Raw genomic sequence first — 72089 nt, forward strand, 5'->3', positions numbered from 1 at the left:
GACCGTCTCTGGCGGAGTGCTTAAAATTTCAGTTACGTGCGGACTATACGTGTGTGCCACACCTGCCCGCGAGACAATGGGCAGAAAGCAAAACGTGTAAGTGGCTAAGAGAGAAAAACAGAGACGAAAAGGCAGAGAACCAAGTGTAATTTAATGTTTTATTTTTACGCGTGTGGTCGCCTTAGCATATACGCAATAGCGTCCTGAACACGTAGACCTGCACGCGATGCCAACGTGACGAGCTCGAGTTACCCGGTAACGAGTCTCACGCTTCCACACAGAAATGGCGTCGTGATCCGGATCGCCAGTGGGAGATTTAAAAGAAATATAATTAATTTTACATATTGTTCTCGACATGAAAATACTTACGCCAGCATTTTTTGATTAACTCAAAAGTGACTAAAATTATACATCGTTTGTATTAAGCCAAAACCAATGATTCAAATACTAAAACGAGTAAGAACGTTTGTGAGACGCCTCGGACGCGTCACAGCTATTAAATCCGATAGTTACGGTACAGGTATACCGTATGGGCTTTTTTCAAATTTTTCATTTTATCTACATCTGTCATCTATGCACATCTACATCACTTCTCACGATCAACGCACTTTTAGCTCGCCACCCTCCCCTAGAGACGCACATTCCATGAGGCAGAGTGTGCGAGCTAGAAAGAATGACAACAATAGGCAAGCATAAGCAAAACTCCTGGATAGGGTTGGGGTACCCACTGCCAATTAATTTCTTCATTGTAGCTATAATAATGATCAAATCTAATTCCAATTCGGTGATCTGATGGTAGTTTAGCTAGTTAGTTTTCTACTATTATACCCGCTACATTCTACTTTGTGCACAAAGTGAATGTATGTAACACATAGAAGGAAACGTTTCCGACCCAATAAAGTATATATATTCTTGATCATCATCAATAGCCGAGTCGATTGAGCCATGTCCGTCCGTCTTGTTGAGCGCCTGGATCTCAGAGACTATAAAAGCTAGAGCCACCAAATTTTGCATGCAGACTTCTGTATGCTCACACTGTTATAAGTGTATTTCAAAAATGAGCCACGCTCCCTTCCGCCCCCGCAAAAGGGCGAAAACGTCCCAAATCTATTTTGAAGATAAAAGAAAACTAAAAACGCCATTTAGTAGGGAACTCGGCCCCTGCCACTGCGGTCCCACTGCCTCTGCCTCTGCCGACTTTAATGGGTGGGGCAGGGCGTCGAATATAAACTAAAAAAACACACGCCCGCGACGGAGACGGCGCTCAGACGTCACACACCCAGATCCCTTCCCGCCGCTCGATTGCCTCGCACAACCACACTCTTCACAACATCTACATCTACTGTCTACTTCTTTTATAAATTTTAAACTGTTTTGTAGCGATTCCACGTCTACAACATGACTCACGGCCCATATTTTCAACACTGCGCTTTCTTCGCAGAGTGTGCAGGGAAGAGCAGATAATAGAAATTTTAACACCTGTGTACCGATTTTCGAGCTTTGTGGTGGCGGAAGGGTGCCACAAAATTTATTCAGTGTGATATTTTATGAGTCTTTACACAAACTTTGGTGACTCTACCTCTAATAGTATCCGAGAACGAGGCGTCAAACAAGATGGACATACAGACTCGGCTATTGATGCTGATCATGAATATATGTATATACTTTTCCTGGTCAGAAAGGTTTCCTTCTGTGCGTTCCACACATCCACGTTCCACCACAAATACAATATACTATTTACTCTTGGAGTACCGGATATAAGAACTAAATCGCACATATTGAAAAAAATCAATAAAAAAAATCTGTGGAACATCCAAATATTTGACGTTTTAAGTCTATACAAACACAAATCTAAATATGCGAACGGCCGAGTAAATTTTCACGTCACCATCTCTAGGACTAGGTTCAGAGTCTAGGCGTCCTAAGCCGCAGGCTGGAGGGCAGTGGCCAAGTTAAAGTTTTGTCCTCGTCGCCTTCATCAAGTGTTTCTACACGCCCAGCACAATTAAGATAATTAGTGTTACGTTTCCATTGTTGATGGTTCTGTTGCTTGTTTTGTTGCTGTGGTTTTTGGTTGAATTTTTAAACTTGCCTCCTCAGTGTGCCTCATTCAAAGCTGCTTTCATGCTTCTTCCCAAATGAAAATCAAACCCGAAAAGTTGAAACTCCAACGCAATCAGCCATTTTATTTTATTTTTATTTTATTTCCTTTCGTTCCATTTGATTTTTCCTCGTTTCTAGTGTCGTTGTGTATTTTCTTGTGTAAATTCTACTTTCGTTATTTGCTAATGTAAATTCAAGCTGAAACATTCGCATCGAATCAGGCTGGAGTCAAGAACAAGGGTTATTCCCAAATTGGATCCTTGTTGGGTTGTTTAAATTTGCAAACAACAAATTTGTTGTTCTCCGAATTGGAATATATAATTAGTTGATTTATTGGCGGATTGCATGTATTTTTTTTTTCTCCGTGTTCTCGAAATTCAATTTGAATAGATATAATTTTTTCAGGTTTTGCATTGTCAACAATTTTAAATTAACTTATTTGAGAGCCAAAGTTATCAAAATAATTATTTTAAAATTAAAAAAGACGTCTATTGTGTATGTGAGTAGAGATCACTCCCAGGACAGCGGCTAGTAGTTAAACTGTTCCAGTTGTAACTTTTACGATTATGCACAGATCTCGTCAGTTGTAATCGCAGTCGTTGGTTTTGTTGCTGCTACTGTTTATGCATATTTAACACTCTTGATCTATCATTGCTGCTGCCCTCGGGTCGTAGGTCACCAAAGTATGCTGCATAGAATTATTACAGGGGCTAAACACAACAAATACTATAGAATACATTCGCACAAAAACGCTTCAAACGGAGACATTTTCGAGATCTACAGGGTAGTAAAATATTATATGGGACAAGAGATGCACCTAATTAAAAACAACTTATTAATTTACCACCTGCTGCCACCACATAAGTACACGTGAAGTTATATGTATATTAAACATGTTTTCCGCAAGTTTCTTCCACTGTGCTGGGAGATGCTCAGAGCAGAGGTTAAATACCGCTTGAGCCTTTTTAAATATAGGGACACCCCGTAGCCCCCTTGCAAACACGCAAACATACACACACACTATAATAACTGAAGCCATAATACGCACCATTGCAAACCGAACTATTTACGCTGCCACACCAAGCCGCCATTGTCAACCGACAATGACGATGGCATATATTGATAGTTCCAAGAAGACACTGGGGAGGGCATAGGTAGCTCTCCGCTTGGGCTGTTGCCAGTTGAATGCAAATATTAATGGCGCATTTTTTTTTGTTGCCCAACAAGGCTGCTGAGCATGCGGCAAGCAAAAGGTATGTGACGGCTCAAAAAATAAAAGATGAGGGACGCTGCGAGGCGCTTCTTACGGTATTCAACAGTACATTTATATATTCCTTAGTGGATTTTCACAGATTTGACATTTTACTTTCTTTTTATATATATATGTCATCTAAATCTACATCACTTCTCACGCCAACACGCTCTTTAATCTCGAAGCCTTCTTCTTCATTCTGGCTCATTCTTTAATTCGGTGATCTGATAGATATGGTCATTCCCTACGGAATGGCGTTTTTATATTTCAAATAATCACAAACATATTTGGAAAATGTCTTATCTTCATTGTGGGTTGTGGTTAAATGTGGATGTAGCAGATGTTCGCCTTTTGTAGGGGCGGAAAATGGCTGGGCTAATTATACCCGCTACTCAAAGAGTAAATAGGGTATATTGTATGTGTGCACAAAAGTGGATGAACATGCATAAGGCATAGAAGGAAACGTTTCCGACCCCATAAAGTATATATTCTTGATCAGCATCAATAGTCGAGTCTTAATCTGTCTGTCTCTCTGTCCGTCTTATCTGCCGGCTAGTTCTCAGAGACTATAAAAGCTAGATCCACCAAATCTTTCCTCCAGACTGCTGTATGCTCACACTTTGTGGGGTCGGAAACGTTTTCTTCTGTTCGTTAGATACACACGTTTATGTGCACAAAAACAAATACGATATACCCTGTTTACTCTTCGAGTACCGAGTATAAAAAGGGAAGAGAGACGGGAGATTAGACCCATTTATAGAAATCTGCTAGGATGTGTGCCTTTTGTGGCTGGCTTTTAGTCCAAGCAACACATATGTATGTACATAAGTTTCCTGATTTTGTACATCTGACTCTTTCCCTGTATATGTATATGTTTCACTTTGTTCCTGTTTGTTGCATGCAGATACAATTTGTTTGCCATTTTGTTTGCCTTCGCTGTAGCACCAGCTCGCCTCGGTTTGTTTGTTTTTTTTAATTTGAGTGCAATAAACATTTTGAATTGATTTTGTATCCCTTTACTTTTTTCGAGTTACGCCAATATTGGTTTTATCTCTAGAGAGAGAGAAAGATATAACTCTATTGAATTGATGCCCGTTTTAATAGAATTGGGGGTTTGGCGAACACCGAATGTTGTCTTAGCCATTAAATGAAAATTTCTGATTGAATAATACATGCATCGACAAGTTTAAATATGTGCATATGTACATATGTATGTATGTGTAAATATTTTAAATAGAGAATGGGCGCTGCTTCACTCTACTTTTCCTATGGAGTTAATTAATTTAATTTAGTTCATAATCTCATACATTCGGATTGTATTATACCCGGTACTCGAAGAGTAAATGAGGTATATTGTATTTGTGCATGAAAGTGGATATATGTAACACACAGAAGGAAAAGTTTTCGACCGCATAAAGTATATACATATATTCTTTATCAGCATCAATTGCCGAGTCGAAATAGCCATGTCTGTCTGTCCGTACATCTGTTGAGCGAATGTATCTCATAGACTGTAAAAGCTAGGGCCACCAAATTTTGCATCCAGATACAGCATATAGCCGCTCACACTATTACCAGTGTGTTTCAAAGTTTCGACACAATTTTGAAGATAAAAGAAAACTAAAAATGCCATTCTGTGGGGAAGGAATTATTAGATCACCGAATTGTGATCAGATTGGATCATTATTATAGCCAGAATGAAGAAATTTATTTTGCAGTGGCTACTACCTGCCTCCAACAACATCCTTTTTATTTTTGCACATTCTTTGATTTCTCTCTCGTGAGAAGTTATGTAGATGTAGATTACATATGTAGAAAAAATGTAAAATGTAAAATTTGAAAAAAGCGCTAAGGTACAGATGTACTACTGAGTACCGGGTATACAAATTGTGACGCGTAAGAAGCGTCTTACACGTCCTTCCTCTTTTTTCATTTGCAATTTGGAATATGAAGGATGTGGGAGCCCTGTCCAGAATAATGACAATATTGAAAAAGGCACTACAGCGAACAGCATCTGGAAATTAAATGCAACTGTCACAAAGTCTGAGTCTGAGTCTTATTAACTGCCGTTAATTCCAGATGCTTACAATGGCAAATCTGCAAAAGTTTAGCAAGTGAAAGACTGCAACTGAAATCGTAGAACTCACAAGTCCCCTGAAACCAACTCTACTTACCCATGTCCTTATCAATCGACCCCAATATATTTCACGCTATTTCAGAGTAATGCAATCAAGTGGAAATTGTAAATTATATAACAACTCCGATACGACAATTATGACACCTCAACACATGGAACATCGCCCACCAATCCAACATCCACTTGCAGACACACACACACGCATGACTAAGCAGAGCTAAGGACGATGCGGAGTTCTTTGAAATATTGCACAATCAGTACATTAAATAATTAAATGCTTAATTAAATAAGGAGCCGGAAGCAGGACACGCACAACAATTTTTCCTTGGTACTCCATATCTCTGGGATGTTTGTGCATACAAATAATTGGAATGAGAGGATGCGGCTGAATCGAAGACTTATTGTTCTTGATTTATCTATGCCCATCACGTGCACAGCCGGAACTCGTAAGGCAAACCAAATGAGAGAAGTGGCCCCACGACTTCTGGCCTGTTGCATGCTGGGTGTGATTAACTATGTGATTACCGAATCAACTACATATATCAATTAGTGGCAAGAAAGCTTGGAATTGAAATAGGGAATTGTGATAGGTGGCTCTGCTCTCTTTTTCTCTGGGAAAGGACAGTGTTTATTGCACATGCTTACCCAGATCTTTTCAAGTTTAAATTATGACCATTATCTTCGCATATGTAATTATAAACAATCCTCATAAATCCATTTACAATCATTAGCCAAAGAACACTCCCTCTGCAACAACTTTGGCAACGCAACCTTTTAGCACATTTACTTCAATTAGTGAGAATGCCTTCCTTCTCTCTCTAGCTCTCTACTTCTGAATCTGTCTCTTGTTGTAGTCAGAAACCGCTATGTGTGTGAGTGTTGGGTAATTACACAAATGCATTTATGTTTTACTCTAAACAAGATACAATGTTGCAGACGTGTTGTATTTGTGCAGCCATTTAGACGCAGACACAGCAGCAAACAGCGGTTGGGCGGGCGAAAAGTAAAAGGAGAAAAATAAATGCATTCACGTTGGAAAATGGGAAAAATGCACATTCAAAAAGCACATGTAGGGAACAATTAGAGGGCCGACTTGATTATATCCTTTCGGCATAGAAATTGCCAAGAATTAAGGGGTATCGTGATCAATTTGGTTAAATTGAATATTGGATTTGTCTGATGGGAGTCATTCATTACATTGACTTATTTTTATTAAATAATAGATATTGGGTGGGGACTTTTTTTGAACTACTCTTCCTGGGATCCCGGATTCTTATTATACCCGGAACTTGAAGAGTAAATAGGCATTTTGTGGATGTATAAGGTATATAGATTCTTGATCAGTATCAACAGCCGAGTCTATATAGCCATGCTTATCTGCATGTTGAGTATGTTGCTGCTGGGAGAAAAGATAAAAAAGAGGTTTAGTTGTTTATTCCCAAGCCTTAGTCACGCCCAGATTACCCCATGTTGTGTCCGAACTCATCTAAAGGGTAGACCATGTACAAACATAATCAGTGGCATTCTCATTCGGCTGCATCAAGACACAACGAGCCTCTGCTCAGACTTAATTAAAATTCCATTGTGCGGCTTGCTTTAAATGCTTTTGTTCTTCTTGTTCTTGGTCTTGTGCATAGTCTAAGCCACATTCGCCCCTCGTTTCCCATTGCGATTGTTTCGGTTGAATGCTGGCTTTCAGGCGTAATATTGTTGGTGGCTGTGGCACACTTGAGACGGTGACTCAGTAAAAGTGAAGTTCATAACCTTGTCCTCTGAAGGCGACATTTGTGCATTCGGAGCCAACTTTCTCCTGCATACAGTTGACTTTTTTTGTGGTAATTACCCGGCATAAACAGAGGGGAAAGTGTGACAAAGAGAAAGGCAGGGAACCGCTTTCTGGTAATTGGCGCCTTTTGAGGCAGGCCGAAAGGACTTGGGCCACTAATTTCCAAAATTGCTCAAATAATTGGCCGGCATGATGCATTTAATTTCAAATTATCGTCCACCAACGCAAGCAACCAGCAGAGCCATACCCGGCAAACACCCATCTACCGTCCCACCAGCCCACCAACAACTGCAATTGGCAGCACTTCTGGGCGACCTTTTTTCTGTGCAGTTTCCCTTTGACTACTTTCGCCCAGCGGAGTCCTCTGAAAATTGTAATGGAGGATAGGATAGATTTTTGGACATATACATACACTCCCAATCAGACGAATAGACTCACAAGTTTTCAAAAAGAAAAAAATTGTCTAAAAATCCAGCTATGAATGATAGTGAAGCAAATTTATTTTTTCATTAATCAAGATTCTTTTCCTTATACAAAAATCAAGAATTCGACTTCTAAGTGACAAGGCTTTTCTTTATTAATTATTTTGTGTAATTACTAAAAAATAAGTCCCGTTTAAACGATCACTCGAATAGACTCAATGATTAATTTTAGGCAAAATCTTTCAAAAGCTTTAAATTAAATTTTTTTTTTGTGACCAGGCACCCTCCGTACTGCTTATATTGCAGTGCTTTGACCTTTTCTTGGCCTAGTCTATCGCATTGTCGATCGCATTTCCGAGCAGTCCAATTAATTCTTTATTTTCTATGTCCAACTCGAACCCGCTATTTTTTATAAACGAGCTCTAAATCATTGTACATTGTAACTCGCCGAATCGTAGTTCACGGCCAAGCCCCTTTAAATTGTATTTAATCTTCGAATAATAAACGAAAATAATAAAAACTAAATACGGAGAATAATTATCGTAAATGTGGAGTCAGAGTTGCCGAAAAAGCTCGGCAGCTTCCATCAAAGTGGATAAAAGACTCAAATTTTAAACTAATTTGGAAGTTTTTTTCTCTCCTGATCAGGATTTTACAGGGATCGCATGGGGATAGTTTTTACGTAAAGGATATGAATCCCGTCAACAATTTTATGAAGTTAAACCATTACATAATTGCATCAGACAGACTGCAGCGAGCTTTAATTTAACCCTTTGAAATCTCGTTAATTTTAATGTCCTGAAGGACATCACCAAGCAATTCCAAAAAATTTGTCCACAAACATTATTAGTTAAGCTCCAAACATCTCAAAAAAATATTAATTTAAAGCTTTTGAAAGATTTTTCCTTAAATTAATCATTGAGTCTATTCGAGTGATCGTTTAAATGGGCCTTATTTTTGGGGTACTACCCTTGTCCCTTATAAGTCGAATTCTTGATTTTTTAAATAAGGAAAAGAATCTTGATTACTGGAAAAATAGATTTGCTCCACTATCATTCTTAGGATTCTTATAAACTTTTTTCTCGTGAGTCTATTTGTTTGATTGGGAGTGTATGTACATACATACAGACTTTTCAACAAACAAAAAGTAAAAAAAATAAATTATAAATAATAAAACGAATAAGCAATACTAACAAAATGCCGTTTTAAAAAAAGAGTATTTAATGTTTTTATTTTAGCATATATTCGTAAAAATTTGTATATTTCCTTCCACTTTTTCTACAGTGTGGCTTACTTTTTTCCATTTTTCTTTCTTTTGCTTCAATTATACCAATTTGACCATTTGGACGCATTTATGGGAAAGAGTTAACAACGTTTCCATTTAACATGGCTTTAGAGCAGGGCTCGGTACGCAATGAATCGCACTTTTGCGCTTGTGTGCGAAGACAGCATGCAAATCGGAACCCCTAAATACATGGGTATTGACACGAATCACTGTAATACACGTGTACGTGAGGGGCAGAGCTTCCTGCTTTAGAGAGAGGGAAAGAGCAGAAGCCTAAGAGCCTTAGACAGTTAAGTAGTGGTTTTTCTCGAATTTTCGAAAACAATAATAAAACGAGAAGGGACATGTGAGACGCTTCTTACGCCTCACAACTTTTATACCCGGTACTCAGTACTACATCTGTACCTTGGACTTTTTTTTTCAAATTTTAAATATTTTCTACATCTGTCAACTACATCTACAGCACTTCTTACGCCAACACGATCTTTTAGCTCGACTCGGCTGTTGATGCTGATCAAGAATATAAATACTTTACGGGGTCGGATACGTTTCCTTGTCTGAGTTACATACATCCGTTATTCCCCACAAATACCCTATTTACTCTTCGAGTACCGGGTATAAAAAGATGTGAAGCGTCTCACACGTTCCTACTTGTTTTGTACTCGATTATCATTGATTTGCCAAATGCTTGGCCAAAAGTGAACAAGGATCTGAATCATGTAAATTCCCGGCCATGTGAAATCTTATTGAACCCGAATGCTTGATTTTACCAAAAAATATTTCAGCTTTAACTGTTTTTTTACTTTAACATTAGTTTCTCCCCAGTGCGCAAAACTTTCCCATTTGACAAACTGTAGGACTGATGCACACTGGGGTAAATCAGACGAACATGAGTGATTGACGTATCTTGTCATTTCAACGGCACGATGAGTGAGAAATTGAAATGCACAATTTCAATGGGTGTAGAAATTGTAGAGGATAGGAGGACAAGTTCAGCTCATACAAAATTTTCAACCAATTAGCCAGGAAAAGCGGAAGATTTTTTCCATGATGCGCACTTAAGCCAACACATTTGGAGTGCCCTGCATTTGGAAATAGTTGATTCGAAAAGATGATGACTAAAGTTCGTCGAATAAACGAAATGGAAATGAGGCTAGAATCAGCAGCCACTCTTAATATCCCCCTGAGAGACCCTTAAACATTTATTTCCATACATGCTTATGGCATACCTTTCTATGGCTTCATTTCGAAATGATTAGATTTCGATTTCGAAGCACTAAGAATTTTCCACTAGACATTCACCTTTTAAACTCCCTTTACTTCAAATGAAATTGGAAGATATTCGCACAGAAACTATTGACGAGAAGAAACATTTTTAGGCATTTTCAATTTTCTTCGCATTGTGGATAAATTGAATTTTGTGGCTAGCCTCAATTTCAGAGCTTTTGTCGTCGAATTGACATGTCGGTAACCTGGACCCATATCAAAATAAAGTTAGACATGTGTCGGTGGACTTGCAGAAGGAAGATTTGATTGGAGGCTGGACATATTCCAAGGGGATCTCGGCAACTTTTCTGGCTTAACTTGAGCTTAAGTCAACCTAATTAGCAATTCATTCAGTTGGAGATTAAACCCTTTTCCACCGTCTCAAAACTCTGAATCCAAAAGAACGCGCAGATTTGCCCGAATAATTTCCCACCACTTTGGCTAAAATCGTAAAAGAAAAAAGTGGCCAAGAAGTTTAAATTGAAGTACACGAAGGGCTTGACTCTGTCCAAAAGTTGTACCCAAATTGTGGACCATTTTCGGAACTTTTATATCTCGAGTTCCATCCAATTTTACTCAGGCTCACCATTAGGCAACTTTCTTATGGGGCAAAAAGAAGAGATAGTCGAAATTCACTAAATATATGTGTCACAGTGACTTTGGTCTTGGCCATGTTTTCGGCTCATTTCGTGGATAGTTGTTCTGAGACTTGTTTCACCTCGTGAGCTTTTGTAATCTCACTGTTTCTCGGGATCTCACTCCTCGGGATCTGCAAGTGCCTGTCCAGCAGCTAATTTGGTTTGCCACTCCAAGGGCAACGACAGCTGCTGGTGATCCAGTTTCCTCCTCGATTCGATCATCTCGAAGAATATGCAGCCAGTTACGACTGTAACTGTCGAGTCCGCTCCAAAGCCATGTTATATTCCATCTATTTCGATTCCACCAGCCAATAAACGATCCGGACTACCGGATATTGCCGTCACAGGTATCAGATTTGTGGGGCCAAAACCACTGGTTGGAGTCCCACCAAAGCTGCAAGTTTTTGTATCTCTTCTTGGTGGAGAAGTTTAACTTATCTTATGTCAGGGAGATAGCTTCATTCAAGATTAGCGTATCACCAACTCATTTCGAGACCATTTGCCCTTCCAAATTCTGGCCAGAGAACCTGGTTGTGAAAGAGCTTAAGGCTAAGAAGAAAAGTAGGGTCCCCATAACTCTTCCCAGTAGTCTTCCCCTGCTCCATCCACCTCTACCCACTGCAATTCCTCTCAGTCAAAAAACTGATTTCCCTCTTTGTAGCCTACTGCACACTGTTTATGGATAGTTTAACATTTTCATCCCACGTTATTGTGTTTACCGAAACCTGATTAAGCTCTGTGTCCAGTATAGGGACATTTCATTTCACTCTCGCTTGCAGTCAGATCTCAATAACTTTCAGTCATCGTGTTGTGCAAATATGTTTCACCCTAATCCCTCGAAATTCACAGTAAGGACATTTCAGCGCTGCAGCCTATTACTGGCTCCTTACACCCCCTGCGGTAGATTTCTTGAGAGAATTACATTGGTTGATAATCTTTGTGTTAAACTGGACCCCAAGTTAAAGTTTTCTGAACAAATTTCTACCATGGTAAATAAAGCCATGGGCGTGCTTGGGTTTATAAAGAGGTGGTCAAAGAAATTAGATGACCCCTATATAACGAAAACTCTCTATATCTCGGTTGTTCGTTCGATTTTAGAATATGGTGTCCCCAGTTCAACATACATCAGGACCGTATTGAATCAGTGCAGAAAAACTGGGATGCAACTGTGAGACATCCATCCTACCGTGGAAGATTACTTCTAATAAACCTTCCATCCTTAGGTTGCTGCCTTTCAATTTTTCTCTCAAATTATTTATAATGCATTGCACTGACCTTGACTGACCTCACCGCCAGAAGGGATTAAAACTGCTGCCTTGTCTCGGCGTTAAAAATCGAAAATTAATGCATCACTTTAACAGAGCGATGCTAGAAAGTAAAAGGGATATAAATTACAAACATAGTTAACTTCAACAGTGCTTGCCTTAAACTGTGAGATGCGCAGACTGGATTTTTTCAAAGTAAGTATGTATTGCAGTACCTGGGGCCAGCAGACAATAACGCAACACGTCAACACGGCGAGCAGTAACGTAACAGTCAACTTTACACTTTGTGCCTCAGCACTAAACAAATTTTGTGTCCTCATACACATTCAAATGGGAAACTTTTTTGATAGCCCGGGGCTACTGGGGAGAGAACTGTGAGAAAACGTGGCAGTAGTAATAACTGCATGTTTCTGATTTTCATACAGGTTTATTCAGTTCAGTTCAGAAAGCAGGCATAACAACGAAATGCTTTTCCGGACTACCGTGGAGCAGTGGAGTTAAACTTAAGTAAAACTGTCAAAAAGAACGTCGATATGCATACATATATACTTTAAAGTCGACTTGGATCTTTTTCTATCATCATATGATTTTGTTTGTCAGTATGACAGGGCGTATGAGCAATTTCTTAAATCCGATTAAAGTAAATCGACTCTGTCTCACATGATAAGAATTGAGTGATGAAGGAGCTATCACATTTGACTGGGTTTTTATTTATTTATACATTTTTATACCCGGTACTCGAAGAGTAAATAGGGTATATTGTATTTGTGTGAATAACGGTTGTATGTAACGCACAGAAGGAAACGTTTCCGACCCCATAAAGTATATATATTATTGATCAGCATCAAAAGCCGAGTCGATTGAGTCATGTCTGTCTGCCCGTCTGTCCGTCCGTCCGTCTGTCCGTCTTGTTTGTCGGCTAGTTCTCAGAGACAAAAAGAGCTAGAGCCACCAAATTTTGGCTCCAGACTGCTGTATGCTCACACTGAAACCAGTGTATTTAAAAACGCCATTCCGTAGGGAATGACCATATATATCAGATCACCAAATTGGGCTCCGATTGGATCATTATTATGGCCACAATGAAGAAATTAATTTGCAGTGGCTAAACCCACCCTGTCCCGCATCTTATATTTGTTTTTTTTTTCACATTCTCTCATTCACACTCTGCTTCGGCCTCTGCCTCTGCAGTGTGTTGGTCTAGGGAAGCCCGGCAAGCTAAAGGAGCGTGTTGGTGTGAGAAGTGTTGTAGATGTAGATGACAGATGAAGAAAAAATTTAAAATTTAACAAATAACCGCTAAGGTACAGATGTGGTACTGAGTGCCGGGTATAAAAGTTGTGACACGTAAGAAGCGTCTCACACGTCCCTTCTCGTTTTTGTTGTTGATATTTTTAATAAGATGCCAATTGACATTTCAAAATTATTAACCACTTGTTCCGCTGAGTCAATTTTATGGCCATTGTATTTGGCCCATACATCCACTGAAACACAATCTCATGAATAACCATCCACAAATGACACATACAAATGTACATAATTGTTGATGGAACGAATTTCAGTGACTTTTTGAGGGCGTTTTTAAATGCTTCAAGATGTTTTACAAGTTTTTTCCAAAATATTATTGAAATCTATTGAATATTTAATTTGTATACGTTGTCTGGTAGATATGGATTTACTTTTATCTGATGGAGCTGATTTGAACCAGCTGGAACAATGAAATCGTACTTTAAAATCCAACCAATCACAGTTGTTTTATCATTTAAAAAATATATAAAAAGAAAGTCCTAGAAAAATAAACCCAAAGACTATGAACCATATTGTTGTGCGTCTCACGCGTTTCAAATAAAAATGCCGTCAAGAAAATTCCACAGCGAGGAACGTGTTTATATGAATTTTATGCCAAAAGGAACACCATGTTCTTTATAGACATATGTGTGTGAGTGAATGTCTATGCATGTATGTATGTATTATCCTTGTTGATCACGTGCGGTGCAGCTTTTCGGGAAAACTAGTGTAGGCAGTAACAAGACTGTGACCTTTGACTGGGATTGCAGAAATGTCTAAACTGAAACAGTACAATGAGAATGACAGTAACTTTGTTTGCAAAGACAAGCCACAAAGAGATCCACAGAGAGAGAGAGAGAGAAAGTGACGGAAAAATAAAGAAAAAGATGGGTAAGTAGTGTAAGTGTAACTTAAAAGACAAGCGAGTCAGTGTCTGAGGGCATAAAACCAACACATATACGAATTACGAATGTTGTGGTTAAGGTGCAAAATATAATAATTTTGCATGGCAAATCACAAAAAGGGATTTATTTTTTTTATTGATTTGTCCGCTTAAGTGGATTGACTGGGTGCTGGTGACAAGGGTGGCTGTTAAAGTCAAAACATAATTCCATAGAAAAACGAGAAGAGATGCGTGAGACGCATCACAACTCTTATACCCGGTTCTCAGTACTACATCTGTACCATAGCTTTTTTTTTCTAGTTTTAAATTTTTTCTTCATCTGTCTAAATCTACAACTAATTAACTTCTCACGTCAAAACGCTCTTTTAGCTCGCCCCTAAGGTGATCTGATAGATATGGTCATTACCTTCAGAATGGGCTTCCAAATTGTGGATTTTCGCCTTTTGTGGGGGCCGAAGGAAGCGGGGCTCATTTTTTAAATACACTTGGAACAGTGTGAGCATACAAAAGTCTGGATGAAAAATTGGGTGACTCTAGCTTTTACAGTCTCTGAGATCCAGGCGCTCAATAAGTACGGGCGGACGGACAGACAGACATGGCTAAATCGACTCGGCTTTACACCCTATTTACTCTTCGAGTTCCGGGTATAAAAAGGCCATTTTCGTAAACATTTAATAAGGCTTGCTGAAAACTCATTACAAATTTTTAAAACATTCCAAAAGCCAGTGCAAACGTCTTTGGATTTTCTTTATCTAGTTAGGGAAAAATTAAGTGAAATTAAAAGGTCTCTGTAGCTTTTCTGCGTTAAGATATTTTAATATTTTTTTAAAATCTATTTTCTGTTTTATTGATATTAATGAGGTTCTCTTGCTTTTTATTGTGGAATGTTGGCCAAGAATATGTTAGGCTAGGATCAACATGCAACATTTTCATAAAAATTACAGTTTTCTATTTTCAAATGTAATATTTAACACAATCCTCTTTAAATTCTTTTAATATTTTCCTCTTCTTTCATTTTATCAAAATTTGTTTTTGCCAGTAATCACTTGATTATTTGGGTTGCCAAAGAAAATTTGTACCATTCTAGTTTTCCAGACATTTCTGCCTATGAAATAATGCCTTTCATATTTTGGCTTTGCACTTGGGTTTTTGGCAAATATTTGGCAAATGAATTAAGCTGACAATAATTTGTACAATAAGCATTCACATACATAAGCTTATTTATTTACGTAACCATCAAAAATACTATTCGTTTCCTGAAAATCTGTATAATTATTTTAGACCCCTCTTTAGACCCCTATTTTCCCCCTCTCTGGGTATTCCGACTTCAATGGAATAATCATGATTGCACAATTATTAAATAAATGTTTGTATAATAAATGTGTTTACACTTATAAAGGAGTGCAACACATATTAGTAATAGTTGAATTTCTATCTAAAATTGTATTATTTATTTTTATGTTTTTCGAAATTTTGCTAGTGCATTATTGACTCGTCATCGGGAATGTATTATTGCTTTCTTGGTTAATCCTAATTACAAATTATTCATATAATGCTTAAGGAGCATTTATTCTCTCCCCATACATAACATGGCTAAAAAAAACCTAAACGGTCACTTAATCACAATATTGCAAAGAAGTCTGGAATAGATTGTGGCATGCACTCGATTTCCTTTTCATACTTTTAAACCCTCTCGTCATTTCTGCATATTTATGTTTTGCGGACAATATTTTTGGTAAATTTCAATCGATGAGTGTATTAAGGGGGGAGATCTCTATAGATGCGTCATATTGACGCCAGTCCACAAGTGTCGAAAACAAATTATATATTGCGTCCTCTATTTTTTTATTTTGTCGAGTAGTGTTATCCGAGACTTCAAGGCTTATCTCGGTAGAAAACCGCCCTCCCACCAACGTATTTTATTAATGTTTCTAATCCCTAATTGGTATAACAAGCTCATCGGAATTTGGAATCTTCAATGGCCCAAATTTCCACCCATCCCAAGTCCCATCCCACCCATCCCTTCCCGAACACGGACACACATGCAGAATGTCGTTACGCATGACGGAATTGCAGTTGCAATTGCAGCAACAGTAGCAGAAATAGCAGCAGTTCCCCATTTACAAATTTCGAAGGATACGCAAAGACTAACTACGAGTACGCTCGTATGTATGTATGTGTGCTCCTCCCATTTTCGCAATCGTATTTTTACGAATTTACCAATTTTTACGGATGGATTTTCATGGGTAGTTTGGTGGCTTCCATTGCATGCTCTCTGCTCATTGATCGCACACTGCACGAAAGTTGAGAAATAATTAGTAAACTTTTAATTGGAAACTAGTACCCAATCACAAATCGATGCTCTGGCTAGCCCTGCTCTTGGTTTCTCTACAACACTTGATGCCAGTCCATCGAGTGGCGGTCCATTTTTGGTTGTTGGCGATGATTTTTTAAGAGCTTTTCACTTCTTTTGATGTTATTCTTGTTCTCTCTCTCTGCTTTCGCTCTCTCAATTTTTCTGATTATTTTGTTGCAATTTTATTCTCATGAAATTTGTGGCTCTGCACAATTTTTTCAAGTCTTTGTGGCTTACAAGAACTTCTAACGAAATATGCACTTCGTGCCTTGTTGGGTTGCGAGAACTAAAACTTTGTATGTGCCATACTTTAAAAGGGGTGTATCCTGTGGGGTAATGGGGCTGACTTGTATGTGTGTGCGGATGCATGTGTGTGGGTGTTTGTATGCTTGTAAATTAGCCGAGGAAAGCTGCAGTGCGTATACATAATTTCACTGAAAGCCTTGGATTTTCTTTGTTTTTCGGGTTCTTTGTGCTCCTTCCAGATGCTTTCTGTGTAAACTACAAGTTGGGACAGTCTGATGCAATAAATATTGGCCTTTGAGGGAAACCCCGGGATCGGGAAAAAGCTAGAAATATCCGTAGAAATGCTATTAAAGGAAACGAACCCATATGCAATGAGTAGAGCTCGGGTGAATTATTTCGTTGGTATAGTTATATCATCTGATTACTTAAGTTTAACAATTTATCTTTTGAAATGTGTTAAGAGGATATCGAATATATCAGCCTTGAAGAACAAATACAAATAAGCAAATGTGTTAATATATATAGACACGGGTTTTTAACGCGTGTGTGGTCGGAGCTGCACTAACTGCGACGATCAGCGCTCCGAACTGCAGCAGCAGCCAAAAGCTCGGATAAACCGAAAGAGCGCAAGATTTAGCGCAGGAGAGTTAACAGAGCGATGCATTAAACAAAAACAAACCATTGTGCTCGATGGCATTTACTTTACAAATAATCCGATCTTAAATGCCGGTCTGCTCCAAACAATATGTAGTGTAGTAGATTCTGGCAGCGACTGAAAATGGCGGTATTACCATTCGTTTCTTCACGTTACATCTGAGTAGATCATTTTAATCAATAAATTATAGAAGAGTCCGCTTCTGGGTTTCTTTGTCACTCCACTATTACTTCTACTTTCTACATTATTATGTATGTATATTTACCAATCCGCGTATTGTACGTATGCATGAATATGGCAAAAGTTTTACGGGGATAATGATTTGTTTCTAAAATCCATGTACAGGATTCATATACAAGTATTATCAATTTTATTTAATTATAAATAAGACACTTTCTTAAACAAACTCCAGTAATTAGATCTTGAGATTTACAATTCATTATATGTATGTATTCTGTAGCACAAGCTGAGACACGGCAAGCTCTGCACTTTAAATCTTAAACGTAATTTATAGCAATTAATTTAAACGTAATTACTGATGAGCATCATGAAAAAAGAGTCAGAAAGGACGGTCAATGCACCTGTGAAGAAGCAGCGAGACAGGGTCTGTGACAAGAAGACAGGGTCTGTGACAAGGAGAGTGGGAGATGTGGATTGAGATGGTGCCAGACAGGGCTGCATATTAGCAGCCACCACAACAGGGATGCTCCACCAATGCGATGTGCAACACTTGCATGCAGAAATTTATATGTACAATGGAGAAGAGAAATGGCATTGTAATCGACCAACAGATATCCTCATTTTTTTCAGTTTGATCCCAGCCACACTAAGAGAACACCGAAAGCGACACAGGTGATATCCCCAGATATCCCCGCCTTGCCAAATATGCTGACAATCTTTGCAGTTGGCTTGCACCAGCATTGATTAATGGGAATTTAATTCTTTTATGCCCCAAGCATTTGCATTTGCAGTGCCATTATAGCCAACATCATTAATGGGCATCAAAGTTGCTAGCAGCATTCAGAACGCATTAGCGTGAATGTTCATAACCGTTGTCTGGCCTAGATGGGTGTGCGGGATGTGGGGGTTGTGTGTGTGTGTGTGTGAATGTGTGTTTGTGTCTGTGTTGTGGTGGGTTCAACTGGCGCTGACTGTACCCGGTTCTAGTGCGTACACCTCAAGGCTTAATTCAGAGAGTTGCAGGGTTTGCTATTTATACCCGTTACCTATTTATATTCCATGTTCTCGAAGAGTAAAGGGTATATTGCATTTGTACTGAGAGCAATGTGCGCAAAGCACAGAAGGAAACGTTTCCAACCCCATAAAGTATATATTTTCTTGATCAGCATCAATAGCCGAGTCTATGTCTGTCTGTCTATTTGTCCGTCTTGATGAGCGCCTGGATATCAGAAACTATAAAAACCAGAGTTACCAAATTTGGTGTGAAGACTCATGTGATATCACACTGTTACAAGTGTATTTTAAAACTTCGCCCGCCCCTTACCGCCTCCACAGCCACAATTTTAAATATAAGAGAAAGAAAAAGTAGGCAATTCTGTAGAGAATAACTATATCTATCATATCACCGAATAAGGATCAGATTGGATCATTATTATAGACAGAATGACAAAATTCATTTGCAGTGGCTAGCCTCAACCCCTTCAGGAAGCTATTTTTTATTTATTTCTATTTATTTTCTTCTCATTATCTAATTTCACACTCTGTCTCATGCAGTGTAAGACTCTGGGGGAATGGCGTAAGACTGATTACCGGGGATAAAATTTGTGACGTGTACGAAGCGTCTCACAAACGTCCTTACTTGTTTTAACTCGGTTCGCTTTCCGACTCGTCTCTTTTTCTTAGTCTGTAATGAAATTAAATGTAATTTGCATTTAGGCACATTGTCACACTTAGTAGATCAGAGAGGGTCCAATGGGGGCCTGGCTATATATATGCACGTGTCTGGTGGCCCATTCACATTCAAATTTTACCCCATTGAGCCCACATGAACTTCATTTTATAACAAATTACAGAAATTCATTTAAACTTGACTATTATTTATTATATATTTATTATGCAATATATATTATATTGTATTTGTGCAAAAAGTGCATGTATGTAACAGTGTAACAAAAGGAAGCGTTGATCAGCATCAATAGCCGAGTCGATTTAGTCATGTCTGTCTGTCCATCCGTCTGTCCGTCCGTCTTGTTGAGCGCCTGGTTCTCGGAGACTATAAAAGCTAGAGCCACCAAATTTAGCATTCCAGTTGGCTGTATGCTTTCACTGCTACAAGTTTTTTTTTTTGTTTTTTTCTCTCTCTTTATATTTACAATCTGGTTTGTTTAAACAATGAGTAAATAGTATAATTAATATTAAATTAACAGATTAGCAGTTTTCCAATGAGCCCTGCTATTATATATAACATCTTTTCAGTTTGTTGGATTTATCTATCGGGGAGATCAAGAATGTGGTATCTTTTCAGTCTTCTTACTGTTAAGCTATTGTCTAAAAGACTTAAGGCTAAATTATTTTCATGGTTGTGGAGTCTGTCGATGTATTTCTTACTAGTTTTCTTTATTTCTTCTTTAATGGTTGAAATATTAAGATCTTTGTGGATATTTGCATTATATACGTAAAACGGAGCATTGACAATGTGTCGCAAAGTTTTTGATTGGTACTGCTACAAGTGAGTTCTAAAATTTCGATGTAGATGTATATGTAGATGTAGATGACATATGTAGAAAAAATGTAAAATTTTAATAAAACCACTAAGGTACAGACTGAGAACCGAGTTGAGTACCGAGTTGTGACGCGTAAGAAGCGTCTCACACGTCCCTTCTCGTTTATGTTTATATAAAATATTTTCATGCTGGCAAATTATAGTTACATCGTGTTTGTAGGTCGTTTTGAGCAAATTATTTTCATTTTACTAATAGCACAGGTTTAATAGAGGAAAAATTAAAAACTATCCATTAAAATACCCAATACACACAGGTAATAGACCTGAATTTCTGTAAGCCCTTCTGTAAGATCCTAATCAATTTTAACAGATAAGAAAGCTCCAAAACATATTCATTGAGTTCATGGGTTTTTTTTGGCATTTTTTCTACAAAGAATTCAATACCTGCTAATTTTTTTTTTACAGAAGGTATAACATTTTATTGAGTTTTAATAAGCTTCGAAAGCCTTGGGTGGAGTGGGGTAGACGGCACGTGCGGCATGTTTTAATATTAACCAGCCCATTCCCACCCATCTCTGACCTGTAAACTAGTATATTTTAACGAACTAACGAATTCGGTTGATTGAACATCAACAAAGAGAACAATTCATCCCTGCTATCGTCCACGAGCAACATGTTCTTGCATGGGAAAAATAACTATTTTATTTACTACCTAAATGGATTGCCATATACATATATAGGTAGGGATGTACATTATATAGAGGGTATAGTGTGGTGTGCTGGAGGGCGAGTCAAAAGATTTTCCTTTTGCCTAAAAAAACAGACTTTTTGTGTGAAAACCTAGATATTGAGGAAACAAGAGCAAAAACTGGTAGTTGTAAACACTAGATAAGAGGATTTAATTGAGATCGCCATAACCAGACTATTGTCCGTTATTTGCCTAAGGCTACTGAGCTAGCTACTAAGCTTTAAAATTGTGGAAAAATTATAGGAAAGTGAGCCGCAATATAAATAAAGTTCCATTTAAAAAGCTTACCTAATCCTATGCGATTGCAGATGTATAGATTGTTTATATTGTTGTCATATGTCAGATTAGTAAAAAGTGTTTTATTTACTAAAAAGGGATCTAGATTATACTTAAGACGTCCGAGGAACGCCGGTACACCAAAGACAAACATTAAGAATAAAAGGTTTAATGTAATGGCATGGGCCTGCTTCTTTTACTATGGAGTAGGTTCAGTATATTGAATAGAAACCATCAAGGATCAGTACTTGTGCTTGGATATCAAGGAGACTGTAATGCTACCGTTTTGCTGAATATAAAATGCCACTAGTATGGGTCTTTCAACCGGTAAAAAACCCAAGCATGAAAGAAACACTGAACGTTTTAGAGTGGCCTGCACAGTGCCAAAAGGCATTTGCTGCTGCCAAGCCAACCACTGTAGGATCACTTTGAGATCAAATTTAAGAGTCCTGGTCCAAAGCTAGCCAAAAGCTATGCCTGTACTTAGTGGATTCCATGACAAGACGCTGCGCAGCTGAATGATAAATATAGATCTAGAATTAATAGTTCAAAAGTGTTAACTAAGAAATTCGTTAGTCTTGTTAGTCTTTTTATAAATTTTAAAGCCATTTTTTAAAAGTGTTGCTATTATTTTTTTCGCCTTATTTTACCAGTTTCCCTAAAGTTCCTTAAATAACTTAAAAGCCTTCAAAAAAAGGACGATTTTTTTGTTGTTCCCAGGTTCGTAAGAGTCTTCCCTTTCTAAAAATGTGCTGTTTCCTTTAAGATTGTGCTGGTGGTGTTATTATTTTTTCACAGCTGTACATATTAACATACCCTCAACGATGGAGTGTGGTTTGTGAGCAGAAATTCCCCGTGGAAAGAAAAGCAAAAAAATGTAAGAATGTACATATGGTTGTCGTCATATACGTATGTATATATGTATGTATGTAGCAAAAGAAAGCAAGGGTTTCCCCTTTTCTTAACAGAAATGCGGTGAGGTGTATAAACTGATCTGATATGCTTTTTTATATAGTTCAATTATATATTTTAATTGAGGTTTATATGCAGTTTTTATATTTTTCAGATAATGTACAAGGGATTGAAGCACCGCCAACCGTTACTTTCTCTATTCATTTTTTAGAAGGCAAAAACGTTATAAGGTCGGGAAGCTTTTCGGGTTACATTAACTGTTTTTTGGTGGAAAAATATGTATGGAAGAACGCTTCTTTTGGGGAGTCGGTTCTACAAAGTCAGCCAGGGAAGTATAAGAGATCGCTATTTTTCGAAGCCACTTTCACAAGGTCCGACTGGGGTGCCGAGCCCTGCTCGACAGTTAAATCCACCCCCATGCAGCCCACTTTGCTATAATTTTTCCACCATTTCCTCGAACTATTAATACTATTAAAATGAACGCATAAATGAACATCAACAAAGCGGACAATGCATCCAATATTACTATTGCTGTTAATAATAACAACCAAATATTTTTTTGAGAATTTTCATTACGATTTTGGAAAGTTTGCTGTAAGTGCGGGGTTAAGGTCTTAATTGTCTTGAAAATTATATGTGAATTACGATATAATATTTAAAATTGTCTTAATTAATTTTTGTTTATTTATTTATCTTAACCACAAATCAATGACGACTAAGCACTCTTGCAGCCTATGGAATGTACCGATTGATTTTTCCATTTTAAAATATTTCTCCACATTCCTGCAGACAATTTCCCTGAATTTCACAGCTCACTTTGATTGCCTCGACAGCTCAACATTTCGATGTTTTTGTCCGTACAATCTACTTTGCTCACAAATTAGTTGGCTATTTGTTTGCATAGTTTACTAGCCCAGTAATAAGAGCACGCCCTGATACGCTCGCGGTCTACAGTCCTTAGTAGCACCGAACAGAACTGTAGCATTTTTTATTCGCAGAACTTTTGAGCTCCCTCTTTGAGTAATTTATGCAGGGGAAACCATTCGGCCGTGGACCGAGCATGCTTTTAATGCTATTTGCTTGCCATTTGGGCCAATAAATCATTTTGGTTTGCAGATAAGTAATTTTTTCTCTCTGCTCTCGCCTTTACAATGCTACCTTCTTCTTGGTTTCTGCTGCCATTTGCAAAGGTTTCCCGTTTTCGGTTTTGGTTGGGTTTTCTTCCGCCTGCCTGTCGTGATTCATGACTTTGCAATTTCTTGTCCGCCACAATTGTAGTGGGAATCTGGAAAAATCTGCGTCGGTCATGGCCTTCTTGTGCATGAAATATTTCGCTTCTGCCACTGCTTTCCTCCGTCATGTATTGGTCCTTATCGATACTCTACAGTTATGCTAAAATTCATCATGAAAATTGGGTGGTTGTGACCTTGGGAGTATCGTGAGCTAAGGTATTTATAAAATGAATTCAGCCAGACTATATGTTTAAAAATGGAAAGTTTCCCTTCATATTCATCTTGCTAGGATCCTACTGTCTTAATGCATTCATTCATTGGCAAGGCCAACTATTCCCAAATTTTTTTTTGCTCTAAGTAGTCTATGTACTATCATAGAAAAAGCATTGTTTCACATATTTGATTTAGCTTTGCAACCACTAGCAGTTTAATAATTACACTTGTCGGTTAGAATATGGATGCTGCCCACGGCAATGGAGTCACTTTTTGGCAATCAGGTCTTCTGTACTTGCCTACACCTGTTCCCGCCATCCTTGACAACCCCAAAATAACATTAAATTTTCATATTACATATATGTAAATATATGTATATATAAGTTCGAGTATATATGTAGTTGTGTATATGCAAACAAAAATTGTCTTTGGACGTGGGGGTTGCAGGAACAAAAGCGGCTCATACTGAAATTAGTCTGTATCATGTTTATGCTACCATCCAATACCTGTCAAAATACTTGAGAATGCTTTGTTAGTGGGAGTGTTTATTTGGTGGAAAACTATTACAAATTGATTAAGCTTAATAGTCCATAAGTTATAAGACAAATAGTCTGTGTATTTAAAAATCTTTCTATTATAGCTGAAGAAATTATATTTTTATTAACATTAGCTCTAATTAAAGCATTTATGATTTTCATACCTAAACATTCACAACTACTTATTATTACTCTCAAAGTATTTTCATGCATATTATGATGATGTATAAACATAAATAATATAATATATATATATATATATATATATAAAATATAAAATAACATTTTGTTTTATAGAATTCGAATGCCAAACGGCATTCAAAATGGCATGGAAAGTATCAGCTGCGAAAGTTTCAGACGGGCTTGCCAACTCTTGTAATTTTGATGGGAGTTTCAGCAAAGGTCACTTTTTTATTTTTAAACAAAATTGAAAATAGTGAATTTCGTTTGCTAATAAAATATTTGTTTGCTAAAAGAAAACCGCCACTGAATCTAAGGCTAAGCTTGATAAATACTATGGAGACTCTGCACTATACATTTCAATGGTGAAAGTGGATTACTGTGTTTTATTGTGCCTGTACAAACACAAACGATGTGCCACATCCTGAAGTCCCAGTTTTGCTCACAGATAAAATATTAAGGATTGGAGATAGAAACTGCAAGATATTCTGGAAGATAAAGGCAACTAAGGCTAGTTGGTTTTAGTTTTGAATAATCAGTTGGGGATGAAAAAGCTTTCCGAACGAAATCGTGTGACAACTTCGAAGGACTGTTTGGTGTCGATAACCCACAATAAAGACACATTTTTACACTGTTTCCGAACCGTGTATGAAACATTAATCAACCAAAACAAATCAGAGATAAAAGCAGTCAAAACACATGGTTTCTCATGACAATTCTGAGCCAAAGCCATACAGCAACTGCCGACATGTCCACTTAACATTCATCCATTACGATACAAAATGAACCCTTAACTTAACCCTATTCTCTTGAATAATCCCTAGTGACTATTTCGTATGTATATATTTGTTTTTAGGTAGAACGACTATTTTTTAGCACGCCCTCGAACTTACAGTTTTTATTGGATGGGTGGTTTTCACCATTTGATTTTAATTTTGATTTTTCTTAAATGTCAGCTTGTCACATTTGTGCTAGTTCTATTCCTTTCTTATTGCCAAAACTTGACGTAAACTTATATTTTCCATCTGGAACTTATAAAAAAGTTAATGTCATCTTGACATCGCTTGAAACTGTGGAACTGTCAGCAACAACAACTAAAGCGATATTTAAATAAGCACTTTCCACCGAAAAGGTGGGGAAATATTTTAAGGGAGCTTCTCTCATTGTCTTATTGATGAATAAAGAGCCAATCGACGATCAGACGCGATCGCCAAACAGAAATTTTTGCACACCAGGAAGCCAACCCACCAAAACAGTTTTCTTATACAGAAATCAAGGGCTTCCGGAAGATCTTATGGTTTTTGCTAAATCGGTTTTGCTTTTATTGTAAGCTAATTTAGTTGATGACTACGAATTTGTGTAAATCAGAATACTTGTATGAAGGTTTCATACAATATGTTTTAAACATTTATCATAATTAACAAATCATGTTTACCCACCAGCTCATGTCTCCCTCCAATCCTCTGTTTGTTCCAACAACTTATTAGCGCTATTAATATTTTGCCTGTTCCTCTTTGGGTATTTTATTTTCCCCATGGTTTCTACTTTTTTCATCTGGGGCATAGCTCTCGTTTTGGGGCTGCTTGTTAATGTATTCTGTTATGTATGGTCAGGATCGGACCGCCACAATTTGTTGTTCTCTTTCTTATTTATAATATTTGCGACTAGGTATGGAGAAATGGCCCGCCTCCCGTTCTGCTCGAGTCCCATAAAAGCTAACTGCCCTAGGCATTAAGTGTGTTCTCATTTGGCCCCATGTCTGAGCCTTAATTAATATGAATTAATTTTAGTGTTAATTGCAAGTGGTTGGGAATGCTTAGGGCTCTCAATGCATGCGAAAAGCTTTAGTCTGGTCGTTCACAAAATGGAAGTCGGCACTGGGAAAAGTTGTTATGTGGATGTAATTACTAAACGAAAATGTATAAATAAGGTAAAGATTTTGGTTAGGATTTTTAGTGCTGAAATATAACTAATGCAAAGTTGTTGGACTCATGCGCCAATAGTTCGACAATACTCTCACTTACTTAAACCTAAAAAAAAAGAAACTTCCTCACAACATCAATCACTCTCCATCACCATCAAGGAAAGTTAAGTGCTGTAATTACCTTAGTGTGGAATGCGATTTGAACATTATTCTGAAGCGGTTTAAGTAATTTAGCTAATGACTTAATTAAATCATTTCTGAGTTTTCTATGCCACAAACAAGACGGGAAATAGAGCGACGCACATATTCTCTCAGTGTGTTAATACAATTTTCCAAACAATGCTTATCAGTGGAAGGATCTGTACTTGTTCCAAGAGAAAAAAAGAGGAAGACTGAGACAGGGAAAGATTATCAACGACCATTATGGGCTGCGTTCTGGTTGTTTGCAGTAATTAATATGAAGTGTAGGCCACAGCTTTGACAGCTTTCGCTATCTGGCTAAATAGCATTGAAAACATCACGTAGATAAATAGAGCCACTAAGACCCGATGTCAAAGAGCAGCTAAATCAAATTTCTCTCACATTTTTTTTTGAGCGGCAGCTGCGGCCTCCGCTTCTTGTGCGGCCAACAAGATGGACACGAGAGTAAATAATAAATAAATATTTAGAAAGCGTTTCGCTAACAGGACACGTCTAGGGAATTAACAATATGGCAGAGGGGTGTGTGTGTGAGGTGTGGTTTTCCGCTAGACTGAAGGCAGCTGCTTTTCGGCCAGACGTGTACAAGTCCCCTTGGCTTAAGCAAAAGCTTAGCCACTGCCAAAACTTTGGCCGTCCATTAAAGTTTAAAGATGAAGGCACCAGCTTGTGAAACCGCAGAGAATTTGACCCCACCGAGGTTACACGCAGGTCCCTAACTTCCTCTTCATCCTAACGGAATGGTTCCATTCTTCATTCCTGTATCTTGGCTGAATAACCACATTGGAGGGGGTGGGGTTGGGGTTTGGATTGGGGATGGTATTGGGATTGCCATTGGAGACATGGAGCATGAGCTGAGCCGAGACCCGCATAGATTTACAATCAGCTGTTACTGCTGCTTGGGCTTTTCCTGACTGGGCATTATGCCACAAATCATAAAAACGCATCCACACACACACACGCACCAAACGTAAGCATATGTTCATACATACATAAATACCGAGATGGTATACTAGCGTTAGTTCATAAGGCGGCCTCCTGTGGCCATGTGGTCTGGGTTTACGTGATATTTTATGGGTCACTCGCTTCGCCATCGACCCGAAAGCCCCGTAGATGTCTTCGAATAGCTTTCCGTATTCCTTTGAGGCCATAAAAGACTTATCTTTTCTCCCTACCCTGGGAATGTCATGTAAGTCATGTACAATGGTGTAATTCTATCTTCAATTGTATCTCATTGCATTTGATTAACAGTTAAGACTCCTCCCACCATCCGCAAATTACAAATGGCAATTAAGTAGCGGGGAAAAACTGTAGAGGAAAGAGAAAATGAGTCTGAAAAGATTAAGCAACAAGTGGAAAAGTAAAGGGAAACGCTGGCCTAAACAACGTTTAATGAGATACTTAGAAGATATGTCATACATATGTACATTTCAGAAGAAGAAAAATATGTGATTCTTTTCAAATGAGGCAACACTTTTTAAATATATGTAAATGTTATACGGCTGTCAAATACTTTGAATATTAATTTAATTAGACTATTTCGTATGCAAAACTTTGACTAAACTTCACTTTTCCTTCCGTAATAAAGAACCGCCCCAAGAAAGTGTTGTCTCTGCATCAGCCGTCAAGGAAAGCTAAATAAAATTACATGCATCTGCAATTCAATTAATAAATATTTCAAACGTTTTCACACATAGAGTAATGCCCAAATGTATGCCAAATTATTTTCCAATATGAGTGCAAATAATAAAACGAGAAGGGACGTGTGAGACGCTTCTTACGCGTCACAACTTTTATACCCGGTACTCAGTACTACATCAGTAGCTAACCGCTAAGCTAAGCTTTGTCAAATTTTACATTTTTTCTTCATCTGTCATCTACATCTACAACACTACTCACACCAACACGCTCCGTTAGCTCGCCGCCCTTCCCTAGACCCACACACTGCAGAGTCAGGGCAGAGGCAGAGGCAGAGGAACGCGAGGACGGACGGACAGACGGACAGACAGACATTGCACTTTCCTTCTGTGCATTACATACAACCGTTATTCTCACAAAGTACTATATACCCTATTTACTCTTCGAGTACCGGGTATAAAAAGCTGCTGGACGGGGTAGGGCTATTTTTATTCTGGCTATACTAATGATCCAATCTAATTTTAATTCGTTGTTCCATGATATGGTCTTTCCTTACAGAATGGCATTTTTAGTTTTCTTTTATCTTCAAAATTGTGGATACCACAGATTTTCGCTCATTGCAGGGGCGGAACCAGTGGGAGCAGACAGCAGTCTGGAGTGAAAATATGGTGGCTCTAGCTTTAATAGTCTCTGAGAACTAGCTGAAAAACAAGAAGGACAGACAGACATACATAGACTCGGCAATTGATGCTGATCAAGAATTTATGTATATACTTTATGCGGTCGGAAATGTTTCCTTTTCTGTGTTATAAACGTATACTTTTGTGCACAAAATCCAATATACCCTATTTACTCTTTGAGTACCGGGTATATTAAACACAAGAAATTTTCTAAACCCCATATCTTTCATAAAAAGTGGGTTTGCTTCCTTCAGGAAAAATCGTGTCGGGTAGTGTTATTGCATCTGAGAGGCAGAGAGCATGATATTTTAAAGGCTTGGTATTCAAGAGAAAACATTCAATTAAATATTACGTAGCTTTTTTCCCCCAACTCTGCAGAATGTTCTCTTCTGAAAAGAACACTAGCTGAAAGCCAAACATTACACGAAAAGTATGTGTTAAAATTAAGAAAAGAAAGAAGGAGTAAGCGAGGGCTTGCGTTGAAAATAAATTGAGCAAAATGGTGGCAGCTACTTAAGTGGAAATATTCTTGCGCTTGTAATAACTTGGCTGCTCTAACCACAGCCAGACCACAGCCGACCAGGCCAGGACAGTCCTGATCCTGGGCAAAGGAGTGGCAAAAAGAGCAAAACGAAAGGGACTTAAGTGCTGTGGCTCTGGCCTAGAGATGGGAGAGGGCAGATCTTAAATTCGTGTCTCTTTGCGCTACTGATATAATCAGTAAGGTCAAAAGATACTTCGATTAGATTAAAGAAGAGAAAAAAACCTATTCAGACTGTACAGTCTTTCGATTTTCAGAATATTCTCTGCTTAATACAAGCGGCGATTCAGGAAAATCGTAAATTTGGCAGACATTATTAGAACACGTATTTCTCTGCCCGTGAGTCAAGCTCTCATCACCAAGTCAGGCCTCTTTGGATATTGTGCTGCATTCATACGTTTTCGATTAAGCTCGTTCTTGGACTACTTTGCCCGAAAAGAGAAGGCAGTGGAAATTCTCACAAAGAAAGGATGTAGCGAACAACCGCTGTAAGAAGCAATCGCAACTGTAGTTGCAGGGGCCCAAAAGCGCACCAAGTGGGCTAAAATTGTAGCACGACTATGACTGACAGGCCATTAATTTTGGATTACCCAGTCAGGCACTACTCTGCGGCCAGTAGCCGTCGAAAGGAGGCTCTGCTATAGAGGAAAAAAAACACTAACTTGCAGCAGGCACTTGGACGAGGCTGTTAAACTTTTCATAATACCTCGACACACTTTTTGGGTTGGTGGTCGTTAACGCTAATGACAACATAAGTGGTCATGTATAATTTCTTAAAATGATTGCCCACCTATCCAACAAAATGCCAACAAAGAAGACAATTGTTCGGAGCGGAAAATAAGTTTGAAAAGGTTAAAGAAGAATGTTGGGAAACTTATACTCATAAGCGCATGCGTTCGCAATGCAGCCAGTATTGAATTTTAATAGATAACAATTCTCGGATATTAATTGTTTATTTGATAGTTCTTTGAGTTGTTGCTTAGCCATCAATAAAATTCAGATTATAGCGTGAATGCAACTCGAATAAATAATCGCCTTTGTCTAAATTTCACCGACAAAACGTTCCATTCTACTTTGAGGTGATGAATCAATGACTTTTTAGGAGGTAGTCACAAAATGATATAATTGTAGATGCCGCAACAAAGCCTTTACGAAATCCAATTACTTAATAAGGCCTCTAGCGGCTTGTAAGCCAAAAGACCTTAAGTGTTCATGTGGCCTTAAGAAAACTTTCAATTTAAACACTTTTTGTCCGTCAATGGGAGAGGTTCTCTAACCCTTTGAACCTACCAGAAGAGATTTCAGAAAGATGTTTACCCCCTGCTTCACCCCCAGGTTCCTCTGGATGAATTCAATTAAAGTAATTCAACTGATCTAATTTGGGCACTTTTGGATGGCTGGCAAATAAATTTTCATCTAATTAAGTAATGAATGCTTCAGAAACACGAACCATTTGCATGGTGTTTGTGTATTCAAATGCCAAAGTTTCTTGTAAATTGTGTCTTATTTACCCCACTCCCCAAATACTAAAGTTCAACAAGAAGTAAACCACGCTCCAATTCTTAGATACATACATACATATATGTATTTATATGTACATGCGCATACCATACTTAAGTAGGTTTGAATGTGCATACATGTAGCTGGAAGCATGCGTCAAGCAGTGTGTGTACAAATCTCGAGGCATAAATCACAATTTCTTAGCCATTAAGACGAGACCGCAGAGATTTGCTGCGCTTTTCAACTCGATGATGTAGAGTCATCATCTTGGCCACAGTTCCGAGTCCTGACAATGTCTGCCGACAGATTCGGCTGGACTGGAAATCTGAAACTTGACACTCAGGCACGAATAATCACTGTGCTGATGCCCTCTTCCGGCTGCACCCCGCTGCTCTTTCCGAGGAATGTCTGCGGACTACATCGAGAGTGGTGACCCCAAAGAGGTGCCTGAGCTCGTAAGCGTCCTTGGACTTTAGGATCTCGGCCATCAGAGCCGCGGGACCAGCCGCGCTTACGGCATTGGCCACAACCACCACAATGCTGGCGTTCTCATCCAGCAGATCGGCTCGGCTCATTCTCGTGGCTTGCCTGCTGGCACTACCACAATGTCCGATCGCCTCAGGGGCAGGGCAGCTTCTTCGTACCCTCGAAGGGCTGCACCACCGCCGATGTGTCGATGTACGTGATATCCGCTGCAATGCCCTCGATATTGATCTGATCTATGCCTCCACTTGCCCCCACATGTACCCGTTCGCTTCCTTTGATAGTGAGTCAGTGGGAGAGAGTCTCGGAGCGGTGTGTAGGCGAACATAGTCCAATAAATACGTTACAATTTTGGTGCTAAGTACAATGTTAAACCAGAATTCATTGAATACACGTACATATATAGATCGTTTCTGCTCCACTTAACTACTCATTTATAATTGTGGGGGCTTAAGATTATCGTTACAAGTAAAGATATAATAAGCTGTGAGATACCAGGTAAATGGTACAAGAAATTGCATTTGATCGTCGTTCGTCGTCTGGTCTTTCACACAACCTTTTACGTTTGGGACTGTATGGAAACTCGCTCGGCGTCACACTCGCCGATCTGCTCTTCGCCGTTTCTGCCTTGCGCCCTGCTGTCTTGTTTGGATTTTACACTTCTTCTTTGTTACTTTACCATATTCTAGAATAAATTTGCTACTTGAAATGGACATTTAAAGATTTGAGAGTAGGCCTTTGCGCAGTAATTCATATTATATTTTTTATTTTCATCCACGTCTGATCATCGTATACACTTAATTTAGAAATGTTGCTTAAGAAATTCAAGTTAAGGATTGTCCCCTCCAGATTTCCTTGGTGCCTGATGGCACGCACCGCTTTCAAGGTCTCCGTTGTGGGTGCTGGCGGCGGTATAGGACAGCCCCTTTCGCTGCTCCTGCGGAAGGTCAAGGGGATCGACGAGCTTTCCCTACACGATCTGCGTGGCACGAAGGGAGTCGCGGCCGATACCGGACATATCTCCGAACATGGAACGGTAAGCGGCTACGTGGGCGAGGATGAGCTTGAGCCGGCATTGCTGGGCGCCAATTTGGTGGTGGTAACCGCCGGAATGCCCCGCGTCCCGGGCATGACGCGCGACCAGTTGATGCAGGCTAACGGTGGCATAGCCATACATGTGATCAGAGCTATGGCCTGTGCCTGCCCCGAGGCACTTATTGCTATTACCACGAACCCCATTAACATTATTGTCCCGACTGCTGCTGAGGTGCTAAAAGAAGCTGGGGTCTTCAATCCACACCGTCTGTTCGGGATAACCACCTTGGATGTGGTGCGCTCGAGGAAGTTTATTGGCGACTTCATGAATATTAATCCGCGGAAGGTTAATATCCCGGTGATTGGTGGACACACCGGACCCACCATCCTACCGCTCTTCTCCCAGTGCCAGCCCGAGTTCAGAGGCGACACCGAAGACATCCTGAGATTGACGCATCGCATCAAGGAAGCCGGTACTGAAGTGGTTATGGCCAAGGGCGGCGCTGGTTCGGCCACCCTTTCCATGGCCTATGCCACTTGCTGTTTCGTGAAGTCCCTGATTCGGGCCCAAAACGGACAGGAGGGCATCATTGAGTGTGCCTTTGTCGCATCCTCTGTGGCAGACGCCCCCTTCTTTGCAGGTCCTGTGGAACTTGGCAAGCAAGGCGTCAAGCGCTGTTTAAAACTGCCTGTTCTGAATGAGTTTGAACAGAAGTCCCTGGATAATTTGCTGCCTATTCTGAGGAAAAATATCGAAGCCGGCGTCCATTTTGCCAAAACGTTTAAGAAATAATAAGTACAATACTTAAAATTTAAATGAAAACGACTGATGGCCAAAGGGAGCGAAATGTTATGTAAAATGTGGAAATTATTACTTCCAGCAGCAGCATATGTATGCAGAACAAAAAATCTTTGCACTCTCGGCGTGAAAAACTACGCTACAGAACATATCAGACTAATACTGGCCAGAAAAAATAAATTAAATATATACAAAATACATTTAAATTTTTTCTACATCTACATCACTTCTCACAGCAACACGCTCGGAACACTCCATCAGTAACGAACACTGCATGGGAAGAGTGTGCGGGCGAGGGTGTGGCGAAATTTGGAAACAAACTTAATTCAGTGTGATATATGAGTCTTCATTCATAATTTGGTGACTAACTCCTTTAGTCTCTGCTAGTCAATGCTTCACATTGCTCATATATTTTTGTAAGGTTTGCAGGGAATCATTTTAAGAATTTTCCTTTGGTTTGCAAGCTTTCGCTTTTGTAAAAAATAGCAGAACATTTTTCTGCCCAGCAGTAAAATTGCACTGAGGCACAGGTCTGAAACTTCTAACAAAATAGCTAGGCCCCCCCTGAACATCAAGCGAAGGAAAACCGAAAGTAGGCAGCATTTTACTTCCACTTTATTTCACACTTTTCCCGACACACATCACACAGAAAGCAACAAAAAAAAAAACGACGAACACATAGGGTGTGTCCATTTTATCTTGTTCCAAAAAAATAAAGGGGGGCAAAACTTTCCTGCGACCCAGTTTCACTTTTACTAAGAGTTCACCTGTCCAAGTTTCAGTGAGTGGGAGTGTGTGTATCTGTTTGAGTAATTCAACTATTGCGGCTGCATTTGTTTCTGCCACCCAACCTGACAACAAGATAAATTAGGGCAAACAATTTCAGGCAAGCTGGTCACACGGCCACCCACACTAGTACAACATGAAGACAGAAATTCTGTGTTTCTAAACAAAAGCTGGATACGATACTTATTAGTATTTGGTATAACCGGTACTCGAAGAGTAAATAGGGTATATTGTATTTGTGTGGAAAAACTGTAACACAGAAGGAAGCGCTTCCAACCCCACAAAATATATATATATTTTATCAGTATCAATGTCTGTCCGTCCGTCTGTCCGTCTTGTTTGTCAGCTAGTTCTCAGACTCTATAAGAGCTAGAGCCACCGAATTTTGCCTCCAGATTCCTGTATGCTCACACTGATACAAGTGTATTTAAAAATGAGCCCCACACAAAGAGCGAAAATCTACCACAGCCACATTTTTTAAGATAAAAGAAAATTCCATTCCGTAGGGAAGGACTATATCTGTCAGATCACCGAATTGGGATCCGATTGGATCATTATTATTGCGAGAATACAGAAATTTTAAGTGGCTAAACCCACCCCATCCATTAGATTTTTTTGTTTTTGTAAAAATGTACAATGTAAAATATGAAAAAAAAACCACTAAGGTACAGTTGTGCTACTGAGTACTTAGTATAAAGTTGTGACGCGTAAGAAGCGTATCACACGTCCTTCCTCATTGTTAAATTGGTCTAAGGGTAAAAATATTACAAAAATATGCTAAGGAATAAAGTTATAAGTAGAAAATAAAGTTACGTCTTCAGAATTTTCGATTTATAGGAAATTTAAAAACCCTTTACTGGAGCATTTAACGAAAAAATATATTTCTGTGAAGTTTTTGACAAGAAATAGTCTTTGTTATCTGTTAGATAACCTATGCAAGGGGTATGTATCTCATTCGTCCATTCCTTCCCCATTTTGTGAATACTCATAAATCGAGAACCTTTCTGGTATTTAGTTGCCTGTTTGTTGATGCTTTTATATGTTTATTTTACAAATTTCAGGCAAAAACTCTAATCATTTAAGGCAACATTTTTTACCAAGACTATGTTCCATCGTGCCTTCCAAATGCACTGCATTTTTATGCTGCTTCTATTTTGGCAACAAACTTTTTGAGGGTTATGCCCAGTGTTTACCTGAGCATCGAAAACTTTATTTATTAGCAAAAGTCATCTGGACTTGAGTTCAGTTTTGGCTGTTGATCTTTTTGGGGTATTAAAAAAGTTATCTGGCCTAAGTGGGAAATCATAATAAGTTTAAATATAGCGAACCAGTTTCTGATTGCTATTACTGGGTGAAATACATTATTGTGGAAAATATCACATTAATATGAACTAATAACTAAGATTATAACTGACATATGTTTGTTATTTATTTATTGTGCATGTTGCGAACTGTACATAAATTAGTACATTTTCCAAGGTATGCTTTTTTCTAATCAGAAAACTTTGATACATCTTATAAAACTCTTGCAAATGGGAAAGATTGGTTAAAAAATATAGGAGCTTGGGAGAAATGAGAAATGAAATGAAATATGTCTTGACTATGGGTAGGAGTAATGAAAAGGTTCCGGTCCCTTAGACTTTTTGTAATTTTTGGAAATCTGTCTCTTTATGCCCGGTACTCGAAATTAAATAAAGTATATTGTATTTGTGCTCGAAGGTGATGTAAGTATGTAACGCACAGAAGGAATCGTTTCCGTCCCCATAAAGTGTATATTAAATCGATATAGCCATGTCTGTCTGTCTATCTGTTAGAGTACTAACAGTTCTCTAGTTCTCAGAGACTATAAGAGCTAGAGCCAAACGAATTTTGCCTCCATAGTGCTGTGCTACGCACTGATATAAGTGTATTGTTTTGTATTAAACTTATGTTCAACGCATAACAGCAAATCCCTTCTTGCAATTTGTATAAATGAATCTGAGCTGACGGATTTGTTGCTTATTCAACCAAATAAATGTACTCAGCATAATTCCTTCATCCTTAATTCAGTAGTTTAGAGTGGCGAGTGGAAATGGGAATGGAGCAATAATTGTACACGCTATTTTCATAGATCCTTGTCAAAATAGAATAGCGGTGCTTAAGCTGGACAAAACGTTTATTATTCACAGAGCTGCACATAAATTTCCCGTCGGACTGTAATTTCTGCCAAACCTCTGGAAATTCGATTTCTAAGTGAAATTATGGCCCATCACCTTTGGACCCAGTTTTTTTTACGGTATTTTTTTTCGACTGCGGCCAAAACAAACACGTTAATTTCACAAATTAGCAGCATGTGTTGTTCCCTCTTACCGGACCTTAATTAGTTAAAGAGGGCGGGCCATTAGATCGATACGTTCAACTGTTGGGAGCTGAGCTGAAGAGGAGAGTAGGAAAAGTAATTTTACTTTACTTTCCACCAGGCAGCGCCGGACTAAAGAAATGGATTCGCTTTTGCCAAGTTCGGGACTAGACTCGAGTCGATGTAGTGGGAATTGGCTCTCGGCGCTCTATAAATTACAGGCAAATCGTGCTGGATGCCAACACTATTACTCACACTCCTCCATTAGCACCACTGAAAGATAATTTAAATTGTACATTACGCGCAGCTCCCTCACGATTTGAATCGTTGAAAATTGGCCCACTCGACTTGGGCCGCCTGCCAAGTTATCTAGCTTTGTTTGTATAATCCATACCCTCTGAATATTGTCCATAAATTAAGTTTTCGAATTGGAATATCAACCAAATCTAACAGAAGCTCGTTGAAATAAAAATCGGAATACCGTGAGACGTTTTGTATGAATTGTATGGCTTATTGCGAATCAACAGAAGCTCAGTTATAAGATACGAATTCTCTGCCAATCAATAAAACAATTGAAAAGCAATCAGAGTTTAATTACCACAACAAAACGTTGACGGGACGACAACCGAGACAGAGACAGAAAAACGTGAACTGAAAATCCCGCACAAGGAGCAGAGTCCCCAAACCATAAATCAATGGCGAAAGCAAAGAAAAGTCTCTAAAGACCGGCAAGCGATTGGTGGGCAAGTGCATACACAGACAAAGAGCATATGAGGCGCAACCAAGTGAACCACAAAATAACAGCAACGCAGCAATTTAATCTCGCATTACATACAAGTACGAGGGCAGGCTCATAAACAAAGAAGTAAACTGCCGGCAAGTACAATACATAGAATACTTACAGGCACATATAAAAATGTCTCCCCATTGGTACTTCCGTCAGATATAGAGTGTAGGACGAGCCGAGAGTGTAGAAGATTGCACATAAAAGCCAGATACTCAGCTCGGAGGCATCGGCATTACGAGCTTGACACAAATATAGGCAAAATAAATAAACAAATGCTCTGGGGACTTCCATTTGAAGGCTAGAACCTAAAACCACATAATATGCTCATCGTATCTATCCCAACGCGATTTGCTTAGTAATTCCTACTTTAAAATTTCTATTATTTAGTAGGACAAGGTTTCGGGCCAAAGCAGAGCAAGTGCCTGTTCCCAGGACTTGATTGAAAATTGCTCAATTAGACCTTGACGCAAAGGTTTATAAAAGCCATTTGCGACCTGCTCCAAGTCAGTGTTAGTATCGAACAGGATGCAGTTAGAGGACTTGATGAGTTATCAGGACTTTGCCTTCCGTTATTTCGGCATGGCACCCCGTTTTGAGTGGCCCGACCGGAGGACAGTGGCGCCAAAGCAGACGGCGACCAGACAAATCATATGGGTAGTGGGGGCCCTGAGTTTGGCGTATCAAAGTCTTGGTACGATTATCTACTGGGCAGTGTTTAATAGTCAACCAAAGGAAATAGATATGTACGTGGCAAAGATCGCGGAGATGGGCAGTGTGCTGGGGCTTACCCTAATAGGTTTCCTAAACATCTGTACATTGACGTACAAGAGACCCAAGATCGAGGTGGTACTTGCTGAGTTGCAAGAGTTGTACCCCGAGCCAAGGAGAAGGTACTTTCGTATTCGACACTACAATGAGCAGGGGGTAGGCTTAATGAAGTTTGTGACCATGTTCTACGTGATACTCGTTCTATACTACAACATCGCGCCACTTGTAATCCTCCTGTGGGAGCACCACATGGACTCTCAGGATATTAGCTACAGGGCGCAGAGCTACACGTGGTATCCATGGCGTGTGCATGGCTCAGTTCTGGGCTACGCGGCAGCCTATCTAAGTCAGGCCATTGGCGGTACTGTCGCAGTGGGCTTCAGTATGTCTATTCAGCATTTGATCTGTTTATTCACCGTCCAACTGGAGCTGCATTTTGATGCCCTGGCCAGTCAGTTGACTGGCCTTGATGCCAAAGAGTTCACAGCAAATGAACAGCTAAGATTCTTGATCACGTACCACCTTCGCATACTCCGGCTTGCCGACCAAATAAATCGACTGTTTGACTTTACCTTCATGATCAGTCTGGTCGTTTCGACCTTCGCTATATGTCTGACAAGCGTTGCCATGCTCTTGCTCGACTTGAACACAGCCTTACAGTACGTAAGTGGTCTGATCGCCTTTGTCATCCATCATTTTTTGATATGCTATAGGGGCAGTGTGGTCACTGTGTCGGTAAGTACAAAACAAAAATACAATCTGAAGAAAACGGAATTTTCGGTATAGACTGTTCAGCTTTCTTTGGATTCTTTAATAATTTGGAGGAAATCTCATGATGAATGTATTTGCATATAAAGTCGCACTTGGCTGACCAAATAATATGAGGCTAAGAAATATTTACTCACCAATTAAACTCTGATTTCAGTGGGTAGTCGGTTATAGTCGCTAAGGGTATGCAGGATGGAGGATTTGATCAAGTAAGAGGACTTTTTTCATTTTGGTTTGTATGCCTCCCATTTCAAAAAGGGTCAGTTTTATCGACTTAGAGTAGCAGCCTTTTATAGGGTATTTAAAATATATCTTTTCTGGTTATTATTTTTCAGTGGACGATCTTTTCGACACCCGTTCTTCAAAAGATAGGTAACAGCTAGATAGAAGCATTTCTGACTCCATTATAATGGAGTCTGGTCTGTTTTTTTTTTTGTATACCCGGTACTCGAAGAGTAAATAGGGTATATTGTATTTGTGCACAAAGTTAATGTATGTAACACACAGAAGGAAACGTTTCCGACCCCATAAAGTATATATATTCTTGATCAGCATCAATAGCCGAGTCGATTGAGCCATGTCTGTCTGTCCGTCAGTCTGTCCGTCCGTCTTGTTGAGCGCCTGGATCTCAGAGACCATAAAAGTTAGAGCCACCAAATTTTGCATCCAGACTTCTGTATGATCACACTGTTACAAGTTTTTTTCTAAAATGAGCCACGCCCCTTCCGCCCCCGCAAAAGGGTGAAAACCTCCCAAATATACAGATAAAAGAAACCTAGAAACGCCATTCCGTAGGGAATGGCCATATCTATCAGATCACCAAATTGGTCCGATTGGATCATTATTATAGCCAGAATGAAGAAATTAATTGGCAGTGGCTAAACCCACCCTGTCCCGCAGCTTTTGTTGTTCTTTTCACATTCTCTCATTCACACTCTGCTTCACTCGGCCCCTGCCTCTGCCGTCCCTCTGCCTCTACCGACTTTTAACTCACCCCGTCCCGCAGCTTATATTTGTTTTTTTGTGTGCGGGCGTTGTGTGCACAACGTAAGTTGTGACGCGTAAGAAGCGTCCCTTCTCGTTTTTTTTTTTTTTTGCGGAACCCAGCAGAACGCAGCTCTCCTCCCGCCTAACCAACCGAGGGGCGCTGCCGCATAACGCGCGGCGCGATTAACCGAACCGGTCGCGAGCATACAGAAAAGATAGATGTTAGGCTAATATTTGAGGGAAATTAGAACTAAACACAACTAAACTAGAGCAAGTATAGCTAAGCAAGCAAAACTATCAAAGTCAGAAACAAGAAAAAGCTAAAATGAAACTAATTACGGGAGAGGTAGGCTAGTATAAGAGATTTAAGAAGAGGAAGGGAGTTAGTTGAGGATATAATGTGGTAGAGAGAATTATAATCCGAGCATAAAACCCTGAGGGGTTTGTGTGAGGCATAATTCGATCTACATAGTGGAAGGAACAAAGAAATAAAGCTTCTAGTGGATCTAATGGGAATCGTAAAGTTTATGCGGCTCAGCAAGTCAGGTCTGTCTACATCCCTCTTGATCAAGTTGTGCATAAAAATTACACCAAACATTTTTCTAAGATTAACTAAGAATGGATAGTTTATTAGAAGGAGTCTACTACGTTAGGATGGCAGTCTCACAGTTGCATCCCAGTTGAGTTATCTGCACTGATTCAATACTGTCCTAATGTATGCTTTACTGAGGGCACCATACACATGAGTCGTATTCTAAATTCAGACGAACAAGCGAGATATAGAGAGTCTTCGTTATATAGGGGTCATCAAATTCCTTTGACCACCTCTTTATAAACCCAAGCACACCCATGACTTTATTTACTATGGTAGAAATGTGTTCAGAAAATGTTAACTTGCCCAGATCAAATTGTGGATCTAGTAGTTGGTTACATTAAGAGAGTTCTCTTGATGGCGTCTCCCACATTCCTCGGTCCTTCCCCGACCTCGCTATTTTCCAGTATTGTAACGTGAAGCTCCGTAATTCAACATTGTATAAACGTGTTGTGGTACTGACTTTCGATAACTCTAGTCTAACGTTCGCTCTCACTCTACTTTTGTCCTTATACTGGACACAGAGCTTAACATCATCCGCATACATAAGTACTAAAAAATTGGTCAATACAGAAGACAGGTCATTAATAAAGAGTGGGAAAAGTAAGGGGCCTAAATGGCTACCCTGTCGTACTGCAGAAGTAACCATAACAGGTAAAGATAAGGAGTTTTTGATGAGGACTCTTTGAGACCTAAGACACAGGTAGCTAGAAATTCATTTCAAAAGATTGGGCAGAAACCCTAGAAGGTCAAGCTTTTGTGCAAGAAGAGAATGATTTACAGAATCGAATGCCTTGCTGAAGTCAGTGTAAATAACATCCACCTACAAGTTACCTTGGAAGCCTTTAATGATAAAGGAGGTGAACTCTAAAAGTTTAGTGGTTGTTGATCGTCGCCGTATAAATCCGTGCTGTGCTGGAGATTTAAGTGATTTGCAGAGATGCTGCAAGTGCGGAGTTACAAGTTTCTCGAAAATTTTAGGAATAGCGGATAACTTAGATATACCTCTATAGTTTTTAGCGTCAGACTTGCTACCTTTTTTATGGAGAGGAATTATAAAGGATTCCTTCCAGATGGGGGGAAAGCTAGAAGAATGGCTGGATAGAGGGAATAATTTAAGCAAAGGTCCGCACAGAGACTCTGCACAGTACCTGAGTACACAGCCGGGAACTCCGTTAGGGCCCGGTGAAAATACCGGCTTAACTTATTGAAGTTCATGAAGTAAGGAGCTTTCATTAAAAAAAGAGCAGAAAATGCCATTCGACCTTGGTAAACTATATGGATACACAGCAACGGACGCGTTCAGAAATCTACCAATATCTCAAGACATTTCGTAAGTTGGATGACAGCAGTCTTCAGGTATAGTGAGCGGAAGTGCTCGTGTTAACGACGCTACGGTCGGATCCGAGACAAAGCACAGATCAAAAATCGAGATAAGGAGTTTTTTACATGGTTGACTTGACACAGACACAGGTCTAATAAGCCATTAATAAAATCATGTCGTGACATGGGCACAAGGTTATTAGACTCGTTAACCGAAGACCAAACAGTACCTGGCAGGTTGAAATCCCCAAGAACTATCATATGATCTTTATCAGATAGCGAGGAAGAAACAGTTTTTTTCCTCCTGTTTACGACGAGCATATAATTTTGTAGGCTTCAGCCACCTTATATGCTCGTTCACTGTATTTATCTGACCGGCCCTTCTTAGTCAGATTGTGTCTCCTTAAGGTCCAGAACACTCTGGACCTGATACTTTTCAAGGCTGCATTTCAATCTCAAATGACGTTAGTCTTGGGGAGGAGGTGCAGCTCTGCTTGTATCATTCCTATAAATTATGTACCGATCTTTAAAAAATTCGGAACTAAGAATGTCCGGAATTAACCAGGTTTCGGTAAACACAATAACGTGGGATGAAAATGTTAAACTATCCATAAACAGTGTGCTCAGCTTACTACGTAAGCCGCGAGCATTTTGATAGGAATAGAAGTGGGAAGAGGTGGATGGAGCAGAGGAGGAAGGAGCTGAGGAGGAGGGAGCACTGGACTGACCACTGGGAAGAGTTATGCGAGCCCTACTTTTCTTCTTAGCCTTAAGCTCTTTCACAACCAGGTTCTCTGGCCAGAATTTGGAAGGGCAAATGGTCTCGAAATGAGTTGGTGATACGCTAATCTTGAATGAAGCTATCTCCCTGACATAAGAGAAATTCAACTTCTCCACCAAGCCGAGAGACAAAAACTTGCCGCTTTGTGAGATTTCCCACCAGTCGTTTTGGACCCACAAATCTGATTCCTGTGACGGCAATATCCGGTGGTCCGGATCGTTTATTGGTTGGTGGAATAGAAATAGATGGGATATAACATGGCTTTGGATCGGACTCGACAGACACGGACGCTACAGTACTAACTGGCTGCATGTTCTCCGAGATGATCGATTGGGTAGCCGAAACTTGATCACCAGCAGCTGTCGTAGCTGCTGCACTATCGGAGTGGACGGAAACAGTTGATCACCACGCTTGCTCGGCTCTCAGAGAGGCAAGCGCTAGAGAGAGATAGCAAATGTTTATTAGTAATTTCACCATGATTTCACCATGAGCAGGTGTTCCTCGAATAAGAAGGCACTGTGGTGAATCCGTCACCTTGTAACTAATTTCACCATGCGTGCGCTACTGCACAGATACTTTAGGGAGCGAGAGAGGAAGAACAGTTAACTCGAGCGAGAACTACGCAACTACAAGAGAGAGCGGCTAATAGTGAGGGCGTACTTACAAAAAGAAAAAGCACAAACAAAGATTAACTTTATATTTTTACTCAAATAACAGGCATGCAGTATGCAAAATTAGAAATTATTTTGAAATAAAACACCTGTCGTTTATCCAAAATAGAAAAGAAAAGTCTGGTCACTACGAAAGAGAACGAACGATTTCATCATCATCTAAATAGTACCATGGGCTACATGACTTTTTCGAAATATTATGGCAGTCGAGTGACAAACTCTAGTTTTCCAAGTAGACAAAGCGCTGAAAAGGTTTAGGTTTAGTAGTCTGAAAATAGACTCAAAATTACGAAAAAAATATTACATAATATAATCAAAACTAATTTATGAATTCCTTATCAGAAGAATACCTAATAGAGCCAATTATCCAGGTGCGTTTTCTCAGGACCTCTTCGCTCAGCCCCTTCATATGGCTTAAGTTGCTCAATAATATTCTTCCATAAAGTTTTAAGCTGTTAAAGCTCCTCGCAGCATGCAGTTGTAGGACGTTAAGCAGTATCCGGACTTTTCATGCCAATGGATTGCATTCCGGAGATTAGAGTGGAATGGTGACGATCGCTGAGCACAATAAAATCGAAAGCCAAGAGAATTTCCTTTTTGGTGACCACCATAAATATGGTTTATATAAGACGTGCCATCTATGGTTACCGCACAGAGAATTAGGACCCAATCTTGTATATGGCAGAGCTTTCGTCAGCGGACCTATGCATGATGGGAGTTAATCCACTAAAAACTCCAGATTGAGGAGCTACTGGTGCAACTGGATGAGCTCTTCACAATCGTCCGAATAAGAATCCATTGACCTGGGCACTACTATGAGAAGTCGGGGAGTGTGTTGAGAATATATAAAATCGAATTTGTAGTTTGATGTAGCCTCTACAATTTACAGCCACTTATGATCCTATTTTACGAAATGACAGTCAGCAATGCTACAAGATGCAAAGCAGCACGTGGTATCCCTTTAACTTGCGGACTCAGCAGTTGGCTTTTTCGCGGTCTATTCATCTGTTGTCAACTGGGGCGCCTTGATGACCTGTCAGTATTTGATCTGTGTCCTTACCACCTAACTGGAGCTAAACCCGGCCTGGTCATACAATTTAATGAACTAGACGCCAGGAAAGGCAAAACTTCGATCGCTGGGCGTGGTTATAGCTACAGAGTGTTTAGTGTGCTCCTGCGGTGCCCAGCTGGAGCTGCACTTTAATGGCTTGACTCGGCGGTTGGATGCCCTGAATACCAGTGACCGCGGGCGGAAATTCCAGCTCAGATCGCTGATTTCCAACCATGATCATGTTCGACCTGGGTCTAGCTCGCAAATAGATGGTTGGAATGTTTTTATTTATAATCTACACCTTTTCCAAATGCCACGATGGCACTCAGGTCACAATGGCGGTAAGTGGAGTCAAAAGAGGGAACCAGTCTTTATGATAAAAATACGCAAATCTGGACAGTCTACCAAGTCCGAAATTTTCCGCTTTCATTATTTCATATTCTGCTCAATATGTATGAATGATTAGCATTCCTCTACCCATTTAGAGTGACAAAGTAATGCCGGCTGCTTTCTACAACAACTGGTATGAGGGAGACCTAGCCTACAGGAAGATGTTGCTCATGTTAATGATGTGCTCTACTAAACCCTATATCTGGAGAACATATAATCTGGCAAATGTTTCTATAGAAACCTACATGGCTGTAAGTAATTTCTGTATGATATTTTCGATATATTTTTTAACACATATTTACTATTCAATAGACCCTGAAATTGTCATATCAGATGTTTACTTTTGCGCGGTCGCTGAAATAGAAAATATTATATGCTTGTCATGTTTGGATACCAATTCCGCATACACACACACTACTTTAATATATTAATTTAATAAAAATTGTATATATGTATTTATGTACATATATATGTACATATGTATATACGGACATATGTATGTATGCATATAAAAATTCTGGTACATGTGGCAATTTGTTCCAAGTTATAGAATTAAAGAACTTATTATTTCCCAGAGAACTTTGATCGATTTTCCAATTTAAACAAAAGAGTTGATCAAAAAAATGTCTCACTCATGAAAACTAATCCAAGCAATGGAAGCTCCAGCGAAAAAGAAGGAAAGCAATTTGAGTCAGCATAAAATAATATACATAGATATGAAAGGACGCCAACTGAGTGCCTGCTTCAATGCCTTTTGGGGGTCGCTAAGCAAACTTATTAAGGCCTGGGACTAAAAATTCTAAAAAGAGGCTGTATAAAAGGTGAGGGCGTCCTTGTTTCCATTCAACTTTTCATTTTGAAAATACAAAAGCGTAAAATTAAGTACTTTACAAAAATTGGTGAAATTATGTACAAGTCATCTGCCTGTCCTACCATGCCTTGTTCTGACGTTCCATTCCCCACATCCTTACATCCATCCATCCGTCCTCTTATATGCTCGGGCAGTGTGGCTGTGATGGGTGTGAGTATCACATCGTTATCCAGGATCAGTGGCAACAGCGTTGCCATCGTGCTTTATCCCCCCACCCATCCCTGAATTTCTATCCACCTCTCTGGATTCTCTTCCTTTCAGTTTTTACTCGTCATCTGAAGAGGCCCTTACCTGCTCCGACGTTGTAACTTACCTATTTGTATTAAAATAGTAAATATGGTATATTGTCTTTGTGGTCGAAAGTGGATGTATGTAAGGCACAGAAGGAAACGTTTCCGACTCCATGTATGTATGTATCCCACATCGATTACATACATTAAAAAATATTTTTATGTACCGGGTATAAAAGCTGTTACGCGTTCCAGTGCCTCATAACGTTCCTCCTCGTTTTTTCCAGAAAGTGCCAAAATGTTCTTTGTTCCTTATTGTTATTTTAGTTCGTATTTTTATACCCGGTACTCGAAGAGTAAATAGGGTATATTGTATTTGTGCGGATAACGGTTGTATGTAACGCACAGAAGGAAATGTTTCCGACCCCATAAAGTATATATATTATTGATCAGCATCAAAAGCCGAGTCGATTGAGTCATGTCTGTCTGTCCGTCCGTCTTGTTGAGCGCCTGGATCTCAGCGACCATAAAAGCTAGAGCCACCAAATTTTGCGTCCAGACCCACCCCCGAAAAAGTGCGAAAACCTCCCAAATCTAAAATTTTGAAGATAAAAGAAAACTAAAAACGACATTCCGTAGGGGAATGGCCATATCTATCAGATCACCAAATTGGGATCCGATTGGAACATTATTATAGACATAATGAAGAAATTAATTTGCAGTGGCTAAACCCACCCTGTCCCGCAGCTTTTGTTGTTTTTTTCACATTCTCTCATTCACACTCTGCTTCTGCTTCACTCGGCCTCTGCCTCTGCCGACTTTCAACAGACCCCATCCCGCAGCTTATATTTGTTTTTCTTTGTGTGCGGGCTTTGCCTCTGCCGCGAGTCTGCTGGGTGTGGGTCTAGGGAAGGGCGGCGAGCTAAAGGAGCGTGTTGCTGTGAGAAGTGTTGTAGATGACAGATGAAGAAAGTATGTAAAATTTGACAAAACACCGCTAAGGTGCAGATGTAGTACTGAGTGCCGGGTATAAAAGTTGTGACGCGTAAGAAGCGTCTTACACGTCCCTTCTCGTTTTTTGTGTAAATTGTTAGTCATGAGCAAAGACAATTATTTTGGGTGTTTCCTATTAAACAATTTTATATTTAAAAATGAAAATGTTGGAAATTCAGAGGTTTTGACGCAGGTGACCTAAAGACCCAAAATATTTGAGATAATATTAGTCAGGGTTTTAAAGTTTGGTCCTATAGTTAGGAACATGAAAGCTCGCAAACGCATATTTGGCTGTTTAACTTATTGAGTCATTAGCCTAGACAACAGCCATTGTGATTGCCAAAGAGATTGTGAATTGGCCAATCATGTGGAACCGCCTGTCGAGACCTTAAAAGTCTTTTTCCCAAACACATCCCCAGTCAAGTACTGGTCCCGATAATAGACCACATAGGGGACGGAGAAATTTAGCCAGAGCAAAACACACACAAAATCGACAGTGTGTGCAAAAATTGAACTTGTCAGCATTGCGAACTGCAAGGATGGTCATTGTAGTCATTTGCCTGTTGTTTACTCAGGGCTCAGAGTCCAGCCTCGTCCCGACCATAGCCTTGATAAGTTTTAGCAAACAAAGGAACCTCGTTACAGTACAAGGGTTTTGGGAATCGTCCTCCGAGGGGTGTATGAGAGCTAGACCCTACCGAACGAAGCTGCGATGTACATTTAAAATTGAATACACAAGACTAAAATCCACACAGCTGAATTGCTGGAGCAAGACCACAAAATGTACTCAAACAACATGTCTCAATTTCCCAGTTAAACTTTGGCTCTCATTCCGTATGAGGGTGGGGAGAGGGGGGGGGGGGGGGGGGGGGGGGGGGGGGGGGGTAATGTAACTGGATGTGGCCTTTGCAAAGTTACCCACAATCGTAATTGAATAAGTTGATGTAGCTTGTGATGAAGAAGGCGAGAGTCATAATTGGCTTTGGCTTGGAATCGTTTAAATGTTATGTAAAACTACCAAAAACCCTACATGTATTGGGTTTCTGGGATTAATAGATTTTAATTTAAAGGGCTTCTGAGAGTCAGAAAACTTGAGTTTTTTTCTTAAATCAATGTAAATTCTATATTTTCACTTGACTAATTTTAACAGATTTAAAGGTATCTTTAACATAAATCTAGTAATTTTCAAAATTTTATTCTTGGAGCTCCTGTCCGTCCCGCACTCTCCATCAATAATTTAGCCTTATCTATCGGGGCCATATGGTGTCACCCAAAAGACAGTAGAAACGAGAAGGGACGTGTGAGACGCTTCTTACGCGTCACAGCTTTTATACCCGGCACTCAGTACTACATCTGCACCTTAGCGGTGTTTTGTCAAATTTTAAATATTTTCTTCATCTGTCATCTACATCTACAAAACTTCTCACACCAACACCCTCTTTTAGCTCGGTCTCCTTCCCTAGACCAACACACTGCAGACTCGCGGCAAAGGCAGAGACAGCGCCCGCACACAAAAAAAAAACAAATATAAGCTGCGGGACGGGGTGGGTTACAAATCGGCAGAGGCAGAGCCAGAGGCCGCACACTGAGTGAAGCAGAGTGTGAATGAGAAAATGTGCAAAAAACAAATATAAGCTGCGGGACGGGGTGGGTTTAGCCACTGCAAATTAATTTCTTCATTCTGGCTATAATAATGATCCAATCGGATCCCATCGTTGATCTGATAGATATGGCCATTCCCTATGGAATGGCGTTTTTAGTTTTCTTTTATCTTCAAAATTGTAGGTTTGGAAGGTTTTCGCCCTTTTTCTGGGCGGAAAGGGGCGGGCCTAATTTTTTAAATACACTGGTTTCAGTGTGAACATACAGCAGTCTGGAGCCAAAATTTGGTGGCTCTAGCTCTTATAGTTTCTGAGAACTAGCCGACGGACGGACAGACGGACAGACGGACAGACAGACATGGCTCTATCGACTCGGCTTTTGATGTTGATCAAGAATTTATATACTTTATGGGGTCGGAAACGCTTCCTTTTGTGCGTAACATACAACCGTTATTCGAACAAATACAATATACCCTATTCACTCTTCGAGTACCGGGTATAAAAAGAGAAGGCGAAATTTGCACTCACAAGTTAGATACATTCCCGCTCGTAGTTGGCACTGCTTGGCCTGGCCTGTGGAGCTGAAAAACAAAAGCGGAACTAAGCGGAAAACGGTGACGAAAACACCGCCACTGCGGAAAATTGAATGAAACACGAATTGGTGTAAATATATTAGTAAGTCTCGAAAACGAGGGGAAAACAATTATGAACAAGAAGGTTCCTCATTTTAAAACAGTAAAACTAGACAAATATTATAGTTTGCTGCTGTAGTTTATAATGAAATAAGTAACATGTTGGCCCAAAGGTTCGTTGAGCGTGTAAGCTCATCCCCATAAGTTCCTTGCCTTTAGTCTTATCTGGCCTTTTGGATAGTTCCACTTTGGCCACGTTGAAAAAAGCATGCAAGTAAAACTAGTAAACTTAATAAATTATAAAACTTAGAATGATTAAATATAATGTTTTCTTTGTAATTTGTATCCAGGAGCTCAAGGAGCTCTGAACTACTGGCTGAACTCAAAAATTTAACAGAATGTCAACAGGTAGGTTTGGTTTAATCTATCAATTTAGCGACATTTGCCGTACAGCTAGCTCCTTGACAGTGTAATCAGCAGTAATACGGGTATGTCAGGCAAATGCAAACTTTCACCTTTGAATAATATATCAAGTTGATGAGCCATTCATTCGGATGCGAATAAAAATGGTCATACGATGATGTCCATTGAAAATTATTGTCCATTTATTGAATGCTCATTATTGAAATATCACTCATACGCCAGTCGGCCGGGCTAATAACCACCCTGAGGCCGGGCGAACTTTTAGAGCCGCAACCGCAGCGTAGCTGCAGCATCAGCGTAAAGGATGTATGCGTGCATGCGTGTGTTAACTTTATCTGTAGCCGGGTGGCAGGGCCTTGTCTATGGTGCTGTGGACAGCACAACCGCGTAATCCCGATGACGATGCCACCTACTTCCAATTACCGCTGATGCTGAGGGAGCACCAGCAACCCAACAACAGATGCCAGCCCACCAACCAGGCCATGATTGATTGCAACAAAACCAGATTTTGGTTACTGTCATTTAAGCGCCAGCTAACTTTCGACATGGCCATCGGTGTGATCCAGGCCCATAACAGAACAGAGCAGATCCGAGCCGAACTACATCAAATCGAACCGGTCGTTGTGTGCTTAATGCATGGGATAATTTTAATTGCGCCTCTGCTGCATTTTTAATTAAACAAAAAAATAAAAATTGATTGCTTTTTGACGCCCCAGCTCGGGGTCGCTATGGCCAACTCTCCACCTCCAACGAGAAGGGACGTGTGAGACGCTTCTTACGCGTCAGAACTTTTATACCCGGCACTCAGTACTACATCTGCACCTTAGCGGTGTTTTGTCAAATTTTACATACTTTCTTCATCTGTCATCTACAACACTTCTCACAGCAACACGCTCCTTCCCTAGACCCACACCCAGCAGACTCGCGGCAGAGGCAAAGCCCGCACACAAAGAAAAACAAATATAAGCTGCGGGATGGGGTGGGTTGAAAGTCGGCAGAGGCGGAGGCCGAGTGAAGCAGAAGCAGAGTGTGAATGAGAGAATGTGAAAAAAACAACAAAAGCTGCGGGACAGGGTGGGTTTAGCCACTGCAAATTAATTTCTTCATTATGTCTATAATAATGTTCCAATCGGATCCCAATTTGGTGATCTGATAGATATGGCCATTCCCCTACGGAATGTCGTTTTTAGTTTTCTTTCGCACTTTTTCGGGGGCGGGTCTGGACGCAAAATTTGGTGGCTCTAGCTTTTATGGTCTCTGAGATCCAGGCGCTCAACAAGACGGACGGACAGACAGACATGGCTTAATCGACTCGGCTATTGATGCTGATCAATAATATATGGGGTCGGAAACGGTACCTTCTGTGTGTTATATACATTCATTTTGTGCACAAATACATTATACCCTATTTACTCTTCGAGTATCGGGTATAAAAAGGCAGGCCGTTCAATATCTGTGGCATACTTTCTGGTGTACGCTCTCTTAGTGTATTTAATCTTGCAAAATTTAAATCAAGACAAAAAAAACGAGAATGCCAGTACTTGCATATAAGAATTTGCATTTGCGTGGCACATGCAATGTGGCGGAAAACTTTGGCTATTCCAGGCCCTCGCTGTGTATATTTTTGAGCACTGCTAGTCGGATGTGAAAGGTTTTAAGCGGAAGTGCACAGAGTTGCAACGACATATGTATGTACATATATATGTTTGTCCGTGTTTAGGTGTGACTACTTGTGTGTATGTATGTATTTGTGTAATTACATTTCAGGACTTGCTAAATGTCGTAGAGTCATGCAAATCAGCTCTTAACTCGCAACAGTTTGTTTAGTGAGTGTGGAAAAGAGTGCCATATTTGAAATTATGTCTTTTGAAATGGTTAACTTTTTGGCCTTTCAATGAAATAAAACAAACTTTCTCTGCATTTCAAAATCAATTTTAATGCCTGTATCAAGATCGGTTCCATTCGAATGAAATCGTGCATATAAAGAGAGTAAAAATACTAATTTCTATTAGCTGTTTTTCTGAGTGACAGTAGCCGTCGCCCCCTCTTAACTGCCAAATAAAACATTCAATTATTTGCATATAAAGGCCACCAATTAATCATTTTGGTATTTAATTATTGCAATTATAATGTGGAAAGTTAATATCATTTCATTCAAGCGCCCAACGGATGCATTTAGTGGCTGGGAAATGAATCATGGGACATTGCCAATATGCCAGCTGAATGCACTTGATTAATTTGTAAGAATCCTTTAGCTTTCCACCTTCCTCATCAATATTAATAGCTTTTTAAAAAATGTATTAAAATATTCAAATAAATATTTACAGTTCGTGCAGTCACTTAATCAGCTTCGGAAAAGGGGAAATTTGTTAATTAATTATTGGAGTCAAATAAACATATTTTTTGACCACTTGTACCAAGTTTTCTCTATACGAAAGCTGCCTATTTAGTCTGCCTACTTACTATAAAGTCTTTATATCCTCCTCAGTATCCTTATTATCTTTATTTTCCAGCCACTATTTAAATACCCAAAAATACCTACGAGGGTATAAAAAAACATATCAATTACATCCTTTGGGAGGTTAGGTTTAAATCTTTGCTTCGGAGCCTTGGAGGAGACACAAAATACACTCCTATGAGACAGAGGAGAAGACATGTAAGAGGCCTGAATTTTCTAAGACATCTTTTGGCCGTTCCTACATTAGATCAAAATATCGGTGATATTAGTGTGGCTCCTTAGTGACTTTAAAAGATCAAATCAGAATCCCAAAGGAAGTTTGAGTAATGGTGATTTTAGGTTGTGAACTTTTTATGTTTTGTCTGTATCATTCGTTTAATGGAACTATCTGGGTAGCATTCAGCACTTCCCGTAGATGATCTGGAGGGGAACTGGGCGGTCCCTGCAGTCCTGCCATGCAAAGGAGGAAGCACTTAAATTGGGCGTAACAAAATGTCTGACAAGCCAATTATTTTCATTTTTATACGAGAATGGGTGCGAAAGACAGAAATTTTGTGTGTTGATTCGGGTACTGCTGATGCTGTTAAAGCTCAGGATACTCTTTTACTGTTCTGCGTGTTAGTTTTATATGCTGATGGGTTGGGGTTATGCTGGTCCTCAGGTTGGTTTTCTGATGGGAGGATTGCGGATAAAAATATTCTGCTGCTTGCTTTTTAAGTGGTTTTATTGTTCACTTGTTGGTACTTCTTGCTATAAGTCAGTTTTTGTATTTTCATTTGTGTTTCTTTATTTGTATTGTAAGTCGGTGAGCCATTTAACTTAGGCTGTTGCCCAAGAAATATCGAAAAAGTGCGGGAGTTCCAAATATTCTGGTATACTGGTATGTTCTATCTCACTCAACACTTACTGTAATGATTTTATGTTCTCTGTTAACTTCACATATATTTAATTGTCAGATTTTTAAAAAACAATTCGCATTCATTAGCTAATGTACATTTCGAATGCATTCTAACAAAAGCGAACAACTTTACAAATTAAAAACATGGAGTTGTCAATGCGAACTCTGTATGTTCCTTGTCGATTGTTTTATTTATTCAAAAAATAGAGTCCACAAATGAAGACAAAATCAAATTTGAGAACTTGTTGCTGAAGGTTTAATTGTGGCATTTGTAACAATGACAATTTTCCTGATTTTCTAATTACATTTTGTTTATTTGCTAAGTGCAGTGCTATGAGTAGTGATATGAGTATTGTATGAAAAACTACAATTTAATATAATATTAAATAAGCGAATATTCAGAGAATATAAATATACCAGTTGGCTTTAACTTCACTCAGTAATTGGCTGGTTCGGGAATAAAAAATGAATATATATACATAAATTGTCATTTTATCATTTGAATGTAATGGTAATATAAAAAGTATTTCAATATTCAGGTATCTAGTTATATTTTGAAAACTAAAGGAAGGAAGAGTTACGCGTCACAGGTACCTTTGTACCTTAATGGCTTTCGAATTTTACATTTTACTTTTTACATTTTTTCTACATCTGTCATCTATGTACATATGTACATATACTTACATCTCCTCCCCTAGAACCACACTCTGCAGAGACAAGGGCCGCACACTGAGCGAAGCAGAGTGTGAATGAGAGAATGTGAAAAAAAAACAAATAAAAGCTGCGGGACTGGGTGGCTTAAAACACTGAAAATTAATATCTAATAATAATAATAATAATAATAATAAAATAATGGCTATAATAATGATCCAATCTGATTCCAATTCAGTAATCTGGTAGATATAGTCCCTTCCTACGAAATGGCTTTTTTAGTTTTCATATATCTTCAAAATTGTGGATACAGCAGGTTTTCGACCTTTGTTGTGGCTGAAGGGGCCGGGGCGAAATTTTGAAATACACTGGTATCAGTGTGAGCATACAGCAGTCTGGAGGAAAAGTATAGTCTCTGAGATCCATGCTCTCAACAAGACGGACGGGCAGACGGACAGACAGACATGGCTGTGTCGATGCTGGTGCTATTGATGCTGATCAAGAATATATATATGTATTCTTTATGGGGTCGGAAACGTTTCCTTCTCTGCGTTACATACATACATCCACTTTTCCACATAAATACAATATACCCTATTTACTCTTCGACTTCCGGGTATAAAAAGCTGCCTAATTTCATTTCAGTGTTAGGCGAACTTACAAATAGATTTAATTGAAATGAAAGAGATTAAAGATTCCAAAGAATGGGAAGGACCTTTTACGGTTGAAGGGAAGATTTGCTCCACTTTGTCGGACCGACTAATTTTACTTGATTGCTGGTGGACAGAACAATCCAGTCGTTGCGTCTCCCAGCTCTTGACTTCCGAAACTAATTAGCACTTTCCTGTTTAGAATGAAAAGCTGTAGTACCCACAAGGGGCTCCGACTTCGATGCAGTTAATCACAGTGCCCCCCTTTCAATTCCATATGGAATGCCATTGGATGCAACCCGCGAGTCGCTTTCATTGCAAAAAGTAACTATCGACTGGCATTCGATGTGGCGCCTGCGGTTCCATTTTGATTTCACCCAAGGCAGGGGTAGCGTCAGCCTCTAGCCCTGAGAGTAGCAACGATAAATGAGAAATTTGCACAGAATTTGCACGAACGGCTTAATTGTTGGCCATGTTGTCAGGGGCCCTCTGGCAGATTACTTTGCCCAAAATGCAAAACGCAGCCTGACGGGGACAGGGGAAATGAGAAATGCGAAAATGTGACAAAGCGTGCTGCCAAATGAGCCCGGGTTTGGGCCAAATTCTCTTTGGTCCAGCCAATTGAGACCCAGTCCAAATAATACGCATTTTCTGGCGCAGTTTGGAGACAAATTTCAAATTAGAACATTTCATTTGCACATTCTCGTGTGGCCACTTTATGGCATATTATATGAGGATTGTTTTTTGCCTTTGTTAGGTCTACTGGTTATACCCATTGTACGATATGGTCTGCAGTTTATTAACGCTTCAGACAGTATTTTAATTAGTATTTTTGCCGTTTGACCAAGTGCAAGTGGTCAAAGATTGATCAAATTGCAATTTTATATTGTACACCGATTTCATTTCTGCAGGTATTTGCTTATTGAGATGAGGCGTGAAAATAAATGGTACTTGTTTCTGATGGCGAAAGTTGAGTTGGACTTAGGAGCATGTATTTTATTCTCAACTTGGCGTTGTGCAATGGAGAGACATGACCAGATTAAGGAAAATCGAATTTACCTATGTATGTACATATGTACGTACATATTGTATGTATATTTTACATACTTTTGCAGGACTCTTGTTTCTATTTCATTCAAACTGCACTACAAATACATCAGAACCTTTTTATTTGGCGCAGCACTTAGACAATTAAATTGGGGAAACAGACCAAAGCAAGCTGGATGATTAAAATGGGATTTCGATAGCAGGCCAACGTAGTGCAACATTTCCGACGACGCAAAACAATCCTCCCACCCGTAATGAACACACACATATTCATAACGCGCAGGCACTCATACACAAATGTAGTTATACTTTCGCAAAGACGATCAGGGAACGTGTTTGTGCGTGCGAAAATATTACGACAGGCTTGTCTTCCTGTCTGTGACAAAAATCTTGGAAAAATAAATAACATCAAAAAAGGCACAGGGAAATGAAATATGGACCGAAGACAGTAAAAGCAAATGAAAACGCACGCGCAGCAGTAAATTTACAGGTGGCAGACGGTGATTTGGTAGCATGTGTCAGCCTGTACAGGTGGCGAACATAATGAACACATAGACGTGCCGACAATTTTTTGCATTTAAATGCGAGCAATTGAAGGAGCCGAAAGAAGAAGGGAGGACGCCACTTTGCCTACTTTACAAGCGCCCCAGAAGAAAATGGCGTTAAGCGGATGGGAAAACAGAAGAGAAAAAAGTAAAACTGTCGAGTGGCGGAAGCACAAAATGAAAATGATAATAACAATGCGGTGGCAGGCGTCTTCAATTATTGAAATCGGTGCGATTTGCATGGTAAGCGTTTCATTTGACAGCGGAAGTTCATTAGCGTCATCTGGCGACTGGTAGGAGGAAAAAAAAGAGAGTGTAGTGTGTGTATTTTCCTGTGTGTTGAGCGTGCCACACTTAATTAGAAACCGCAAAGGAAAAGGGAGAAGGCAAAATTAACAATTGATTGTATGGGCCTGCGGTCAACTGGGGAAGTTGAAAGGCACTCTCATAGGATAGGGCTATAATGGCACGACAAGAAGGTTCATTTACAAATACATTTTGAATAACAGTATCAATGTATCATTTTATAATAAGAAATGGGTTTTTCAGTATTAATGTACGTCTCTATCCCTTGTGGGCAGCTGCATCGTATGTCGACCAGTAAAAAAATGTTCAGCAACTTTATTCAACGGTAATTACATTCGCGGTTTTTCGGAGTGAATTGTATTTTTGCTTTCCCTTCCACCCATCCCAGACTTGCCATTTTGCCGCATTCGCACTGTGAGCATTTAAATCACCGCCAGGGACCCTTAGCCCCGACATCGATGCCGAAGTAAACGTGACTGAGAATGTGAATGTGAACACGAGCATGAATGTGCTGTGACTGTGGCGGAGTCCATCATCCTCGTCATTATCGGGATTTCCACATTTGAGGTACAAAAAAAAATTGAAGCAGCGATAAAAGTCTCGTCGGATGCCAAATGCAGCAATTTTTCCTATAATTTTTGCTTGGAAACACATACAAACAATACACATAACAATTAAAACTATTGTCTTAATGCCCAGACTGTAACGTAAAATACAAAACATCAACAATTTTCGTTCTTACTAGTTGGGTAAAAGCAGGCCGAGGATGAAAGTGAAATGCAAAAATCGATATGTGGCAGCTGAAGTTCGGCCTCCATTCAATTTTGAAACAATTTATACAAGCACCGAAAAACAGAGCATCGAGTACTGGGTAAAGGCAAGCAGGCCCTTTCGTAAAACCCATGGTGTGGAGGAGCATACGGAGGGAGAATTTCTATGAATGAGCGTTTCTAATCGATGAAGTAACTTAAAGGCCTATCCTTTTGAATAATTAATAACCAACAGCTTTCAAATAGGAATGCAGTCGGTCTTTAAAAACTTTGCTCTTTTCAGTATATTGAGAGAGCGCGTTAGAAGGTTTTATTTTTAGCAATTTTAATATTGATCCCGCAAGTGGAGATGTAATTCATCTTGGGAGTGGAGGAAAACTTGTTTCAACTCAGCGAAGCGCCAAACAACTGGCTACGTTAGGCAGCTACTCCCCCAACTTCTGACCAGCATCAACCTGTTAAAGAATTACGATGCATTGTAAAATTTATGATTCATTGAGCAGACTGCTTTTACTGTCTGCTGCAGCGGAAATCACACGACCAAAGCCGGAGCAGGCGCTTAAGCGGAGTCGAAGAAGTTCCGTAACTGGAATTGTGTGCGTGTAAACATATTGGCTGCCTTGGAAGATATTTACGGTTCCGTGTCGCCGTGTGTCAGTGATGAACGGGCGGTGCCGTTCTGTTCCGCATGCAAAGTACGGGGTTTCCTGGCAGTCCTCATGGCGTGTTAAATGTGTCGTGTTGCAAAGCATGAAAAATGGCAAATTAACTGAAATTAATGGCAAGAAATCAGCAAATTTATTAAAATTGATACGCCTAAGCCGTGGCGGCAACTTCTAACTTCATTTAAAGGATTTATGTCGTCAACCTGACCCTGGGAGCCCTGCCCAAATACTAAACCCAGTGCAAATATCAATCATAAGTCAAATCGATAAGACTTACCCGAGGCCTGACGTATTCGCCTCCGCATATTGTTGATTGACCAGGTCGTAAATTATCTGGCTTAAGTTATCAATATGGGTATTGGGTGGCTTTTTATCGACTTCGACTGTCCCGCCTACGTTTTTCTCCATCCGTTCCAGTTTTCCATTCAGCGCATTTTATTTATTTAAGGCTTCAATTTTCTTGTAAGTAATTAGCTATCTTTGTCTGGATTAGTGGAGGACTCTGAAGATCCCGTAGAGGCCTGCCAAAACAACATACTGACAGCCTCAGCTTTTAGTTTTAATTTTCTGTTAGTTGAAGGTCGATAAAATATGGGAACTCCAGAACACACAAATGTGATGGAAGTGGAGCTTTCTCCGATTTATATTAACAAAGCCAGCGATTCCATGCATGGCTGTTTATACATTATCGAGAACGCCATTAGATTTCAGTCATTAAATTCAAAAATCAAAAATCCAGTGCAGGCAGTACAGGCTTTTTACATTTTGCCAATTGCCAGAGTCAGTCCTTTACCTTTTCGGATTTTATCCTGTTGGCTTCAACAACATGGAGCTAAGGCAAGCCAACTCAGGGGCCTAATGATGACAAATGTATAAAAACAAAAACTCTGGGAGCGAGCTCAAAGGTCAGACAGGGACGCATATGTTGCGACAGTGTCCAGCTGGCCGACCCGCTCATTTCGTCTGCATGCAAATGAGTTTATTTGAATATTAAATGTGTAAATTGTGCCAGTCTGGGGAGTGGATCCTTTCTTTGTTCTCTTCCCATATCCGTTTTCCACCCGGCCCTGGCCGTTTGTCACTGATAACGGTCCAGAGAAAAAAGGCCAAATGAAAATTGCAGGAGCAACAACAACATCACAAATGCTATAATGGAACAATGGCCGCAATGACAACGATGGCAGTCGGACGCCTCCTTCATGGTATATGTCCTCTGCTTATATTCTGCTTGGACTCATCTCAGACACTGCAAAAGAACAGGTGGAGCCACAGGAGGAGAAATAATCATTTCCGTTTCCTTCCACGTTCATGTCTTTTATCTCTTTCAAATTTTCGTTATTGTTATGCGTTTCAAAAAGGTTGCCTTGATTCGCCCGCATACACTCACAAAAAAACCCTCAAAGAGGTTCTAAAAAAAGGAGAGAAATTTTTGTATCACCTGGTAATTTCCGGCATTGGAATTATTCTGTATACCATCCGTACGAGTATACTTAATATAGGTTATTTTCCTTGGCATGAGCTTCGCTTCCTTGTAGCTTCTCTCGGGGCTGCTAATGACAGGTTGTAAATTAATTCGAAATATGGAAAAAAAAAGAGGGGGTTTTTGGCAAGGGGTTTTGGCGATTTTCGCTCCTTAGTCAAGTTCATTAACACGACAAACAGCACGAAACTTTCGAACACGCATCAGAACAAACGGGCTGAACACAAACTTTTTTGAGAGACTGTCTGATACCCTGTAGTGAATATTTGTGATATTTTTTCAAATTTGATTTAAAAACAAATTGTTTTTTTTTTTTTAAATTTCTCTACCACTCCAATTTGTAAATGTATCACACTTTTGTTACACAATTTAAGGGAGTTAGTTTAGTTGACTTAATGTTTATTCAACATGCTTCAAATGTTTTCATCAACATATATAGATTTTTCTTCACATTTTGCAGCATTTATATTTCCCTTATATACCCTTTAGGGAAATCGAGTACGGAAAACTAAGCCAATAGCTAATTCAAGGTTGGAAAACGCAAACATTTTGTTACACGTTTGCGTTTTGGCTAATTTTTTTATGGCATTTCAATTAAGATGCATATACTAAAAGTTAGCTGGTCCTGGCTTCTAACTTCCGTTTGGGGATGTGTTTGAGGGTGCGGTCTATAAATCAGCGGCCGCTAATTTGATTAGCCAAGTTGGCACATCCATTTTTAGCTTTAGCTGGGGCTTTTGACTTTTATCAGGTTAATGGGATCGGAGTTGTGTGCCTGGTGGCAGCAAATGTTTTCTTTTTGGGTATATGACTGGTAAGTCATTTACATGAGACGGTAATTTACAAGCTACACCCGGATATAAACAACTTGATACTTCAATTTGGACTTTCTTCGATTTATTTGCCGCGAGCTTAAACTATTTAGTTGTATTTTCTTTTTGTTAAGATATGTGTGATTAATATTCCAAGTAAAGTTTTCTTTTAAGAAAATATTCAGTAGTTAAAATACTCGGCCTTCTGATCGCTTTACATGCAATAAAAATTTGAAGGTTTTTGGTTTTTTTTTGGAGGCAAAGGCAGTGTTGGAAAACATGAAGAAAATGCGCCTAAATGACGGGAGCTTGACTAGATGCCAAAAACAGCAAGAGAATTCTTGTGGTCTGTGATGTTGGCGCGGCAGTAGGTTAGGCTCTGCCTGCCGGCTAAGGATTACCGCAAAGCAGGAAGGCGTTCCATAAAACGGTGTGGAAACTGATGCGGTTTACCATGGGCAGAGAGGAGAAGAGATGTGCAAGTGTCTTTTGCTTAGATAAACTGTCATGATTTAAGTAGCAGAAAAACTTTGTAGTTACTCTGGAATAGGAACAAATGCGAAAACTCTTGTATGTCAGAGAGGGACTTGGAAAATATGCAGAGAGAAACCCGTCATATTCAGAGGAAGAGGCAGAGACAGTCGTAGTGTGAGAAGAGAGAGATAATCAAGAGTGAGTGTGTAGCTATGACATTTTTCAGCATGGCTACTGTCATCTTGCGTTTGTCGTGTACTCCTGCATTGTGGCAGCGGTACAGCTGCTCCTCCCTTCATCTTCTTTCTCCATCTCTTTCACCTCCTCATTCTTGTTGATTGAATAAACAGGGAAGCCCATAGTTTGTGTGTTTTACATCCCCTCCCCCTGCTTTCACACGACATGAATGTGTTTGGGCCCGTGCCCACATCTGCATATGCTTGTGCTTGTATCGTGCATGGTTAAAGTATAAAAATAATATTTACATACTGGGAAAATCAGTCAAAAAGCCTTATTACGTCGCAAACCAAAAACCAAGCAGAGTCCTGTTCAAAAGAAATTTTGTAAATTTACCGAAACGTTTTAGATTTATGTTGGAAAAATACGAGTATTTTGCAACTAGATACTCGTACATCTTGATACCTATGGTTCCACTAAAATACCAGTTCATAAATTCTTTTACATTTTGATATTATTTTTTATTTGTACACTCTTCCCACAGGTTTCCAGAAATTACTGAGCTTACTAATTGCATCATTAAAATTAACTGTTACTGTTAATTAAAATGGATTGCCTGCCCTTCTGATATTTGCGGGAAAAAAAAAAACTTAAAAACTGAGAGCCCAACTTGTAATAAAACAAGAAGGGACGTGTGAGACGATTCTTACGAGTCGCAACTCTCAAACCCGGTACTCAGTAGTACATCTTAGTGGTTTTAGTTTTAGGAGAAATTTCGAAATACACTGGTATCAGTGTGAGTAAACAGCAGTCTGAATAAAAAGTTTGGTGGCTCTAGCTTCTAGAGTCTCTGAGACGCAGGCGCTCAACAAGACGGACGGACAGACGGCCGGACGGACAGACAGAGTTGGCTGTATCGATGCTGATGCTGATCAAGAATATATATTTACTTGATGGGGTCGAAGAGGTCTCCATCTGTGTGTTATATAGATTCACCTTGTGCACAAATATTTTAGAACCTATTTACTCTTCGAGTACCGGTTATAACAATTAATGAAGGGAAATAAAATGTGAAAATGCTCGAAACAAAACAAAAGGCAAATTTACAAAAGTGTCTGAATCTAAGTGGAACATACTCACGTATACACAGTAGCACATTGGACATTTCACGATTTGTTGGAAAAGCAGCTGTGAATAGGGGCTGGGACTTGGCGCTGTTATAAGAGACACCATGAGGCAGGACATGGCAGTGCCGCGCTCATTTATAATTAATTATACGACAAATGCCGCTCTAGCGTTGCATCATTCGCTTAATCGCTCGTTTAGTGACGCACTGCGTCGACAGAGCGGGTCAGAAAGTTTTAGAAGAAAAGAGAGAAGGATAGAGAGATACATATGGAATGATGGAGTGCACTTTTTATTAGTATCTAAGTACTGTAATTTGGTTCTTCATATGTAAACAGCTTAAAGCTGAAACATGACCCAGAAGCACTGTGATGTCAGATTAAAACACAAGGAACGATACTATGTAAGAAATCTAATAGGAAATATTACACGAACAAAAAAATAATGTTACAAGGCAATACAAAGCAAATTATTGATGTGCAATCAGAATTTCTGCATTAATTGTTAATTGTTATTATATTATCTTTGTATACACCATCGGTACAAAACCATGCATGGCCATGGTAACAGTAGCCAATTGTATTAATGTGTATAACTATCGATTAACAATTATGCTCGGCTTAAATAAAGGGTCATCACTTTTAAATTTCGGCCAAGAACATGAAGATTGGCGACAATGAAAAATTGCAAAAAAAAAGGTCATAATATAATAAAAATCACAAAATTCGGTGCATGCAGAACTGCATACATTTCGTACGGATTACACGTTTGGATCGCTGACGTTGGATCGGGCACTATATAAGGCCATGATAATGAAAACCGAATTGGCAGTCAACGAGTCATCAAGTCAACACGAGGTGGCCGCCGTCGACTTTGTCAGGCATGGCCGGAAAAAGATGGGCACATCGACAGGAGAGCAATTAAAATCTGCAGTGAACAAAAAGATGACCACCTGCTCACACTGAGAATAGCGTAATCACACCTGAGCTTGTAAATACAAGAATAGCAGATGTCATAATTGTTATACGGTAGGGCACATAGCTTCTGTGTGTAAAAATATGTCCAATCAATGTAACAATGTAAATTACGTTTCCAATCAACCTAATTTACGACAATTTAATAATCCTTGCATTTATAATATACATAATTCATCGAACGGAGTCTACACCATACCGGTTAATAATCAAGGTGTCAAGATTCTTGCGATTTGTGATACGGGTGCTTCGTGCAACATCATACCAAAGAACTTATTTTTTCAAATAAATTCCATGAGGTTGAGACCATGCACTGTCTGAGTTTGATGAGCGGATCGTGTTACAGGGTCTGTCTAAGAAGTTAATTGTTGTGATGGCCAACACAAACGAGAAGGGACGTGTGAGACGCTTCTTACACGTCCCAACTTTTATATCCGGCACTCAGTACTACATCTGTACCTTCGCGGTGTTTTGTCAAATTTTAAATTTTTTCTTCATCTGCCATCTACATCAACAAAACTTCTCACATCAACACGCTCCTTTAGCTAGCCGCCCTTCCCTAGACCAACACACTTCAGACTCGCGGCAGAGGCAGAGGCCGAAGCAGAGTGTGAATGAGAGAATGGGTGGGTTTAGCGACTGCAAATGAATTTCTTCATTGTGGCTATAATAATGATCCAATCGGATCCCAATGGTGATCTGATAAATATGGTCATTCCCTACGGAATGACGGTTTAAGTTTTCTCATTCACAGTGCGCTTCGCGCAGTGTGCGACATCTGCCGTTTCTCTTCCTCTGCCTCTGCCGTGGCTAAGCTACCCCGTCCCGCAGCTTATGTATGTTTTTTTTTCATATTCTCTCATTTACACTCTGCTTCTGCAGTGTTTGGCCTCTGCCGCGTCTCTACCATGACTCTGCAGTGGTGTAGATGACAGATGAAAAAAAAATGTAAAATTTGACAAAAAGCCGCTAAGGTACAGATGTAGTACTGAGTAACGGGTATAAAAGTTGTGACGCGTAATAAGCGTCTCACACGTCCTTTCTCGTTTTTGAAATATTTTACTGTTTTCGGCATTGAATTTCTATTCATGGCATTTCTGTTTTTCCAAAACTCCATTCTTTCCGCACGACTGCACACAAAAAGAAAACAACACAGTCGCCGACACAGCCGCAGATGTCAAATATGTTATTTAGTTTTATTTTTTGTTTCGTTTTTGTTTGTTCGGATTTATTGAGCCTTTTGCTTTTCGCTCTCGTGAGCGGAGCCCCGCAAGGAAGTTGAAAGCGTATCGTAAAGCCAACCACGCGGTCAATGCGGCAAATAGTGCAAACAAAAGTTTCTTTATACGTATGTTTTTGTGTTAGTGATGTGTGTGTATGTGTATGTGTATGATTTTGAGAGCATGTGTGTGCGCGTGAGAGCTTATGCGTGTGCGATGGGCCATAAAACAGAAATTAGTTGCAATTGAAGTTTGCGTTTTGCTTTTGCGTTTTGGTTTTGTTGCGGTTGGTCTGGTCAGACCGTCGTCAGCAGCTGTCCCAGCAATCTGTTCCCTCACAGCCTCCGTGTGTGCCTTAGTGCTTTCGTTTCCGGTTGGGCTTGGGCAAAAGGTCAAACTATCAGAAATATCACATATTTACTGATCTAAAATTTGAATACCCGGTACTCGAAGAGTAAATAGGGTATATTGTATTTGTGCTCCAAAGGGGAACTATGCAACGCACAGAAAGAAACGTTTCCGAGCCCATAAAGTATATATATTCTTGATCAGCATCAATAGCCGAGTCTATATAGCCAGGTCTGTCTGTCCAATAACTATAAGTGCAAAAGGCCTAAATCGACATATTATATCACCATTTTGAAGATTGGAGAAAACTAAAAGGCGGTTCCGTAGGGAATGACTATATCTATAAGATCACCGAATTCGGACTAGATTGTAGCATTATTATAGCCAGATTGAATAAATTCATATGCAGTGATCAACAGCTTTGCTTGTGCTTGTTTTTTGTTGCTCATACCTTCTCGCTCGCAAATGCTCGCCACAGCAGTGTGCGTCACTGGGGGCGGGATGGCGGGAGAATTGATATATGTATGTATGTAGGTGTAGATGACAGATGACAGAAATTCGAAAATAAACGAGAAGGGACGTGTGAGGTGCTTCTTACGCGTCATAACTCGTCCCTCTGATCGGTTATCTGATAGATATGGCCATTCCCTACGGAATGGCGTTTTTAGTTTTCTTTTATCTTCAAAACTGTAGGTTTGGGAGGTTTTCGCCCTTTTGCGGAGCCGGAAGGGGGCGGGGCTAATTTTTTAAATACACTGGTTTTAGTGTGAGCATACAGCAGTCCGGAGCCAAAATTTGGTGGCTCTAGCTCTTATAGTCTCTGAAAACTAGCCGACAAACAATACGGACGGACGGACAGACAAACATGGCTCTTTCGACGCGGGTATTGATGCTGATCAAGAATATATATACTTTATGGGCTCGGAAACGCTTCTTTCTGTGCGTTGCATACAACCGTTATTCACACAAATACAATATACCCTATTTACTCTTCGAGTACCGTGAATAAAAAACCACTAAGGTACAGATATACTGAGTGAGTATCGGAAATAAAACTTGCGACTCGTACGAAGCGTCTCACACGTCCCTCCTTGATTTTCCTACTGCATGGGAGCATCATCAAAGAGAAAGATTAAGAAATTCTCTTATTAGCAACAATATTAAAAATCGATTTTTTTCCAGTTGCTAGTTTGCGCTTGCTTAAATATGTTTACGCCGGAATAGAGTGTGGACAGAACGGAAACGGAAATGCCAACCATGGATTCCAATTCCGTTTGCGTGGCATAATTGTAATATAACTTATTGATTACTTTAATAGAATTGATATTGTTTAATTGGATTGGTGAAATTAATAATAATAAGTTAATACTTAAGCGCGGCCTTAGTCGACTAAAATTCTTAAATTTTGCGATTCTTGTTGTTTACTGAAACAAATGGTTGTTTTTGACAATTGAAACTTAACATAATTTAAATTATCAAGATAAGCGCAAAATAAACTCTACATCGATACTGTCAACACTAATTGGTTTAAATTTTTAATTTTGTTTAATTACACTACTCGACAAAATCGAAGAAGGAAGAACTTTTTGCTGAAGAATTTTTCTTCAAAGTTTAGTAATATTTCAAGTCTTTTTTTAGAGGTAGCGGTTTGTTTCTTCACATAACTTAAGTTCATTAACTTACATTCAAAAAAATATTTCTGCCATGGAAAAAAACAATTGTCATTCACCATTTCTAATCCCCATATCTTTCATAAGAAATGGGATTGCATCCTTAAGGAAAAATCTTGTCGGGTAGTGTTATCAACATCGACAACCCGTAAGAGCATTTAAAAAAATTTCTTTGTATATTAATGTTAATAAAAAGTATCAATATTTATCTAGTCATCCTAGTTAGTCCGCAGAAATCAGAAAAAAATGTTGTCACTACATGGCAATCATACAAATTTACCAAATTTTTTGACCGTCATTTCGAATTGACTCAATCAACAAATCAGAGACAGTGTCCATCAAATTGATATTTATTGTATGCGGAAAAAACAATTGCCACCCACAAAAACGAGTATTTTGTCTTCCATGCTTCTCGATTGGGAATAAATTGAGTGTGGGTTGAAGTGGATGCATTTGACTTCGACCGAAAAATGTTGTGGTTGAAAAACATTTTCCGAATGCAGAGGCAGGATGTGCGTCCTATTTTTTCTGCTGCATTTTATTTTCGGCATTTTGTCTGGGCCTATTTGATCTCCTGGTAATATGCACCTGTGCTCACTTTTCTGACATATTTTATTTATTTCATAAATTTTTATCCATGTTTTATGACTCAACAACTGTCAGGTGTACCCATTAGTTAGAGCCTTTTTTTCCAAATATTCGTAAAATATTTAAATAGCTTTCCACTGGTACAGAATAGATTTATGTACGGTATAATTGCACCAACTGAGTTCTGGGTCATATGTATTTAAAAAAAAAAAATAGATTTTTTATGCATGCACATAGCACATAAATACATACAGACATATGTTCAAAAATTAATACATACATATGTTCACACGTACATACATACACACATATGTATGTACTTATATATGTACTTGCATATGCATATGTGTATGTATAGTACGACATCTGCTCCATAACAAATGTTCCGCCAAATATTTAAGAATTTAATCAATGATTATGGAAGTCAAAGTTAATAATAAAAAAGAGCAATAAACCCACTTCAGCTTAAGTTGTTTGCCACTATAAATAAAGTGCGTCTGTATTTCTTGCAATAACTTTGCTAAGTCCCTGTGGTCATTAAATATGAATATTACATCACTCACTATTAGGTTACATTTTAGTTCACTTTTTACTTGGTACGGCCGGTGGATTGGAGTTGCATAAAAATGGCAGGCCTTTCATGGTAACCGATTATCATGTTTTGTTATCGTTCAATTCCATGCGAAAACCAGCTTAAAATATTTAAAAAAATATATATATGTAAAAACCGGATTTACAAATTTATGGAATCAATAGCCGTCCTCGTTTTCAATATGCATTTCAGACAGAACGATTTAAAAGCCACGTTTTATGGTAATAAATAAAAGCATGCTTAAGAGCTTAGCGTTTTAGTTGCCAACCAAACCAATAATTTTTTTCTTTTTATTCTTTTTATCTTATTGACACCGCTTTAGCTACATCGCCCTCTCACTCTATTTAGTTTTCCAACATATTGTGGATAGAAACTCGAAGATCGGCTGTGACATGGAAGGTGGCATTTGATATTATGGATGGCATTAGTTTAAAGTGGGGATGTGCTAAAAATTACATTATCGTTTTTAAGTAATTATTAGTTGTGATGCCGATTTCTTAAAATTTGTTAATATTTTAACACAATACCCAAATAAATAAATTCGTTGCACAAACAGTTTCACTTTCAGAAGGTCTCTTTTATTTGCAAATCAACACATCAGCATTAAGTCAACTTAACTCATAGCTCAAAACAAAAGAGGTCGACAGACTTATTGTCTGTTAGGGAAAAAAAACCAAGACGAAAGTCAAATATCCTTTTATAAGTCGAGGTACTATTTTTGAGGTGCGAATTTAAAATTATGGAAGAATGATAAGCTTTAGTTTAGATAGAAGAAATTTTGAGTTGACGCATAACAACACCTGTGCAAATCCAAAAGTAATGCTACGTGGCACTAATTAAATTACCTAATGAAGAAAGAATCGACAGCACTTTATGTAACTAATTAAATTTTTTCCCTGGTTTTTTTATACCCGGTACTCAAAGAGTAAATAGGGTATTTGTGTGAATAACGGTTGTATGTATCGCACAGAAGGAAGCGTTTCCGACCCCATAAGGTATATATGTTCGTGATCAGCATCAATAGCCGAGTCGATAGAGCCATGTCTGTCTGTCCGTCTGTCCGTCCGTCCGTCTGTCCGTCTGTGTGTCGGCTAGTTCTCAGAGACTAAAAGAGATAGAGCCACCAAATTTTGGCTCCAGACTGCTGTATGCTCACACTGATACCAGTGTATTTAAAAAATGAGCCACGCCCCCGCAAAAGGGCGAAAACCTTCCAATTGTACAATTTTGAAGACAAAAGAAAACTAAAAACGCCATTCCTTAGGGAATGGCCATATCTATCAGATCACCAAATTGGGATCCGATCAGATCATTATTATAGCCAGAATGAAGAAATTAATTTGCAGTGGCTAAGCCCACCCTGTCCCGCAGCTTTTGTTGTTCTTTTCACATTCTCTCATTCACACTCTGCTTCTGCTTCAATCGGCCCTTGCCTCTGCCGTCCCTCTGCCCCTGCCTCTACCGACTTGTAACCCACCCCGTCTCGCAGCTTATACTTGTTTTTTTTTGTGTGCGTTCGAGGCCTCTGCCACTGCCGCGAGTCTGCAGTATGTGGGTCTAGGGAAGGGCGGCGAGCTAACGGAGCGTGTTGGTGTGAGAAGTGTTGTAGATGTAGATGACAGAATGTGCACAGATGTGCAGAATTGCACAGAATGTGCAGGGAAAACGTACCAATTTTATTGCTGTTTTAAATATCTCATAAATTGGAAAATACGATTAACTGATCCAATTTGTTTGATGCATTTTATTTAGTAGGCTTTTTACTACGTTTTCTGTAATGTGAACGATATCTAGTGGTTGGCGATGTCTTCTACATCTAGATGTAGTCCTAAGTGCCGGGTATAAAAGTTGTGACGCGTAAGAAGCGTCTCACACGTCCCTTCTCGTTTTAATTTTCCCCCTTGCGTTTTGAATTACTACTCCACAAATGACGTTCGCTGATGATGTTGATTTAACTCATTTTTCTTGTTGACTTTCGTGCGCGTAATTTTTGTATCAACAACCCGCATGATGTAGGTTACCTTCCCTGCACTCCACAGGCTTCTGCCAGCTAAGCGGGCTTTAATGAATAAGTTAAATTGGCCAAATGAGCGGTAACAATAGCCTTGCATTTATTGGCCAGGGCCAAAGGTCAAGAGTTGGTTAAGTCGATCCGTTCTCATGCTGGGAGTAGTTGGCATAGGAGCTCGCCCAAGTGGAAGAAATACGAAACAGATGAGACCAGCTATTGACTTTTTTCTTCTTGCTTTTTAGGTTTCGCGAGTCACATGAGTACCAGCTTTTTCTGGCTGAGTTTCCGGATACGATATGCATATTAATGGGAAATTTAATTGGATTTAGAAGCAGATGAATTTTTAATACCCAGATACGAAAATATTCTTGCAAGAAAAGCAAAATAACACCGAACTCACCTTCTCGTTGGAAACCTCTGTATAAGGATGGGAAGGAAAGAAAACCAAGTTTAACTGAGAGTAATTAGCAAAAAACTAATTAAAAATATTGTGTGTCCCTATAGAAGTGAAGGAAGCCGGGAAATAATAATTGAAGGAAGCTTAGAAAAAATAATTGAAGTACATAGAATTGGAAATGATAATTGGGTCTCTGAAACAAAAATGTTACTACGAAACATTTCATACATTTATTGAATATCAGTTTAGCTTTGGGATAAATTGACGTTAGTGAACTAAATGTATCTAAAACTATTCGACGATTAGCTCTGTATTGAAGAATGAATGTTTCCGTAATTCTGGAATCTGCTTCCCATATTACTCCAAACTTAAATCTGAAACACACTTATTAACTGTTGCTCATGGTGATAATACCCGAAAACAGAAGCTTTTTACAATCATGGTAACATTTTTAGTCTATGAATACTTACGCGTGCGAATGGATGAACACCAACAAAAACTCTGTGTTCGCAATTTAAAATTTACAGGAAACCCAATGGAAAATTGTCAAGTGGCACAAAATCAAAGCACGCACAAAATTATAATTATATTATGTGTGGAAAATGTGATGCATACGTAAATAGCAAGCCACAACATCAAGTGATGGGACGTAGGTTGATTGGTAAGTTTCTGGATAATTTTGTAATATTTCGCTCCTCGCTCCTTAAATCGGAAAAACATTGATGCTCTTTATTTTCGGTAACTCCTATGCCTCACCTCAAAACACAGTTGGGGCTCTAATTTTATGAAAATTATCAAAGTGTGGAGCACACATGTCTGGCTGAGGCTGGGCAAGCGGAGCAAAGGCACACTGGCATGCGCACCTCGCACACACCCTCCCACTCATGCTCGAGCTACACATATCTGCAGCAATTATCTGTCAAAAGCAATTGTTGTAGGATGCCTCTCATGAAGCTCATGCATCTCCTGCCCATGCTGACTTAATTGCTGCTTTTGCTTTTGATATGCAAAATTATGCACAGTTTATCAACGCTGTGATGCGTGTAACCGATGCGTCTGTCTGCCACTACATTCTGTTCCCCGTTATGCCACGGCCATTTTCCACTCTCGCGAATTCAAATATTGTTTTTCGTCATTTGAGAAAAACACGACAATGAAACAACCCGAAATTGTCAGCACAGAATGCATTTTGCTCGTTGGTCTCCTAAATTTAATTGAAAATTGCGCACACGCAACGGTGTACGGAAAGAATTTCGTACACGGAAATTATACAGCACAAGTCTAATGATGGCTTCATTTTTATTATTAATGCGGTTTTGTCAAAATACACTAATTTATATTTAAAAATCAGTTATGGTACTTTTCTTTTTGATGCATTAAGTGCTAATATTTTTTGTCACTTTAATTCCTGAAAATATATTTTCCCTGAACAGATTAATGAACCCAAAAATCTGAGCAGCTTCTCATTTCTTTTCCAAAATAGATATTCCCTTAATTCTAAATTAAGAATAATTACAAATAATTCTTCTGGTGTTCATCTTTTGGCCTGTTACTTGTTAAAATATTATTTCATGTTAAGAAAAAAGATTAATGTGCAAAACCAAAGTAGAATACAGGTGCATTCCATTTTCTTTTAAGCTCTCAGCACACTTAATTTTGCTTAAAGAAAATGCAGATGTTTTTTATGGTCTTCCCGAATATTTTTTTGGACATACAAAAATTGTGGAAAGCAATGGGTGACTGTGAAAAAAAAACATTTCAATCAGGAACACCTTTCAACAAATAAAGATGAGATGAAGGATTGGTCAAAGTTTTGCCTGATATTTTCGACTTAGAGGTAGACAAGGACTAAAAAACTTAGCGGAGTTTCCTCTTCCGCTGTATAATGTTTCTTGAAATTATTACCTGTGTTTTTGTGACGGTGGCAGCGCTGACTCTGCGCTCTTTAATTTATGCAAAACCAGACAACTATGCCTCCACTGCCAACGCCCGCTGAGCGAGCTTGACACAATTTTGTGCCACTCCACATGTGGTGGGGAACCAGGAAAAGTCAAATACAGAGGAAACAATGGCCTCGCTGAAAGCTGCTCATTTTCCAAATGTCTTGGACTTCAAGTCCTAACTCTCTTTTCATAATTTGTTGCAATTGTAAGGTGCTTCAAAATGTATACATGTAAGTTGAAATTTAATTTTCTGTTTGCTAACTTGTCTTCTTTCTTTTTCGGCGTGCACTTTTACCAGCCCAGCACTGTTTGTGCAGCGATAGTTTGGCAAGAGGAAATTATGCAAAATACGTGGGGAGCTTAAAAATATTATTTCGAATACGCCAGGTGGGCCACACATACAGACCTGCTGGCAGGTACATATGCGCTGCACCAGAGTTTTCCCTACATCGAGTGCAACTGTGCAATGCAGTAACTTCAGTTTAATTGAATTGCACACTTTTCATGTAATGGATTGGCTGAGCGGTGTTGTACATATGTGTTGGAGGAACTTTTTCTTTTAATTCAATTTTTTATGCATTTTTGGTACAAAGGAAGTGTGAACCAAAAGCGTGTCTTCATTAGCTGCCACAATGTGAATACTCGGAAAACTAAAAGAGGGCTTACTTATGTAAGCTTTTCATTTTGTTTTCAAATGAGAGTTCTCTGAATATTACCATTTCCTTTATTTCAGGTATGTCTTTCGTATCTGCCTGTTTTGGCATATTCAACACTTTTATTATACCAACGACTTTCTTAATTCATCAACATTTTCCGTAGACAATTTAGCCATTTTCAAAGTTTCAATCTCAGGGATAAAGACAGTTAATTGTTGGAAATGGTCGTTTTTCCTGGAGCTCTTACAGTTTTGATGATCGGGTGTGGAATAACTTTCTAGGACGGCTCACATACATGGAGATCTTAAGATAGGAAGATATAAAGTGAAGTGCTTAAATGTTGCTTTAAAACATTTTAATGTTATCGCCTTGACGTGTCCTTTCCTGACATAGCCTTCCTGGTGGGCTCTCCTAGTCCGGGAGCAAAGTAAAAAAATGTCATAAAATTTTAAACAAGTCC

General features: G+C 39.3%; 3 protein-coding genes across 3 annotated transcripts; 2 read left to right on the plus strand and 1 right to left on the minus strand.

Moving 5' to 3' along the window:
- Positions 1-11758: 11758 nt before the first annotated feature.
- On the minus strand, positions 11759-31601 carry LOC117579549 (malate dehydrogenase-like). Its single transcript, XM_034265467.1, has 3 exons — positions 31230-31601; positions 27707-27712; positions 11759-11771 (listed from the first exon to the last, which is right to left on the minus strand). Exons 1-3 carry the CDS (start codon positions 31436-31438, stop codon positions 11765-11767), a joined length of 222 nt encoding a protein of 73 aa, XP_034121358.1. The 5' UTR covers positions 31439-31601; the 3' UTR covers positions 11759-11764.
- A 484-nt stretch (positions 31602-32085) lies between these two features.
- On the plus strand, positions 32086-33333 carry LOC117579256 (malate dehydrogenase, mitochondrial-like). The gene has a single exon (XM_034265043.1). The coding sequence runs from the start codon at positions 32155-32157 to the stop codon at positions 33172-33174; it is 1020 nt and encodes a 339-aa protein (XP_034120934.1). The 5' UTR covers positions 32086-32154; the 3' UTR covers positions 33175-33333.
- A 4283-nt stretch (positions 33334-37616) lies between these two features.
- On the plus strand, positions 37617-44785 carry LOC117579559 (putative odorant receptor 69a). Its single transcript, XM_034265480.1, has 3 exons — positions 37617-38594; positions 44518-44673; positions 44735-44785. Exons 1-3 carry the CDS (start codon positions 37617-37619, stop codon positions 44783-44785), a joined length of 1185 nt encoding a protein of 394 aa, XP_034121371.1.
- Positions 44786-72089: the final 27304 nt, after the last annotated feature.

This window comes from Drosophila guanche, unplaced genomic scaffold, assembly GCF_900245975.1.
Source record: "Drosophila guanche unplaced genomic scaffold, DGUA_6, whole genome shotgun sequence".
Classification (NCBI taxonomy): Eukaryota; Metazoa; Arthropoda; class Insecta; order Diptera; family Drosophilidae; genus Drosophila; species Drosophila guanche.

Excerpts from the sequence above, each read along its gene's own strand:
- LOC117579559 (XM_034265480.1), top strand. The coding sequence starts at position 37,617 with ATGCAGTTAGAGGACTTGATGAGTTATCAGGACTTTGCCTTCCGTTAT. Across the intron at positions 38,595-44,517 it reads GCAGTGTGGTCACTGTGTCG|AGTGACAAAGTAATGCCGGC; the intron begins GTAAGTACAAAA and ends CTACCCATTTAG. Across the intron at positions 44,674-44,734 it reads CTATAGAAACCTACATGGCT|ACCCTGAAATTGTCATATCA; the intron begins GTAAGTAATTTC and ends ACTATTCAATAG.
- LOC117579549 (XM_034265467.1), bottom strand. The coding sequence starts at position 31,438 with ATGAGCCGAGCCGATCTGCTGGATGAGAACGCCAGCATTGTGGTGGTT.
- LOC117579256 (XM_034265043.1), top strand. The coding sequence starts at position 32,155 with ATGTTGCTTAAGAAATTCAAGTTAAGGATTGTCCCCTCCAGATTTCCT.